At 53.3% G+C, this 67,633-nt stretch overlaps 5 protein-coding genes and 1 non-coding gene across 6 annotated transcripts; 2 read left to right on the forward strand and 4 right to left on the reverse strand.

The window, feature by feature from the left end:
- Positions 1-567: 567 nt before the first annotated feature.
- LOC34619583 (pre-mRNA-splicing regulator female-lethal(2)D) lies at positions 568-4,568 on the reverse strand. Its single transcript, XM_026336371.1, has 6 exons — positions 4,399-4,568; positions 3,584-3,650; positions 2,935-3,036; positions 2,537-2,647; positions 2,349-2,381; positions 568-822 (listed from the first exon to the last, which is right to left on the reverse strand). Exons 1-6 carry the CDS (start codon positions 4,566-4,568, stop codon positions 568-570), a joined length of 738 nt encoding a protein of 245 aa, XP_026192156.1.
- Positions 4,569-29,941: 25,373 nt separating this feature from the next.
- On the reverse strand, positions 29,942-36,547 carry LOC34621738. Its single transcript, XM_026336372.1, has 12 exons — positions 36,334-36,547; positions 35,910-36,256; positions 35,656-35,777; positions 34,616-34,877; positions 34,411-34,488; positions 34,096-34,200; positions 33,698-33,937; positions 33,464-33,547; positions 32,176-32,328; positions 31,532-32,017; positions 30,553-30,687; positions 29,942-30,217 (listed from the first exon to the last, which is right to left on the reverse strand). The coding sequence occupies exons 1-12, from the start codon at positions 36,545-36,547 to the stop codon at positions 29,942-29,944; spliced, it is 2,502 nt and encodes an 833-aa protein (XP_026192157.1).
- Positions 36,546-43,233, forward strand: LOC34621737 (ESF1 homolog). Its single transcript, XM_026336373.1, has 16 exons — positions 36,546-36,608; positions 37,309-37,522; positions 37,758-37,956; positions 37,987-38,551; positions 38,822-39,058; positions 39,496-39,662; positions 39,952-40,030; positions 40,305-40,537; positions 40,775-40,967; positions 41,183-41,301; positions 41,469-41,610; positions 41,767-41,912; positions 42,232-42,376; positions 42,490-42,609; positions 42,761-42,841; positions 43,060-43,233. Exons 1-16 carry the CDS (start codon positions 36,546-36,548, stop codon positions 43,231-43,233), a joined length of 2,877 nt encoding a protein of 958 aa, XP_026192158.1.
- Positions 43,234-48,737: 5,504 nt separating this feature from the next.
- LOC34621736 lies at positions 48,738-49,678 on the reverse strand. The gene is made up of 2 exons (XM_026336374.1): positions 49,289-49,678; positions 48,738-49,160 (listed from the first exon to the last, which is right to left on the reverse strand). Exons 1-2 carry the CDS (start codon positions 49,676-49,678, stop codon positions 48,738-48,740), a joined length of 813 nt encoding a protein of 270 aa, XP_026192159.1.
- A 1,651-nt stretch (positions 49,679-51,329) lies between these two features.
- Positions 51,330-51,986, reverse strand: LOC34621735 (16.0 kDa heat shock protein, peroxisomal). The gene has a single exon (XM_022734929.1). It carries the CDS (start codon positions 51,984-51,986, stop codon positions 51,330-51,332), a length of 657 nt encoding a protein of 218 aa, XP_022590705.1.
- A 15,425-nt stretch (positions 51,987-67,411) lies between these two features.
- Positions 67,412-67,483, forward strand: Trnaw-cca. Its single transcript has one exon. It is a non-coding gene; the product is annotated as a tRNA-Trp (tRNA).
- The last annotated feature ends 150 nt before the right edge of the window (positions 67,484-67,633 follow it).

A 67,633-nucleotide genomic window follows, 5' to 3' on the forward strand; every position in this document is an offset into this window, starting at 1 on the left:
CGCCTCTCAAAGCGCTCATACACAGGTGTTCGCGTTGTGTGTGGTTGCACTTGTTCTATTATGTCCAACGAGCATATCTGTCGCGCTCCCATCCACCAGTGGCTGCACACAACACGCTCTTTTTTCTGCATTGTTTGTTTTTGCCTTTACGCTCGTTCGTACTGTATCATCTCTCGTTCTCTCCCTAGCCGCCACAGCCTGGCCAAAAAGCGCAGATATTGAAAAGGGGCTACCTGTACAGCCGGGGCCGGAGGTAGAGAAATACAGAGCGTGCAAGCTGACGTCACAGCGGACCTGGCCTGCGCTACTATAGCAGTTTTTTCTGCGATGTACGGGCACCCCCCAGTGCCTCATAATAAGTGGCTCCAGCTGGACCACTTCAACACTTTTTCGACCCCACTACACACTACACGACCCTGCAAAGAGTATTCGGCTAATATTCTCCCTCCCTGTACACCTTTAAGCAGCGTCAAAGGCGCATCGCTGCTGTCCGTAGAGCCCCGTAGCTGTCCGCGAGTATTTGCCAGAATCGCTGTGCAGTGGGTGGGGCCCCCTCCCCCGGCGTTATTAGAGTGTGTCTAGCCCATGTGCCACCCCTCGCTGCAGCTGGTCGCAGTGTGAGTGCAGCCGCGCGGGTGGAGTAGGAGCCGCTGCATATCCGCTAGGACTGCGTGCTGCATGCAAGTGCCGTGCACCTGCGGGGGTTGCAAGGCATTTTGGCATCAGGACTGGGGTGCCTCGCAGTGTACTTTCGGTTGCATATTCTCTAGTTGTAATGCCTCCCACCGCATGGCTGCGTGGTAGTGCTCTGTCTGCACTGACCTCCTGAGAGGGGCGGGTGTGAAGGCAACAGGGGGCCCCTTAAACTGGAGGAGCCGATATTTGGCCTCCTCTGATGAAGCAACGCAACACCCTCCAGGAGAAGCTCACGTGATCGCTGCTTGAGCCTCTTTAAAGGCCTTTTACAACGGCTTAGTACACTAGAAGCCGCCCTGGTGACCCCTTGACTGCTAGTGCAGGTCCTATTCGCTATCAAGTGGTTAAACGTGCCCGTAGCAAGCCAGGTTTAGAGATCCGCTCCCTCTTTGAACTCCGCCTTCGCGAAGAGGGCTAGGCAGTCTTGGAGAAGGCGTGCTTGGAGAAAGAGGGGGATCAGGAGCGGGGGAAAGGGAGGGGGGCAGAAGAAGGGGGTCGCTCAGACAGCGTAAGCGGCGCTGTATCTCGATGAGCCTCCACCGGTTAGGCCTGGAGCGACAGCGAGTCAATGGCTTCGATCTCTTCCGCAGCGGGCAGCTCCTCTAAACATGCCCACCCGTCTTCTGCTTTTCCTGATTCACAACAAGCAGAAAAGCAGAGGGCTCGTTGCGCAGCAGCCAACGTCGGTGCCTGCCGCTCTTACAGCAGCCAAAGCAGCGCCTGTCGGTGAGTGCTGTCTGAGCAACGAACACGGATAACGCCAAGAGCAGCGACAGCAGCCCACGCATCAGCTTCGAATTCACAAGGCGCAGCTCAACGCGCTTGATCCCGTATAGGTAAAAGTTTCCACGGATACGGCGCAAAAGGGGGCCGCCAAGCCGTCGGTTATAGCGCTGCACCACCTCTTCCAGTTCCTCCTCCTACAGCAGCACAAGAGCGATGCAATCCCCCAACAAACACACACACACACACATTCACACACACACACACACACAAACACACATTCACACACAAAGCTAGACACCCAGTAGAAAGCCCCTCTGGCGATGCGTGTGGAGAGCAGCAGCAGCGTCTCGGCAGCGGCACCACCATGGGTACAAGCATGGGATCATTGACAGCAGCAGCTTCCCTCTGGACCCCGCAAACATCCTACGAAAAGAAGCACTCACAGTGTCAGGAGATGCAAAGTTCGATGCAGGCTGCTGCTCCCTCTGGTGCTGCTGTGATGCCGACTGCTGCTGACCTTGCAGCACTGGCTGCTGCTTCGAAGGATCCTCCAAAAACGCCGTTGCTGTTTTTCTAGCCGACGACATGGTGTTGCTGCCTCCAAGGAACTGCGTGTGCGTTGAACTCTCCCCAAAACGCGCACGCTGCTGCTGCTGCTGCTGCTGCTGCTGCTGGCTGCCTTGCCACATCAGCTGTTCTAAGGTGCGATCAATCTGCAGACTCTGTTGGTGCACGTCGAAGCACCCATTCGGCAGGGGCAAGGGTTGTACTGCAGTTGCGCTGCTGCTGCTGCTGCTGCTGCTGCTGCTGCTGTTGGAGAGCTGCATCTGCCGGTGCTCTAGCTGCCTGTGCTGTCTGCCTTCTGCGCACTGCAGCATAGCGATTTGCTGCTGCTGCCTCCAAATGACTCGCTGCAGTTGCTGCACCAGCATATGTACATCCATGGCCTCCGCTCGAGCCTGTCGTTACAGCAGAAGCAGCAGCAGCAGCAGCAGCAGCAGCAGCGAATGCAGCCTTGCGGATCTGTGCTGTGCAGCCCTCCTGCTCCCCTCCTGGGCATAAGGCTGCAGCTGCATGCGACTGCTCCTTGCGTTTTCGTCTTAGCGGCACTCACCTTTTCGAGAAGCAGCGAGTCTTCCTGCAAGGCTTGAGCCTTTTCCGTCTGCTGCTGCAGCTGCACCCGCAGTTCATCGCAGCCGCGTCGCAGCAATTCTAGCTGCACAGACTGCAGCAAGCAGCGTCGCAAAATGTCGCAAAGGAGAGCGCGCGAAGAATGCTGGGAGGCAGCGCGAAGGCACGAGGGGCCTCCCCGCAGCAGCAGCAGCAGACACATCGCGCGAAAGAACAGTGGCGTGCGGAGCGTTGACGGCGCAAGGCAGAAAAAATCGCAAGACACAAAAACAACAGGAAGCCACACGTGGCAAAAGGGATAAAAGCCTCTGTCCCCCCCCCCTTCCCCCCCGCTCTTTCCCCTCTGCATCTTCTCCTTCACCATCGGCAGCCAGAAAGCACCTTATCGTTCGCATGCAAACGCGCTTCCAAATCAAGAATTTGCTGCCGGAGATCCTCAGCCTCGACTTCGCGAGCACCCAGAACTCGCTGTAGCTGCAGCAGCTGCATGCAGCCGTTTGAAGGCAGCCACAGCAGCAAACAAAACAGCACGGGATGAGGGAGAGCTGGGGGAAGAGGTGCAAGACAACCGTCGAGTCTCGCGTCCGACCACTTTCCCCTAAAACAGCCTTCTCGCAGCTTTAAATGCCTTCGAAAATCGCGCGTGCTTACCATCTCCTGCTTCCTCTCTATTTCCGCCTCCGCCTGGCGAATCTGCTGCTGCAGCTTTTCCTCGCTCTTGCTGTACGCTGCGCTGCGTTGCGCAGCCTCCGCACGCTGCAGACGGCAGCGATCGCAGCCAGAGAGGCTCACAAGGCACCCACACAAATGCGAGTGAAGAGCAACACTCACCTGCCGCTTCTGTGCAGCCTTTGTCGATAGATGAAGCGCTCTGTAGAAGCGCTGGCAGCCTCTTCTCCCCCCTCAAATGCGAGACTGACACTACGTACAGCAGCGAGCCGTCCCCTAGTTGTAGGACTGCTAGGAGTATCATTCGAATAAGCAGGGGTAGTAATACGAGTCAGAACGAGCAGCCAGCAAATAGACACACCGCAGCCGCTGCAGCCTCAGCGCTAAGTTCCTTAAGTCGTTGAATCTCCTGCTGCAGGCTCTCCACTCTACAGCACACAACCACACACACACACACATGCACACATGCATGCATGCTTGCATACACGCATGCATGCACCTACATGCATACATACATACTTGTATGCATGAACATGCATACATGCATGCATACATACATACGTGTATGCATGAACATGCATACATACACACACACATACATACTTGTATGCATGAACATGCACCTACATACACACATACATACATAGATACATGCACCTTCATACATACATTCTTTCTTGTATATGCATGAACATGCATACATACATACATACATACATAGATACACGCACCTACATACATACATACATGCATGCATGCATGAACATTTTCGAAATTTCATAAGTGGAGAACTGGAGGCTATGCAGCGAAAGTTTAAATGCGTGACAGGGGAGATAAGAGCTTCCCGAGGCACATGCACATACACCCCACAATACACTCCTCAATACACTTCACACTACACCCCACACTACACCCCACGATACACCCCACACTACACCCCACGATACACCCCACAATACACTCCACAATACACTTCACAATACACTTCACACTACACTTCACACTACACCCCACACTACACCCCACGATACACTCCACACTACACCCCACACTACACTCCACACTACACCCCACGATACACCCCACACTACACCCCACACTACACTCCACACTACACCCCACACTACACCCCACACTACACCCAAACTTTGACAGGACGTTATGACGGGAACCAACCGCGCAGCTGCAGCTCGATCTGCCTCCGCAGCCCTTTGTGTGGCTGTCTGCAATTCGAATGCAACTGCATGCTGCTGCAAGCGGTGCTGCTGCTGCTGATATTGCTGCTGCTGCTGCTGCGCGCGCGCCTCGCAGATCTCCCTATCCTTGGCAGCCATGGCCTCTTCCATCTGCACCTCGCCGCAGCACAGTCGAACTGAGCGCTTAAAGAGCATGCCTCTCCCCTCCGACAGCTAATAGTGCTGCTGCTTCTGCCGCTGCTGCCGCGCAGCAGCTAGACAGACAGACAGCTCGGCAGCAAGCACGAGATCGCCGAGTGTGTTGATTCCAGAAGAAACCCCACCCCCAGAGGCGTGTTCACTACCTCCCTGCCGCATTCCACGCAAAAAAAAGCAGTCCCTCCCCACTCGCCTCATTCTGACGCACTGTTGTTAGTCGCGCCTTGAGCACATCCGCTGCATGTCTCAGCTGCTGAACCTCGGCAACGGCTAACGCCGTGCGACTCTCAGCGTCTCTCCGCTTCTGCTCTGCAGACAGGAGAACCCCGCCTTCCAGCCGTTGTCGCCAGAGACGTTCTTCTTCCAGCTCCTTCCTGCAGCAGCAGCAGCAGCGCAGAGGTGGGGGGAGCAACAGAGGAGGCAAAGCGGCACTCACGAAGAAGTTGCGAGGCAGAAAGAAGGGTAAGAAAAGAGGGGGTTTAAGCCTCGCAAAAGACGCGGCACTGGCAGCTGAGACATGCAGGAAGCCAGAAACGCAGAAAAATTCTCGAAAAAAAAACAACGACCCCACACAGTGCTGCCCTTCCCACTCTCGCAGCAAAGCCGTACTGCAAGGCGAAGATTGTCTCCTCCTTCATGGAAAGCTCCCCCTTCAGCGTCTGCACGGCGTGGTCTTTCCTTTCCACGTCAAACTCTCGACCAGCCTGCAGCAGAAAAACAACCCACAGCCACATGCACGCTGTCTACAACCACTTGCGCCACAGATAAAGCGAACGGAGCTGCCGTCGATACCCCCCATCCGCCTAGGATGCATGCAACGCAGAATATTAGCGCTTTGAGAGAGAGAGAAAGGAAAGAGAGAGAGAGAGAAAGAACGAGACAGAGAAAGAGAGAGAAAGAACGAGACAGAGAAAGAGAGACAGAAAGAGAGAGAGAAAAAGGAAGAATGCTTTTTTCCGGGGGAAAGGCTAGAGAGGCAAAGGCAGAGGAGAGGAGAAGGCAGAAGAGAGAGAAAGGCTAAGAAGGGGGGAAAGAAGGAAAGGCTATGCCACGCGGCTTGATGCAGTCCGACTGACAAGTGCGCGCTGGTAATCCAGCAGCTGCGTGTCGAGTTGGCGTAGACGAGCTTCCATCTCATGCGACCTGCAGCAGCGAAACAAAAGCAGCAGAAGTTGCAAAAGCAGTAGAAGCACAAGCAGTAGCAGCAAAAGCAGTAGCGGCACAAGCAGTAAGAGCAGTAACAGTAGCAGCAGCAAAAGCAGTAGCAGCACAAGCAGTAAAAGCAGTAGCGGCACAAGCAGTAAGAGCAGTAACAGTAGCAGCAGCAAAAGCAGTAGCAGCACAAGCAATAAAAGCAGTAGCAGCAAAAGCACTAGCAGCACAAGCAGCAAAAGCAGTAGCAGCAAATGCAGCCGCACAAGCAGCAAAAGCAGTTGCAGCAAAAGCAGCAGCATCAAAAGCGATTTTTGAAGCAGGTGCATGAGTAGCGACAATTGCATGCAGCAAGAAGAGCATCCCACGGAAAAACGGAGAAAGGGCCTACCTCGCTGCTTCCGACGGTGATACAAGGGCAGACTGATTCGCGAGCTGAATCTGTTGCTGCTGCAAAGCGTCCAGCTGCTTCCTAAGTGTGTCTGCAGAAGCTTCAGCGGCAGCAGCCGCAGCGACTGCCGAAGAGAGACGTTTTTCTGCAGCGACAAGAGAATTGAGGGCAGTAGCAGCCTGAGCTTCCTTTCTCCTGCGGCACAAGCCAAGGCAGCAAAATGCATCAAAATGCATCAAAAGAAGGTTCCTGCGAAGCGCAAGAAAAGCCTGTGCAAGTCAGAAGTCACGCTACACCTGCACAAACACCATGCAGAAGGCAGCGAAGGAGGAGATGGTCGAGCTGAACTGCTTTCCTAAGGACTAACGGCCAGTGCTGCGTACAGCGCAAGCTCCCTCAGCGACTGCAGCTGCGACTGCTGCACCGTCAGCAAACGCTGAAGGCGCGCTATCTCCTGCAGCAATCAGCATACCCAACAAGCGAAAGAAAACCCTCCGCCTGTGAGGCTAGCTATCTAGCTAGCTAGATAGCTAGCTAGCTAGCTAGACAGATAGCTATCGGCGGCTGCATGACTAGCTGGATAGATGGACAGCTAGCTGGCTGCTTGGAAAGCGGCTGCTGAGCTGCAGCAATTCAGCTGGCTTAGGAGCCGCATCATCGAGGAAAATGCATGCAGGAAACATGAGGCTGCGAAAACAACAGCAACAGCAATCCTGCCGCAACAGCAATTCCGCTGCACGTACTTCGTCTTGTTGCGCTGCTTGCCGTTGCTGCTGCTGCGTGGAGGCAAACCGACTTTCCGCTGCCTGTGAAGATGCAAGGGCAGCCGCAATAGCGCCGTCGCACGCGTGTGCTGCTCCTGCTGTGTTCTCGGGTGTACAGACAGCTGCAGCAGCTAGCGGCTCGGAGCCGCTAGGCATTGCACCAGCAGCAGCAGCAGCAGCATATCCAGGAAAACAGTCTTGGGGAATTTGAGTCGCCGTTGTTGCCGGTGCAAGAGCAAAAGCGACACTTTCCAAGCGCGATGTGAGAGGGCTGTAACTGCCTGTCTTAGTCATCGACGCTGGTGTTGCCTCTGGAGATAATGATACTGCTGCTGCTGCTCTATCTGCTGCTGCTGCTTTATCTGCTGCTGCTGCTCTATCTGCTGCTGCTGCTGCTCTATCCACGACACTTTTCGAGGAGGAGGCAGTGGCGTTCGAGATGGGTGCTGCCGACGCTGGTGTGGGAAGAAGAAGAGGCTGCTCTCCATTATTGCCTGCGTTCAGTAAAGTGCTAACGGCATCTTCACGCGATCCCTTTCCTCCTTCTCCTGTTGCTGTTGTTTCTTCTGCTGCTTCTGCTGCTTCCGCTGCTGTTTCTGTTTCTCCTCCTGCGCCTCCTGCTTGTGTTTCTGTTTCTCCTCCTGCGCCTCCTGCTTGTGTTTCTGTTTCTCCTCCCGCTGCACGCTCAAGGGGAAGCAGCCTCACTGCCTCTGCCACCTCTGTAAGCGCGGCAGTTGCCGTATGAGGTGTTGCTGCGGGTGGGGTTGCTGCTGGAAGTTCGAATAAAGGAACGGGGAGTCGCTTTGGCGAAGCCTCTGGCCAAAGACTGCCGGTGTCATTGCCATCATCGGGAGATGCGCAGAATGTTGTTGTTGTTGCTGCTGCTGCTGCTGCTGCTGCTGCTTCTGCGGGAGGCAGCGGGAGGGTGTCTCGCGACAAGTTGAAGGGGGGAAGTTTCCAGCGGGAAGCTCCAGAACCGTCCACAGGGGATAAATCAAAATACATGGGAGGCTGTGAAAGGGCAGATGCTGCAGCCGCTGATGAGGGCACTGACTTTTCGACGCATGCAGAAGAAGCTGCTGCGTTTTCTCCATCGTGTGTCTCCTCGCTGTTGTAGCAAGAAGAGGGAAGCACTGGCATCCCACTCCCCTGCACGGAGGAGACATTGCAGCCTCCATTCAGCGGCATTGTGGAGTGCAGTCTGAGTACGACACCTCCCACTGCTGCTGCTGGTAATGCCAACGCTGCTGCTTCTATCGCACGATTCAGAAAGAGGGAGTCGCTACACCAGTCCTTGCGCCTTCTGTGGGTTTTTCTGCTTCTGCTGAGCTAACGACTCTCCGCTGTTTCTTGCTCTAAAAAGGGAGGCTGCTGTTACTTTGCGGAGAGGCTTCAGGGGGAGTTTCCTACTTTAAAGCCTTCGGGGGAGCCGCCAACTGCGGTTGTTGAAGCGCTGCGTCAATGCTGCTGCAGCAGCAGCAGTTGCTCCCTCTGCTCGCAGCAGCAGCAGGTGCAGTTGCAGGTGCAGTTGCTCCCTCTGCTCGCAGCAGCAGCAGCAGTTGCTGCTCACATGCCCGTTTCGCAGCTGCGCTGCCGCTTAGGCGGCTGCCTCAGCCGATGCTGCAGGGGAAGGAGGGAGGAGGGGAGGGCCTTCTTTTTAGAACGCCAACGAGAGCACTTGTATTCAGCAGCAAATGACGGCATGCAGTTACGGGCAGGGGTGGGAAAAGGATGCGGCGTCCTCTGCTGCAGATCTGATCTGTGGTGTTTCAGCTTGCAGTTCGGGGTGGAATATTCAGCGCTGCGAGAATTCAAAGACTGAAACGACATTCATGCCGAGGTGAGGCGTTCGTAGAGCTATCTTCCGCTGCCGTCTTGCCGCCTTGCAGCACCGTGCAGCATCGCGCTGCAGCACTGGCTGTCCCCTAGGGTGAAACGCATCAAAGAGAAGCGATATATATATATATGCCTTTGCGTGGAGCATTCATGCTTTGGAATGCTGCCTGGCGGTTCTAGACGAGAGGACAAGACTGCGCCTGTCAAGGGAGGCAGTGTTGCTCGCGTCGGCTGCCTGGCACGAGGGGGGCCCCCCTCGCGAACTTGGGGGCAGGGGGCCCCCCGCCCCCCGCTGCGGTGTCTGCTCATCGTGCGCAGCATTATATGGACTCCAATTTGGAATTTGGAGACTCTAATGGAGGATTGTTACGCGTGCGGAGCGAAGAAAAGGCACTGTGCGCCTTTTCACGACCTACGCTCGTCTGGAGCGACCCCGAAATCCGCCACCAAAAAACACGTTCAAAAACAGAATACCGCATCCTCTGGCGATGCCTGCCTCCTGCGCTATGCCGCGCGCCATTTGCTGGCTCTCCAGCTCTCAACCTCGAAGCCCTCTCTCGCTGACGCCTCTGGGGGTTGCCTGCCCCTGCCTGCCCCTGCTCGTGGTTGTTTAGTAATGCTGATGGGCTCTTCAGCCAAGTCTAAGACAACTGCACAAGCAGCCAAGCTGCGTAGCTGTGGCTTTCTCTGGCGAAATTGCATGAAGTGGCTCTAGAAAGACCCCCCTCCCCCGCCTGTCAATAGGACCGACGGGTAGATCCTTTTGATTTGTCATTATCTAGTGCTTCTGCATGCAGCCAGCCTAAGTCCGAACCAGTCTCTAGAGCGCCCGCCTCTCTTCGCTATTTCAGACTGTGTGTGGTGGACTTGGGGCTGGTTGATCCTGCTGCAAAAAGCGCTCTTCTTTTTCCACATCTGGAGGGGGCTAAGCACCACTTTGGCGGCTCCTACTATTCTCTTCATACTTGACTAAGAACTGCTTGGAATTCGAAGAATTGGTTCGTCCGCTCACAAATCTTGCGCACCGCGGAGTACTGATGGCGCGATACTAAAAGACGTCACGCTTCGTGAATTTGTGCACTTGATGCTACAGGCAACTTGCTGTGAACGCTCGGAATGCATTGAGGACGCAGCTACGTGCGTCGTATTTCTTCTTCTCCCCTTCTATCGGGAAATCTGAGTGGCGGGGGCGCCGGATGGACAGAACTGCTGAAAAGTACGCAAGAGCTCTACAAAGTTTGCATCGCGTGTGGAGTCACATATCATCCTACGGTGGCCTTAAATGTAGTATCAAAGTTGGTGGCACCGTTGGATGGAGCAGTCTCGCGCTTATCCAATGGCTGTAGATGGAGTGAAGCGCATCAGGCTTCCGTACAAGAGTTGGCTGCCGTCAATCACGTCAGTTCGTAGTCCAGTAACCTGATTTTCTTCCACAATAGACGGGGAGAAACACTCTCCGGCTGTGAAAGTAGTCGGTGCCACAATGCATGCTGAGGCGGTAGAGGCTCACTTGCAAGCTGAGGTAAACGTAGAGGGTCCACAGCTGGCAGGGCATACTTTGTCAGTCGATAAAATGCTTATGGATGCGCAGATGAGATTATGCCTATGCCGACCTGAAAAGTATGACGGCCGTGAAGATGGGCACGTAGTCGAAAATTTCTTCCACTAGCCATTTAGAGATGTGCCTTGCTTTGTAGCCCTTATAGCATCGGCTTCTTCCAAGCCCAGCTCCACTGCACGCTTTGGGATAGTTGAGAAAGCTGAAGCAGGAAAACCTATCCATAGACCGGAGTATCCAATAATATAAAGTTTTTGTCGCAATGCCACAACGCGTACGAACCACTCCATTATTAGTGGTTAGTCTCACTTGCGCACAAAGTTCTACTTCAAGCGGTCGTAGTCTGGGTGGCGGTGCAGCAATTAACAGCCAACCGGTGGGGCTTTCGCAACTGCTGCATTCCTTGAGGCTTCGAAGGCAGATGGGTGCAAGTTCTACGCATTCGGCAGATAAGGAAGAGCCAGGCCGGATATTATAAACCCAGCATGGAGGGTCTGTGTCGACCGGCCTCACCTTACAGTCAAGGAAAACGAACGAGGAAAATCAGAGAAGACTCAAGCTCCTTTGTAGCCTTTGAGAGTCCCACAACAAGGCATTTGCTTCTTCTGTGAGAAACTGGCTCATATAATTCGCAAGTGCAGCCACGTGCAAAAAGCCAAAGTACTGAAGCGATGGGACGAAGTCAGCGAATAAACACTGCTTGGCAAGCAAACAAGGCGCGTCAGGGGAGCAGAGAGCACCCTACGCAGGCTGCGGCACAATGAAGAAGCTACAGAAGTTAGAGCCACAATTCATATTAATGAAGAAGAGGGGGCCCTACCAGGGTCCATTTGCGCTCGGTCACGAGTTCACTCTGATCGTCAAGGCTCCCTAGCCTTACTTGACACTGCAATTTCAGATTTGTCGACTAGTGGAAGAATGTAAGGCTGGGCAGGGCACCAACACTACAAGGCGACTTTAGAGCGTATTCGAGCTGTAGGAGCATGATCTGTGACTTCTATATTCGACCCGTACACCACGACGCAATCCTGGTTTGTCCTGGGTAGCCCAATAAAAGGCCAGCATGCAGCCACTGCTGCCCGCTAGCTGTGGAGGTTACTGGGCCAGGAAGCGACATGAAGGATAAACTCCTGGTATCCGCAACGACGCTCATTTTATCTGAGCAGGGTGGTGTCATTGCCTCGAGAAGATGAGGCAGAGGCTTCACGCGGGTGACTCAACACACCAGTAAGAGAAGATGCTTCTGAACATTTACCTCTTTTCGCGGGCTGTACAGTTGGTTTGTTGTTATGCCACTCAATCAGATGTTTACCGAGGAGCAGCAGGAAGGAATACACATCAAGAAGGATTTTATTTGTGCGAATGTGCTAACTCAAGGCGAGCTGCCAACCGATTAGCCATTTGCTGGGCGTCCAGCACGCTGTTTTGAGCTTGTTCTCGGATTAGCCATATGCTATTACCTGCCGGACGGGAAGCCCTCATAGCGGAAAGAAGCAACTGCGTGGCATGCGGATGACTTTCTGAAAACGGCAAACTACAGAAATCGACTAGCCTTTTGGGAATATCATAACCCGGTGTTAGCGACAAAATAGAGCGGAGAATAGCGTCTGTGCGTTGACTGTAATCCCCTAAACACGATTATTATATACAGAGGTCCTTCGTGCCGCACGTCAATGAATATTTTGAAGAACTACAATGACCAGTTGTCTCCTCAACGTTTTTGACTCCACAGACGATTTCTCCTAAACCCCTGTGTACCCGGATGACAGGCACGGAACGGCGTTCCACACTCGCACGCTTAAAATCGAGTATTCCTGCATGCAGTCCAGAACTTGTCATGCCACAGCTGGACTGCCACGTCAAGCTAATTGAGAATTCAGCAAACTTACCAAGGAGGGCTAGGTGGCCCTCTGCAAGAATCATGTCTTAGTACTCTGCCGAAACTCTTGAAGGCACCTTAGACAAGTACAGCGTTTGCTTCAGGTGTTGCGGAGCAAGCAGCGATAGCAAAGGCACGCAGATGTCCCTTTTTGAGAGCAGCAATTGCTCTCAAGCCGAATTTGTTTTGCCTGCAGGAATTAAGCCCGATCTGGTAAAAATTGAAGCGGTCACAGCGTGGGCTTCACGATCACGAACTCGAAAGGCCACTGCGGATTTCGATGCCAGTGTGATCGCCAACGCATTCTCATGATACCCCAGCGACTTACTTATGTGCTGCGCAATCCCGCTGGTGTGTGGTCATGTCCACTGCTTGTCAAACGTAGGTGTTATGCTTTTGGCTTCCATTCATTCGCGACTACCGCCAACAAACAGAATAGCAAAAGGGTGAAGCACTGCCCCGGTCGGAGTGGCCTACTGCGTTCAAAGAAAATTTACACATTTGGCTTCACTTCGTAGTGATGCTTTGTGTAAGGCACACGATACTGTTCATTCTGGCCATGGCGGGACTCACTGCAGCAGGAAAGCTCGCACTGTCCATCTGGTGGCCTGAGAAGATGCGTCCCCCGTAAGAGCAGTATGCACTGTCATACCCAGATTGCCAGCAGCTAATGCGCTCGTTTCTCCTAAGCTTCGTATTTCGTGCTAAGCCTTTTGGTTCCTGAAAGGATTTGGACTGATCGAATTACTGGTTTTTACTGTTCGGGTTTTAGAGGTCTAGGCTCGAAATGATATCTAACGCGGTTGTCGACAGACTTCGCAAATTCACCCACTTTATCCCACACTTATGCCACTCGGCCGTGGCTTTTTGCATGTCGTTCCATTAGTCTTAGCTCATGCCCGGAAGCCTCAGCGATTTTCCTTAAGCATCATAACGAAGAAGGATCCAAAGTGCGTTGGTGCGTTCTGGCGTGCGTGCGTGACCCGCCTACGCACTGATCATAATATGACAACTGCGCACCAACCGGAGGCAGATAGACAGGCAGAGTGCACCTGCCACACTCTTCTGCAGCAGTTGCGACTCTATGCTCACAAAACTTCAACTTGGCCGCAGTTTACTTTTCGTGCTGAGCATATAGAATTACAGTAAACCAGACCATCCGTAGCTCTCCGATATTCTTCTTTTACACTGAGAAGCTCCTTGCCAACCCTGCCCTGCACCTGGTGGTCCGACATCAGCAGCCCCTCCTAGCAGCGAAGGGAGTCAGAGAACAGCTAGCTAGTGCACGCCAATGTATGCACAGAGCTTGAAAGAGACCAGCACGTAAAATCTGGTAAGCGGCGGTCATATGTCTTGTTTCGAGCTTAAAGATTCGGCCCTGATAGATTATCAGGCTTTACAAGGTGAAGTCTCAGGTGACCAAAAGGCGCTTGGGGCCAGATGGATGGGACCCTTTGTCATCCTCTCACAAATCAATCCCCTTTTCTACTCTATCGAATAGCCAAAAATCTGCAAGCTTCACGGAATGTCAGTCATGGCTTTTTTAAAAAGTGGTATGGCTCCCCGAATCACGCTCGGACCGTGCCGTGCTGACCCGTTCGGAGGCACAGGATTGACTAGGAGCCGTAGAAATGCTGGAGTCTGAACTCCTGTGCGCAGAGAACAGGTTAAACGAGACTTTCTGGCAAAATGGGGCGGTAAGGGCCAACCTCAGTGGCTGATGGAGGAAAAACTCCGAGTGTCATTGACAACGAGAGACTTTGGGACTCTACTTACAGCGCTAGTTTTTGTAGCTGGTTTCCCTCGCGCTTCTCGGTGATTGTCCTTCTCCTGTGTATGCTCTGCCGGAAATACCTAAAAATAATTTGTGCGTGTTGCTCAAAGAAGCGCCAGCTCTTTTTCGTTTAGGTGACCTCTACAAACAGATTGGTGCGCAAACACTCGGAGACACACTCTCCGTACGCCTTCCCTTTTTGCGTCGTTTGAGGTTTTAAAATCGAATGCGCTGCATGCACAGGCTGTATGGGCCTGCAGAATGCGTGTATTTGATGAGGACACAGCTGAACTAGTGTGTATTTTGATCTATCTTGGACACTTTCCTTGCATCCTCTTGTACCGTTGTGGGAGGCTCACCCCTTTGCCTCTCCGGCAACGGTGGGCTCTTGCGGTTCCATGGCCGTTTTGGTTGCCCCTAGTTCGTTGTTCACTAGTATGCGTGCTTCTTCTACACTAATGTATTTTTTCCTTCACGGGATGGTGCCTACTTTGCTTTTCCAACACTCACTGTTTTTCGTGTTCCTGCGTGCCTGGGGGATGGCAATAAAGCAGAAACTCTCCGGCTTTCCTGCATACATTTGATCTCGTTTTACGGGTGCAGCACAGAAGGGTGTCTTATTTGAAACAGTGAGGGAAAGGGAGAAGGTATACCGGGTTAAGCTACACTTCTCCACTTCTTCTTAGACGCTTCTTATTTAACTACGAATTTAGTAGGAAATGGACTACTTTGATTGTTCGTTCATACTTGCTATATAATGCAGAGTAACGTGGGCTCAAAAAAACAAGACGTAATACTGTGCATGTGCAAGTGTGTGTGGACCAGTTGCTATTGGTAACTAGTTGTGAGTGCCCGTGCTGGTCAGAGGGTGCAGCAACACACACCCTAGCTAGCCATATCCTCTCATATCGAATCCCTGGGGGCCGCAGGGCCAGGATGGAGGAAACGTTTCCGAAAAGTGTCAGTAGGTGTATATTAAGTTTGGATATTGTGTGGACTTCAATGCCCCCTGAGAACACCTTAGACGGCGTGTTACAATGTACATCATGCAAGTTGGGTTCACCTTTCCACTGCGCACAGCAGAGACTTATAGGCAAATTGGCGTACCTGAATAATATTCATACGGAGTGCTTACTGATAGTTGTACCCAATAGTCAGATGCAATTAAGCTCTTCGCTCCCCTGCTACTGAAATTTTAACAAGAGGCTGCAGTAACACTAATACGATTTGTACTAAGTCTCCCCGGGAAACCATAGCCAGAGGAGCTGTATCTGGCCAAACTGCAGAGAGGAGTCTCTACATCCTTCCAGAAACGCCCTTACCATTCTTCTCAGCTCTCAAGGTCTGGAAATCAGGTGAGAGGGAGGAGGCTGCGGTGTAGCCGGTCGCACTCCGGCGATTGGAAGCTGTGTAGCGTGGGCTGCCATTCGCTACAGAGCATGTATATATGCTCACGAGAATCGTGTGGCCAATTCGTATCAGCATCAAATTGATCGAAACCTGGTCTGGGCGTAAGAATATAACAGCGTCACAGGTTGGTCCGTTCATCAGTAGCAAGCGCTCATGCACCGAAGTAACCCCTACAATTGAATGCCGAACGTAAATATGTGTTAACAGCTTTGATGGAGCACCATAGAAGGCTGATCCAAGCTTTGATTTTCTGTGTTTTCTGCAGAACCACGGCCTGCATGCGCTGATCTGCCTTCGATACGCTAGAAAAGGATTCACAGGTTAGGTCCCATGACGAGTAGGAAGAGTTGAGCCTTGGGACGTGCACTTTATGAAGTGTGCACAAGATGGAAAGTGCTGGGGAAGCGCCTTGCTTGAGGGAAGAAGTGTGTCTAGTGCAACTCAGTCCGCGAACTCCGAACCCCTACAAGCCGCCGCGCTGCTAGTCCGTTTCCAGCAAAGGAGGTGAAAGCGTGCTAATGATGAGCATCCATGCGTGTTCGCTAACGCAAAGCATTAAAATGACATGAACGTGTTGTTGGCTTGTGTCTCCCGGAACAGAAGCCGTTTTCTGTCTCGCACTCACGTTTGTTTGCCTACCTGTTTTGCAGTCTAGGGCGCGGGATACATGACGGTTCACCTGCGCTTTCGGGAGTGTGCGCCGAATCCACCTCATAACAAATAGCATTTTTGGAATGGGTGCGAAATTCCCTTTCTTCCTGTTCATACACATTTTTCCACGAAGCGCCTCGCTACCGCGATTTTTCGTGCACGAGAGGAGGCCAGCCCCGGCAGCGAACGTTATGCGGCTCCGCATGCCGACTCTCCCACCCCAGAGACCCCGTTCATGTGCTTTTTCTACGGGTACGCACACTACTTTGCAGGCACCGCGCACCCTCGACGTCTAACGCCGCTTTTTCAGCACCCGCATCCCTCCCCTAGCGACACAGCCACAGGGAAATCTGCGACCCCCTGTGGCGTGTAGCCGTATGGAAGTTCCCTCTTGAGTCTAGCCATTCGTCTTCCTTTCTGGAGCTGCGCAAGCGGGCAGCGCTTGCCGCAGGAGGCCTCCCCTCGCCTGTCCTGCAGCCCCCTCGGCGCAGACTCGGGAGGCTGCAGTAGGCAGCACCGTCTTGCACTTGAATCTCCGGGCAGATCGGTCCTCGGTGTATCTCATTGATTCAGCTGAACTCCCTCCGGAGGCTGCGCCTTGCCTCTGTAGTTTCAGGAACGGCGTGCGCTAGAGCCCTTGCAGGCTGCCACTCGTGTGTGTTTTGTCGGCTTTTCGCCTCTCCGCACGGCGCATTCAGGGGATAGCGAGACTTACACCCTGACGATCTGCGCGTCGCAACGGGTGGGCGGGGGGCGTGCAGCACGCGGTCTTCCGCGCTAGGGGTTTGTTCAGTCTTGGCATGGAAAATAAAAGCTGTACGGTGTAGCATGGATAGACCTAGGAGCGTTTATCAGGTGCATAAGCGGCGCAGGCGCTTTCCGCATGAGTGCCGCGCCGCTTTGGACTCCCTTCAGTGGAGTTCTCTGGTGGCAACCCGCCTTATGAGTGACGAGGTGCTAGTCGGTAAGTCTGTATGTGTGTCATTTGTCTGTCATTCTGCCTTTCTGTCATTCTGTATGTGTGTCTGTAATTCTGTCTTTCTGTCATTCTGTCTGTCTGTCTGTCTATCTTTATTAAATTTTTACAGCATCCTGCCCTGCATTGGACGTTGTGCTGTGCGCGAAAGCGTTGAGGGCTGTATTCTTCCCGCTGCTCTTGCCTAGTAGTGCATGGCTTCTCGGATGTATGACTGTATGTCTATCGCCTTTTGGCAGTCAGCACCGTCCAGGGGTCTTTCTTGCATGCGCGGCATGCTGGTGCTGCTTGTGGTATTCTTCCATCAAGAGCCGTTTTCTTTCCAAGAAGTTTGCCGGCAGCCTCTGTGCGGGAGCTGCGTTGGTCATTTGGAATAGTGACCCCTCGTTGCCGCTAATCGTTCCATGCGTCTTTCTTTTTTCTTTCTTTCTCCGTCTGTCTGTCTGTCTGTCTCTCTGTACCAGCGCTGCCTGTTTGCTGCTGCTGCTGGTGCTGCTTTTGCACTTTCGCCTTCTGTGTAGGAGGCCCTTGACGAGCGCTGTACTCCCGCACGCCGTCTGGCAAGCGGTGTGGTGGCTTACTCACTGTATCACTCTATCACTCTAATCACTCCTTCACGCACTCTATCACTCACTCGCTCTATCTCTCTATCACTGACTTGCTCAATCTCTCTGTCACTCCCTCGCTCTATCACTCTGTCGCTCTATCACTCTATCTCTCTATCATTCTATCTCTCTATCACTTGCTCTATCTCTCTCTCACTTGCTCTCTCTCTCTCTCTATCTCTCTATCACTCCCTCGATCCCCTTCGCGCTGCTGTTGCTGCCACGCAGGCCACGCAGGCTGCGTTAATCGGCTGTCTTGGCATGAGTCAGGCAATTTTCTCGCGAGTACTAGCGACGATAGACGCGTGCTGATATGGGATTTACCCCAAGACACCCCGGGGGCCCTGGGGCCCCTCGCCCCCCCCTCCGGCGATCCCTTCACTACGCACACCACCGACCATCACCACCATCGAGGCGCAAGAATTTCCCATCCTGTCCGTCGTATTGAGACGGGTAGGGCTCTGCTCCCACTGCCCTCTCGCATGCATTGAGAAGTGCCTCGCAACGCCGATGGCGATGCGTCGTCACCAAGCTCCTTGCTTCCTCGCCAGGGGTTGTTGTTGTTGTTGCGCCTTGGCTATGCCCACCTAGCGTGTTAGTCGAAAGGGGGAAGAAAGGGAAGAAAGAGAAAGGCTGCTGGCGGGAAAACAAGGGGCAGACACGCTAGCGAAAGCAAGAGGACTTCTTCCTTGCTCTTGCTTCTCTCGGTGAAGGCTGCGCTGCAGTATCAGATGTGTAGAACCTTCTCATGAGACTCCTCCTCGGCGTTTCTTTTAGGGCATCAGCTAAATGTCTTTGGCGTGGCATTTTTGGGCATGGAAGCGGTGGCTACAGGCGCAATGGATTCGGAAGTTCGACTCTCTAGCATCTCTAGAGGCGTTTGCTTGTACGGATCATCAACTCGACTCCCCTATTTCTCCTGCTTACCCATATACCACGGGCTTCTTCCTTTCCTTCTAGCGCTGCGTTTGCTGTTTTTTGGGTGTATAATTCTGATAATATGTTGCACATGCGGTCGAGGTCGCATGCAAGGGATAAAAGGGGGGGAGGGGGTTGCGCATGCTTCTCCTGCTTCGTCTTCTGCTTGTTCTGTTTCTTCTGCTTTTCTTGCAGCTTCTCCTCTTCTGTTTCTTCTGCTTCTTCTGCAGTTTCTCCTCTTCTGCTTCTTCTGCAGTTTCTCCTCTTCTGCTTCTTCTGCAGTTTCTCCTCTTCTGCTTCTTCTGCAGCTTCTCCTCTTCTGCTTCTTCTGCAGTTTCTCCTCTTCTGCTTCCTCTTTTGCTTCTGTTTCTTCTGCTTCTTCTGCAGCTTCTCCTCTTCTGTTGCTTCTGCTTCTTCTGCTTCTTCTGCAGTTTCTCCTCTTCTTCTGCTGCTTCTGTTTCTTCTGCTTCTGCAATCGCTGCCACGTGCAAGTGCTATTTGCGCTGCTGTAGGAAGCGGTTCACATGCCACGCCAACCAAGTGAAACACATTGCAGCGTTGCCACACGACTCGCGAAACATTTGGTGGTCTGCCAGCGATGACGGTGGGCATAACCCCAAGGGTCTATCTTTCTCTCTCTCTTTCTCTCTCTCTCTCTCTCTGTCTCTTTCTCTCTCTCTCTCTCTATCTCTCTCAGTCCGCTGCTTCTGTCCACGCTCCTGTAGGAGGGGTAGTCGTCTTTGTTATTCTGCGATAGCCGCCTTGATGTGCCGCGGCTGAGCCGCATGCGTGTTGTGTTGGCAGGCACCATTCGCCAGTTTGATCGCAGAGAGCCACACGTCTGCCGCAGGAGAGACTGCCGCAACGTGAGGCCATAAAGGAGCAGGAGTTGCTGCTTCGTCTCATGCAGACTCAGAGCCGATGAGCGTTCTCTCGCTTTGCAGTGTATCGCATCACCATGCCGTCCCTCCGGGTGCCTTAGACGCCAAGCCAGCCACACTAAAACTGAGAGAAACGGAAGGGGGGGAGCATGCCATGTGCTTTTGCGCGCGCAGGTGTTGATTTCTCTGTCCTCAGAGTCTTGCTCGCCTTCGGTTAGTCATAGGCCACATGTGCGCTTTCTGGCGCGAGCCGCTGCAGCAGTTGCTGCTGCTTCTGCTGCAGTGCAGGAGCAGCAGCAACTGCTGGAGGGAAGCAGCAGCAACTTGCAGGGGGCTTCCAGGCACTCGAGGCGGGCAGCAACAGAAGCAGCAGGAGCAGCAACAACAGAAGCAGCAGGAGCAGCTGCAGAAGCAGCAGGAGCAGCGGCAGAATACAACATTGAAGCACGCAGAGAGGATCTGCGAGACACGCAAGGCTTCCAAAGGCGCTCGCGTTCGCCGCTGGCAAGAACAAGAACACCTGCTGCTGCTGCTGCTGCTGCTGCTGCTGCTGCAGCGAAGGGAAACGTCGACATCGCAGCGAGACGCGTGCAGCTGTACGATCTTCATGCACCTGGAGGGGGGGTCCTCGCTGAGGATAGGCTGCTGCTGCAACAAGCCTTCTACGAGAGTGCGTGGCTACGGCGCAGATTCGATGCAGCTGAGGTGCGTTTTCGTCCAATTCAGAAACTCCCCAGAGGCTGCCATGTTGCATCGCATGACCTTTAGCTCGTTCTTTCTGTCGTTCTTTCCTTCTTTCTTTCGCTCGCTCTCTTTCGTTCTGTCGTTCTTTCTTTCTTCCTCTCTCTTTCTCTCTTTCTTTCTGTCGTTCTTTCTTCCTCTCTCTTTCTCTCTCACTTTCTGTCTGTATTTCAGAGGAACCATGCTAAAATCAGTAAGTGCCAGGCTCTCTCCTATTCGCCCTGTTGCTGTGCATCATGCGTATGCCCTCCGCGAGACACATCTCGCTTGCAGAGAGGTGTTTGGTGCTTGTTTTCGAACACGCATGCCTACTGCTGCCTGCTGCTCAGGTCCTTTATGCTTCGTGTTGTCTTCTCCCCGCAAGGGGCATGTGCAAAAAAGAGCTTTTAAAACCTTTTTTCCTAGCGGCACGCATGCAAGCACGCATGCAAGCACGCATGCAGGCGCGTCTTGTTGGGGCCCTTCTTGTGTGTGAGCGCGGATTCGAGGGGAAGAAGATACAGATGGCGGGTTGAGTGTTGCCATGGCTTCGCCTCATGTTGTGAACTTGTAGGTCAAAGCTCTCAGCATCAACCCATTGCGACCTGAGTATCTTGCCGTTGCGGCTAACGATCCAGTTGTTCGCGTGTATGACCGGAGAATGCTTTCTTTGAGCGGCTTGCGAACGAGCAGAAATCCTCCTTCTCACCGAGTCGCAGCAGCAGCAGCACGAGGCACGCCTGCCCACCCTCTGCCGCCGCTACCAGCCGCAGCGTGGAGCGTTCGTGGACAGGTTCCTTGCGACACCTTCGTGCCTACCTGTCTTTGGAAGCGGCCTTTCGAAGGGAGTGCGAGGGGCTCTCAGCAGCAGCTGCTGCACCCAACACACTTGGCGTGCGTAGGAGTCTCGTCGAAGAGGCTTTCTGAGCGGATTTTCCGTCGCACTGGTCCTTGAAGCAGGCGGAAACGCGTGTCTGCATGCAGATAGCTTTGGGGGACTGCCGCGCGAGTGTCGAAACCCCCTGCTCTGCACCGAGTGTCGTAGGAAAGACGCCGCTCACACCGCAGCAAGGATGTGTGAAGCTCCTCGCAGGCACTCTGTGAGGCTTGTGCGCTCGCAGATGGTCCAAGAGCGGACGGTATTTAGCCGCAACTTACGGCTGTGATGCCGTCTACACCTTCAGATTTCTCTCGCAAAGCGAGCGAGAGATGCTCCCGCTCACAGTCCCTTCCTACGATTTTGCTCGCTGCAGATCCTCAGGCGCACCTTCGGCAGTGAAGGAGGCTCACGCCTTGGCGTGGATGGGGTACAGCAGCAACAAAAGCACCCCTGGCTGCCCCTGCCGCTATTGCTGCCTTGCCAACGAACCCACCACTACCTTTGGCATTCCAGAGACGCAAATAAGGACCTGGCAGCTCGAAGGCAACGCGCTCAGTAAGTTCGCCTGCAGCAAAAAATGCGGCCGTGCTAAAAAATCAAAGGCACCCTCTTTGAGGCGTCTTACTCTCGCGCGGTGTAGGTCTAGATAAATGTAAAAATGTATGTATACATATACATATATATATATATATGTATGTATAAGTATGTGTACATGTATATGTATGTATCTATGTATGTATATTTATGTGCATGTGTATATGTACATATGTATGTGCATATGTATGTGTATGTATGTGTATGTATATATGTATGTGTATGTATGTGCATGTGTATGTGTACATATGTATGTTTATATGTATGTGTATGTGTATGAACATGTATATCTATATATATATATATGTATATGTATATATATATATGTATATGTATATGTATTTATGTATGTGTACATGCATACATGTATGTGGCCGCGCTGAAGCGGTCGCTAATGCTGTTTTTTCTCGCGTGTGCGCGCTGCTTGGTGTTTTTGCGAGGCTTTTTAATTCTGCCTCGTTTTGTTCGTGTGTCTGCTTGGTGCTGCAGTGGAACGAGGCCTTGAAGGCATGGCAGTCTGCGCATACACCCGAGCGCTTCGGTTTGCAGTGGCTGCACATCTGCGTGTGCCGCTTTTATGCAACAGAGCTCTTGCGCAGCTTCGGAGCAAACCTCGATTCGGTGTCTCTGCAGCAGCAGCAGCAGAAAGAGACGCCAGGGAAGCAGTGTACTTGGATCCGTACTGCCCCAAGGCTTACTACAGGTGATTGAAGCAGCTTTTACCTCGGTGTGTATCCTGAGATGTGCATGTTGCATGCTCTTGACTAGCAATGCCATGAGAGGACGGCTCGGGGAGAGAGAAAGAGAGAAAGAAAGAGACAGAGGAAGATAGAGAGAGAAAGAGAAAGATAGAGAGATAGATAGAGAAAGAAAGAGAGGTTACTTGTTTCTATTTCGCGTCCCCCTATCAGAATTTCCACCATGCTAGGTTGGAATTTGCCGCCTTCGTGCTCTTTGGTGTTGCTTGTTCCTTGCAGATTGATTGCTGCTTTGCGAGCTTGCAGCAGCATCAGCGCAGCGTCAAGGGTTGCTAGGGAAGCCCTTGCTAGGTTTCCCAATGTTGCCGAATTTAGGCGTGTCTCGCGTCAACTGCAGCTTGATGTGGTGTAAGTACACTCCATGCAGGGCAGGCAGCAGCAGCAGTGCTGTTGGGGCCAGTGCGAGTTGGACAGCTAGCTAGCTAGCTAGCTGTAGCTTTTAAGGAAGGCCTACAAGGAAGCGCTGCATACTACGCAGAGGCTCTGGTGCAGCTGCTGCTTCTGCTAGTGTTGTGTGGCGTGTGTGAGCAGCCGCGCGCAGTGTGTGGAGCGAATTTTCAATTCGGGATCTTGGATGCGGACTTACCCTACGTTCCGCTTAGAAGAGATGCACGAGGAGATGCAGCAGCAGCAGCAAAACGAGCAGCAGCAGGACGAGCAGCAGCGAACTGAGCAGCAGCGAACTGAGCAGCAGCAACAGCACCATTTACAACAGCAGCAGTCCATTCTACAGGACGCTTGCCAGCAGCGCTCTGCCGACTTGCCTCCTTCCCAGCATCAAGCAGAAGCCGAAGTGCCGCAATCTGGTGAAGCTGAGGGGCAGCAGGGGGAGCATCAGCAGCCGCCTCCGCTGATGCCTCGCATGCAGCAGCAAACTGAGCAGCAGCAGCAGCAAACTGAGCAGCAGCAGCAGCAAGATGCGCGGCAGCAGCAGCAGCAGCAGCAGCAGCAGCACGTATTTCACTGGTTCGTTGGGGGGGGGTGCCCGATCTCCCCGGGAGAGGCTCATCGAGGGAGTGTTGCTGCATCCTTGGCAAGGAATTCTTCAGGTGTATCTTCGGCAGCAAGGGCTCAGCAGAGCAGCGTTGCGCAGGTGTCTGTACACCTGCAAGACGTCAGTCCTGCGCGCTCCGCATCGGCGGCAGCAGCAGGTGCAGCAGCGCGAATCCTCATAACGGGGAGATTCCGACGTGCCACAGCATCTGCAGCGGCAGCAGTGGCAGCAGCAGCAGCAGCCGCTGCTGCTTCTGCTGCGTCAGCCGAACTCGACGACTCAGCAGCAACGAATGCAGCAGCAACGAATGCAGCAGCAGCGAATGCAGCAGCAGCGAATGCAGCAGCAGCGAATGCAGCAGCAACGAATGCAGCAGATGCCGCTCCACCAAGGCTACCATCGTCGGGAGCCTCCTCTCGACGCATGCGGACTGCAGGGGAGTTTGAGGCTGCTTCAGCGATGTTGTCGGAGACACGCGCAGCCGAGACGCTTGCGAAGGCAGCCACTCGCGCAGAACGGCAGCTGGGCAGCGGTCTTCAGTCCAGCGTGAAAGCAGCAGAGCCTTGGTGGCTGCATCCTGCAGTGTCTGCAGCCTTCAGAGCCAGCGTTCGAGGCTGGAAGGGGTGGCCTGAGCCAGAGCCTCTCAGGAAGCTCGTGCGAAGAGATATTCTTACCCAGCTGCAGCAACATGCGAGGCGCCTTCGGCGCAAGGAAGCCAGCCAAAGGCAGCAAGAGGACGAAGAGCGAGAGGCCAAAGAGCAAGAGGGCAAAGAGCAAGAGGACAAAGAGCGAGAGCAGCAGGTTCTTTACCCCCCTCGGCACCAAGAAAGGCAATCCGAGGCGTCCTCCTCTGCTGGGAGTCTCAGTGCATGCCGCAGCAGCAACACCAACAGCTTGGGCAGCATGCTCAGCAGTGACAGCCTCGAACTCAACGCAGCAAGGCTTGACAGAAGCAGCAGCAGCAGCACTAATCTCCCGACCCCAGCATCTGATGATGCATGTCTCGTTAGCCGCTCTAAGCGACAGCGCACGCGTGGTGCTTCGGTAGACGCCGAAGTCTGTGGGACCGCTGGCAGTGGCAATGCAGCCACAGCTCACGCAGTAGAAGCGCCAAGAGGAGAAGGAGGAGCAGAAACAACAACAGCAGCAGTTGGAGCAGAAACAGCAACAACAACAGCAGTTGGAGCAGAAACAGCAGCAAGTACAGCAGCAGTTGGAGCAGAAACAGCAACAACAACAGCAGCAGTTGGAGCAGAAACAGCAACAACAACAGCAGCAGCAACGGCAGTGGGAGGTGTTTCTCCGCTGTGGCGCAGAAGGTCTGCGTCGGATTCTGCGTTGTACGGCGCTTCTTATTCCGCAGGCTGCACCGCTATGTCGCCTTCAGCACTGCAAGCGGATGCAGCAGGGGCAGCACAGGCACAAGCACAAGCAGCATCAGGGTTAAGTAGACGTGCAGAGTCGTCTTTGAGTGCTCCGTCTTCCTCGCATGCAGAACAAGACGGCGCTGCCGGCGGGGGATTTAGAGAGGGAAGCTGCTCTGCGGATGACAGCATCTTGCGGCGAGTGCTGCGGAGGAGGGAGCAGCTGTCGCGGCAGTTTGAAAGTGCAGAGGGAGACGATGCAAGAAATACGCGTTTGCTGGAAGAAGTGACAAGTGCGTGGCTCAACGAGATGTTTCCAGCCCCCGCAGAAGCCCCCCTAAGTCTGAGGCTTACGCATGCGAGCAGCCGCCGAAGCAGCAGCAGCACAAGCAGCAGCGACAGCAGCAGCAGGGGGAGGCGCAGCAGTCAAAGCGACGACGAGGAGGAGAGCAGCAACGAGGATGCCTCCCTTTCAGGTTCCTTCTCCTGGCTCGATGAACTCGATGTGCGCAGTTAGAGGCACTGCCTCGAGCTACGTGCTCACACACTCAGAGTGCAGAGAGATAGATTGAGATAGACAAAGAGAGAGATACAGATAGATAGAGAGATATCAATGGAGAGATAGATGCAAAGAGATGCGGAGAGCGCCCTCATAGTGAGGCTTCTTTTGCGGCAGCTGAGGGATGCGTCTCTGAGAGGGAGGATACGCTGCAGCGTGACGGCGTCTGTTTCCTTTGACAGAGCCACAATGCATTGTGTGGAGGACCGAGTAGTAGCTCTCTCTCCAACAGGCGGAGCTGTCCGATCCTGTGGCTGTGTGGTTTTGCTCGTCATTGCAGCTGCATGTGTGAATGTGTATACATATGCAATATGCATGTGTACATACATCTACGTCTATGTATATGTATAGAGGCACATGTATGTTGTAGCTGTATTTCCATATGTGTCTTTTCCAGGATTTGGCGCTGTGCGACGGCAGTTGGCGCTGTGGGGGGGCACAAGCGCAGTGGGAGTCACTTTTAGATGCAAACTGGCGACCACAGTGTGAATTCGGAAGGTATGGCAGTCGTAAAAAGCTCCTTTTGAACGCATACCCTCGCTTCTCAAGCACACCTACCAGCCAGCGCAAGAGAGACTCTTTCTCTCTCTTTCTCTTTCTCTCTCTCTTTCTCTCTCTTTCTCTTTCTCTCTCTGCTTTCTGGCCGTGTGCGCCTCACGGTGCAGGCGTAGCCGCTGTAGGATGAAGGGGTGGGTGTGTATAGTGATCCATTTATCCCTTGGAGAGGAACAAGGGATCAATGTACATCCGCGTACTGAGTTTTTTTTGTTTTTTTGTTTTGTTTTGTTGTGTGAATCGTTTGGGGGCACATGCACAGATATTTGGGGGCCTCCAACGTCGAGACAGGTATTAAAGAATGCGGCTTCATAGGGGACGATTTTGTTGTGGCGGCAAGCGATGATGCCTCTGCGTGTATCTTTAGACTCCTCGATGGTGCGAAGAATTACTTCCATACATCAAGGCTATAGGGCCTGCTGCGCTTTCACCTGTCTCTTTTCGCCCTTCATTCCCCCAATCAAAAACATCACGCCCGAGCATGCGTTTGTGCCTTCTTTTCTTCGTTTTCAGGCGTTCGTTACCCTCTCTATCTCTTTTTCTCTCTATGTCTACCTCTCACTCTGTTCTCGTCCTAGCGCTTTCTCTCTCTCCACCTCTCCCTTCTGTCTCTCTCTCTCGCTATCCTGTCCTGTGTCTGTCTTGTTGCTTGTGTCTCTCAACTGTCTCCTTTTCTTTGTGTTGCGCAGCGCGTGCCTTTTGTTGTGCGCTTCTGATCCGTTGTGTGCTCCTACGGGGTCCTCTGTTTCGTGTGCTTGTGGGGGTTCTGCCGTTCTCTCGAGTGCATTGCCGTTTGTCTTCTGCTTCTTTTTCCCTTCCTCTCCCTCCACAGTGGGCTGTGCTGCCACCAACGGAGCTGCAGCGCCTCCCCTCTGCATGCGTGAGTTTTCTGCTTCTGCCCGTTAAAAGAAGCCCCTCACTTTTGCTGCTCGTGGAGGCTGGCTTGCGCTCTGCTTAGGTGAATGCGTCAGCGTCTTGCGAGGGCATGACACCCCCCTAAATTGCGTTCAAACAAACCCACAACGCCCCTGTCTCGCCACTAGCGGCATCGACAACTACATCAGACTGTGGAAGCCAGGAGGCCAAGAGGAGATGACGCCTGTACGCTTGTTTTCCGTGCTATTCTTGACAGAGGGTTGCTATATGTAGAGATTTCTATGTATATATATATATATATATATATATATATATATATATATATATATGTTGTACACTGTGGAGTCTCCAGGCTGCACGGGTGTAGGGTGCAGCACTCTTTAAGCTCGAGACTTCATGCCTCGCTTTCTCTGGCCAGTCACGTAGAAGTGTCTACGCGTTTCGATGAAGGCATAGAGAGAGAGACAGCGCGGTGTGAACACGCAGATGGATGTTTGAATCCCCTCTGTGCGCATGGCCCTCGCTCGCATGGGGGGTGTTACAGAAAAATCTGGAAAAATTCTTCATGCGTTAGACAGTTCGCATCATATGCCCTCCGTGCATGTTCGATGGGAAGCGATTCATCTCTACCTGAGCTGCAGCATGCACTTGGATACAGTCACTTCTCTCTCTCTTTAGCCTTCCACGACCTCACGCAGTGTACAGCCGACCCGGCGCCTCCTTTGGGAAACACATTTTCTCCCTCCAAACGGTTGCCGTATGTGGGGGCACGTTGGCGTGCTTAGGTATATGTATATATATTTTGTGCGAATGCACCTACCATACATATATGTTATTGTGTGTGCATGAATATATATATATATATATATATGCGTGTATCTGTATGCACATATCCTTATATAAGTATCCGTATGTATTTGTGTGTATCTGTATATATTTGTGTGTACCTGTATGTAATAGTGTGCGTGTGTAATAGTGTGTGTGTGTAATAGTGTGTGTGTGTGTGTATCACTGCAAGAGACTGTGTAGATGTACGTATGTATGTATGTATGTGCTTGCGAGTCTTCAACCATGGCGGTGCATTCAAATTCGTTCTCGCAATTTGTTTTGTGGCGGTGGTGGAGAAAGGGCCGCGAAAGACTCTTTAAAACATCTTTCTGAGACGTGTGTTTTGTGTGGCTTGCATTTGCAGGACCTGATGATGGACAGGTGTGTGTGAACGCGCACGGCGCTATGGCCAGCTTAAATCTCTTGAAGAACAATGACACACTGACCACTAGTTCCTCTGCTGTTTTAGGGGCATGCGTAAATATGTATATGCATGCGCAAATATATGTACAACTTCGTGCACTCCCTTGCAGCAAGGACATATGTACACAATGTATAAAGCAGTGGCGTTGTAGCCGGCGCCTAGAGAAGCAAGTGGTGTTCGTGCATCTCGATGTGTGCAGTCACATTGACCAAGACGACTCAGACGGGCCGGTTAACCCTTGCGCACTTCAGTAGCTTCTCCAGGGAGGCGGGGCTGGGGCCAAACGCGCCGCAGGTGCATGCATGCACCTGCATGCACCTGCATGCATGCATGCAACTGCGGCGCGTTTGGGGGGCCTCCTAGGTGCCTCCTCTTGGGGGATATTCCACTCGCATTGGCTGTTTCTACGGGAAACTTTGACCGCTCTCGCGCATCGCGTCGGTCCTCTCTCTGCTGCTTGCGCGCGTCATCGCGCTCAGCGGTGCCCCTTCTGCCGTTGTGCTGTGCGGGGAAGAGCCAAGGAGCTCGAGGCTCCCTGCCCGTGTTTCTGTCTGCCCTGCACAGAAACACTGCGGCGGAGGCGCAAGCAGGGGCCCTTGGGGGTGGGTGGGATGCTGCATGTCGCCAGCATCAGAATGGAGCGCCTCTCTCTCGCAACTGGGAGTAGCTGCTGTAGTTCTCAGGCCTCATCGGCCTATAGAAGTAGAGGGGCGTAACTTTGAGGGGGCTGCTAGAAAGGGAGGTGGGGTGAAATCTTAGGACGGCGTTTAGGGTTCTGGAGTGAAGAGGGGGCGATTCGACTGAAAAGGACCGCCGTGCAGTCGGCGCTAAGGCCAAGGCGCTGCGTGGCAGTACGCTGAAGACGCATGGCATAACAGCCCGAATCTGCATGCACAGAGAAGTGCGCTTGGCTCCAAGATGGAGGCAGAGAGAGACAGAGAGCCTCCACAGCTTGCCCCTGGGAGGCGTTGCCTTCGTCTGTCGCCGATATCTGTGGCAGACGAAAGCAACGCCCTCTTCTAACGGCAACTACGCCCCCTTTTCCTCTCATTGGCTGCAAGTAGAAGCAGCAACCCCAGTAACGACAAACTAGCGCCTGCGGCACAGCGTTTTCTCTGCGGCAGGCGCTGCCACATCCTGTCTCCACGCAAGGGTGTCCACTACTACTACTGCTACTACTACTGCTGCTACTGCTACTACTACTGCGTTTCCAGGGGCACTCAGCCCTTCCCACTTCCTCGTCTTGCACTATTTTCTCTGTCGTCTTGCTCTATTTTCTCTGTCGTCTTGCACTATTTTCTCTGTCGTCTTGCACTATTTTCTCTGTCGTCTTGCACTATTTTCTCTGCGTCCACATGGGGTCCAGCAGCTCACCCTCCGCTCAGCGCGAGCATGCACATAAAAGGCATTCAGACACCTCTCGCACAACACCTTCAGTGCAAGAAATCTTCCATTCGCTGCTACGAGGCAGCATGCAAATGCATGTATTCCCCAGCGCTTCTTGCTTGCGTTCGGTTGCGGAGACATGTCCTGCGCTGTCTACCGTCTGCTGCTAACCCTTTCGAGTCGTTCTCCATTTACAACCCTCTCCCCCCGCAGACTCGCTGCTGAGCCGGGAGGCCCCTGCAATAGCAACCTCTAGGGCGCCTTCCGCAGGTGCCACGGAGAGACTCGGAAACAGTCTAGGCAAGAGAGCTCTTTTTCATTTTGGCCTCAATGATAGCGTCGATGGGGTTGCGCTTCTTCTGCGTCTGGGCTTTCCTTAACAGCTCTCTAGGCTTCTCTCTCCGATGGCCTTTTTCCCTGAGTGTGCGGCGCGAAAAACACCCCAAGGAGCCGTCGATACAAGCCACCCCCTCGAGATGAATGCAGCGGCAGAGCAAGTAGCTCTCTGCGAAGTCCGTGCGACGGCTTAGCAAAGATGCCAGGAAAGCAGGCGAGCAGGCCGAGAGAAAACACGAGGGCAGGGTAGTGTTTCTTACTTCTTCTTCGCCTCCACGGGGTATTCGGGTTTCGCAATAGCCCTCAGAGCCTCAGCGCTTAGGAGACACTGCTGCTGATCCTGCGGCTCCTGCGGAGGGAGATACTCGCGCCACTCTGCCTCTTGCTGCTCTTGTCTCTGGAGTAGAGGCGTCAGATCTGGGTAGAGGATGCGCGTGCTGGAGGGCCTTTCCCCAGAAGAACAGAAAGCAGTGCTTCCCGCTTCTGACCTGCTTAGCTTTGAGCTGTCTGCTCCCATTGAGCTCCGCGCGCGCTGCCACGTATGCAAACACATACATACACACAAAAACACACATACACACACATACATACAAACACATACATACAAACACATACATACAAACACATACATACACACAAATACATACATACAAACACATACACACATGGATACGGGCATACCCATTACACACATACTTACAAGCACACCCAAGTGATGGGGTCCCCTCTACACGGCACATGAACGACGACAACTAGCGCAGCAACGGAGTTTCATGCAGAAAAAATGCAGTAGACCTTCATGCAAAAGAAAAATGCCCTCTCGCAGCGATCTGAAGCCTCCTTTTTTCTCTCTGAGAAGGCGCTAACCCTGTTAAGGCCCCTCGGGCTTCCTTCGGGGCAGAGGAGCGGCTTCAATGAAGGGGGACGAGGCCCCTCTGATTCAAGGTCCACTTCCCACGCGTCCTCCTCTTCTCGCGCGCGCTGCTGCTGCTGCCAACGAGCCTGCTGCAGCTCGTCTGGTTCTGCTGCATCCGCCGCAGGAGGGGAGGGGCCTGGAAGGTCGCTTGCGCCAGCCGAGAGATCTGCGTGGAGAGTGCGTGGCAGGGAGAGCAAGGCGCAGGCAGCCAAACAAAGCATCACGCGAGCCTCTGAAGAGAGACACTAAGTCACACATCTAATCGGAAGTAGCCTGAGATAAAAGCGAGAGGGGGAGCAACTGCACCGCCAGAGAGAACGTTGCACACGCCTTTTGTTAGGCCCCCTGCGCAGTCCTGTGCCGTGTAAGGCCTTTTTCCTTCCGGGCAGTGACGGGATCCTACCGTCTTCTGACGCTGCTGCCACATCGGAAGACGCCTTCTCTGCTGGAGCGTCTCTTTGTCTTTCCTGAGGCGCAGAGCGACACATCGCGTGCCCCACAACGGCTGGCAGTGAACTGCGCGGAACGCCTTTCCCAGCCTGCTGTGGTCCCCCCCATGACAGCCGCAAGGCGTAGCGGAGCGCTGCTGCCACGGAACGAGGAGAATTTTTCGGCATGCCCCCCTTCGCCCCCCCTCCCTCCCGCAGTAGCGTGTGCTTGCATCAGCAGTTCAGTCGCTCTGCCACCAAGGGGGTTTGACGACCTGCGCGGCGTTAAGAAGAAGACCGCCGCTCTAGGGGGTATATTGGGCGCGATCCAGAGTGCCCCCACCCCTCCCCCCTCCCCACACAGGAGCATCTCGCAACAGACACCATGCGTCTGCGCGTCGTGCAGTGCACTGACCTTCCATGCTCTAAATCGACTCCCCTCATCTCCCAGGGGGGCCCCACAAAGGAGGCCCCTCCTCGGCGCTCGGGTCAGTCGGCTCGCTTTAGCGACGCGATCCGACGCCTCGAGCTGCGGCGCAACAAGGTCAGGCACAGGCTCAGACTCCCCAGTGCAGCGGCTCGCCACTGCTGAACGCGAAGGAGCAAACGGGCACGTACGCAGAGAGAATGCGCATAGAGTGGGGAGGAGGCCTACTTGTCGCTGAATGGCTTCCAACGCAGGAGGGGCAGCACCCGCCTGCGCGACTTCCCTGCGAGTCGTTCCGACGCTTGACGTTTGCAACGCCTTCAGACCGGTAGGCAAGAGCGCCTCTCGCTGCCGATCCTGTAGCTCAAGAGCTTCGATGAAGGCCAGATCCTCTCCCGACTCCTCTGGCTCTGCTGTCTCCCTTTCGGCCTCTTCGTTGCCAGAGCACCCACCGTCCCCTCGACTCCTGGAGCTTGAAGCCGCGCTGTCTGCGCGCTTCGCGCCAAAGATGCGCTTGACCTTGTCGTACCGCTTAAGTCTGCTGTGTATGGCAGCAGAGGACTGAATGGACAGACAGCGCAACTGCACAGACTGCGCCTCTCCGTCAACGGCCGCGACTCGCGCCGCCGCACTCACCAACATGCAAGCAAAGCCCCAAAGCGTTACCCTGCATACATGCATGCATGCATGCATTCGCATGTGCATAGGGAGAGGAGCACCTGGTCAGCAGTCTCCTCTTCAGGTCGCAATCGCCGCACAGCCTTCACCGCTTGCAGCAGATTCTCTCGCTGCAAGAGCTCCTCCACCCGCTGTCTTTGCAGCTGCAGAGACGCGGGATGCACCCGGCTTCCAAGAGCCATACCCCCAAGAGCCTGCGCGGGAAACAAGTTGCACGAAGATTATCGAGGTGCTCCTTGTTGCTCGGCTAGCTTGCGGCCTTTTTAGGATGATAAAAAATCTGCTTGCCTGCAGAAGGGCAGAGGCAGTCAGCTAAAGGCAGTCAGCTATAGCCTGCCGTCCTAAAACTGCGCGCTGCCGAGCGAAGCAGACGCTTGCTACGCCAGGGAGATGCAAACAAGCTCTGCCTGCTGCCTTTTCCCGCATCGTCGCTCTACTCCTCTTTGGAAGCCTGGCTCATCCGTGCTGCTGTGAGGCAAGCTACAAAATGCGTAAGCTCCGCTCTAGGGCAACTATCCGCATGCCCACTAGCGGTTCATACGAAGCTCGCGAATATTTTTCACTGCTCCAGATAACGGAGTCGCTCTAAAAGGAGAAACGCAGGTCGCGTTCCTCGTGCATGCGGCGCGAGTTCGGCTTTACGGGGGATGTGCGGCATGTGTCATAGACAGACCTGTATCCACTCTGGCTGACGGACTGTTGAAGCCTCAGCACCGCCTTCTTTGTCGTCCTTCAATTCTACAACGTCCAGTCTCGAGTATCCACCCCGAGGCTTAGGGATCACTGAAACGGGGTCGGAAGGCGTCGGGTGCCGAGATAAGTCAAACCGTGGCAAAGGGGGAGGGGGTCTCTGCTGCTCTGGAATGCTGCAGCAACACATCGCATCAAGCTGCAGCAAACAGCTCTGAAGATCCAAGCCATGTCACATACACACATACGCATACATACACATACACATACATACACATACACACACACATACATACACATGCACATACACATACACATTCATACACACATACACATGCACATACACATTCATACACATTCATACACACATACACATACACATACACATATACATATACATACACATATACATACACATACACATACATACACATACACACATACACAACATACACAACATACACATACACATACACAACATACACAGACACACATACACACACACAGGCTACAAAAGGCCTCTACTTAGTGAGGCGTGAGGGAGCTGGTGAAGCCTCAAGAGACGCATGGCTCCCCAGTGCGCTTTTCTTGTCAGCACCACTCTAAGAGCCTCGCTGCCTATCCGTGTCAGAGGGAAGCGCACTCTTGGGGGTCAAGTGGCAGCCACTCAAAGCGCCGCTGAGCAGTAGGGCTCTCCAAGGGGATAGCTTCATCCAGCTCTATCTGCAGACAGACAGTGCCAAAACGGCGCGCATATGCAGGCGCAGGAACAGAAGTTGAATCCCAGAGACGGCAGTAGCTGGGGTAGGTAGCTGGGGTGGGAATTCAGACTTTGTTGCATGTAGGAGGCTTCCAATGCCTGGAAGTTGGCACCTCGGGATCGACTATATTAAGGAGCTTGTTGATGTCACTGGTGGAAAGCCTAGAGAAAGCGAGCCTTACACAGGAGTCAAGAGCCGGTTGCGGAGCGTGGGCAGCTGGACGATGCAGCATGCGACGGCCCTCCTTCTGCTGCTCCTGCGCATTTTCCGTTGCTTGTGGTGAAGGCTCAGACCCTTCGTCTTCCTCTGCCATCCATTTGAACTGTCCAGCAAGCTCCGGAGGCGTGTCTTCCTGAAGAACAACCGAGATCGGGAGAAACAGCCGCTCCCAAATGAAAGCGACGGCAGGTTGGATCCAAAGAGCAGGAGCATGCGCTCACAAAGCCCACATGTAAGTCAATGCAGAGGCACACAGGACCCTGAAGGACGATTGCTCGCGCCGCTGCTTACCAGAGAGAGCCTTTCCTGCTTTTGCTGCAGCCGCTGCTTTCTAGAGAGAGCGCCTTCCTTCACAAGTTTCACACTTTTCCGTATCCAGAGGGGCATATGCAGGGCCTGGAGTGGCGCACCAAGCAGAAGGCAGCACCGTACGAGCCAGCAACCCATAAAAACCTCGCTGCCATCTGCAGAGGTACATCTTCTCCTCGCAGAGGCAACAAAAGCAGCAGCGGCAAAAGCAGCAGCGGCAAAAGCAGCAGCAACAAAAGCAGCAGCAACAAAAGCAGCAGCAGCAAAAGCAGCAGCAAAAGAAGCAGCAAATAGCACCCGTGCCAGGCGAATCTCCCGTTGCATCTCCAGCTTCTTTTTCCGCTGAGCTGCCAGCAGGCGCTGGCCTGTGAGGACCTGTATGGACACATGCAGCAAAAAGCCTAACTCCAGTCAACTAGGCTCTCGATCTGGAATCCTCTAAATGGAAGTACACCCTCTGTGGAGGCAGCCGTCGCACTTCTCCTGAAGCCGAAGAACAGGCCGAAGAAGCGAGTTCCTCCGCTGCAGCAGCAGCCGATGGCGCAGGAAGATGAAGGCAGGGCGCTTCCGTCCGTTGGTTTTGCTGCTGCAGCTGCCCCCCTCCATGGGCAGCCAGCAGCAGCTGCTCCTGTTGTTGGCGAAGGCGAATGAAATAGCGCAGTAACGTAAGAGCAGCCTCCAGTTCCCTTTCTCGAGCCACAGCGGGGAGAAGCGAAGAGCTCCAAAAGGGCAGCGACGTGTGCTCTCCTGTCTGGACACCTCCCCTGAAATTTCTCCCCGAAGCCTTCTCGCGCTCTCCCCCACCAGGGCTGCTGCTCTCAGTGTTGCACACTTGAGCCAACGCCCGAAGGTGAATTCTCGCAAGCTGCACACAGACGCACAGCCACGAAGCCTACAGAGAAGTGCCTGAAGCCTACAGCCTGCATGCATGGAGAGACAGACTAACAAATGGGCATCCACGCACAAGCAGACAAGCAAAACGCAAGCAAAGTGCACACACACAGACTAACAAGCGAACTCACGAACAAACAAGCAAAATGCAAACACAGACTAACAAGACTAACAAACGGACTCACAAACAGACAAACAAACACACAGAGACACATCCAGTAGCCGCGCACGAAGAGAGGCAGCAAGCAGTAAAAATGCACGAAGCAAAAGGGATCCACAAGCGAAATTCCCGCCTCGTCAAGAACCTACTGAGTGGAGCCCCTGCAGCAAGAGCAGCACGTCTTCCGTCCGAGGCTCCTGAGTTTCTGGAGATGCCGCTGCTTTTCGCTGCTGTGGGGGGTGTTGCTGAGGCTTCTGCTGGTAGCGCGAGCATCTGCTGCTTTTGCTGCATGTGCGGCACACCTGCATGCATCATCACCCCACAATGAACATCGGTAGGAACGGCCTCCTGAGGGCAGCAGGTGCGTTTGCAGCGGAAGAAAACAGGGAAGCGACACTGCAGCCTCCGGCGATGTTTCAGCTGCCCGCACCAAAGATCCCCCCTCGCTAGCTCGTCAATCGACAACTCCTCCTCTACGTTCTCTCGAGCGCAGCTTACAAGCGCCTCCGGAACGCTCAAAGCCTCGCGCAGTCGCTTCGACGCCTCGCGCACTTTTGTGGGAGACAGCTGCGGCAGACGAGGGGTCTCCTTGGCTCTGCGCACATTCGAAACTCTAAGCCCTCATTGCTCCCTTTCCGACACATCTAGTTCCCAGTCTGCCCAGCCAGGGAGACACACAGAGCGCCAAAAATTTCTTCGCGCCGTGCGAATTGGCGTGCTAGAAGCTCTCGTTTCCCGTGCATGCTTCTGCCGCTTTTAAGGCTTTAAGCGAAGACCCTAAAGCTGACATTTGCTTAGAAAGAATTATAATGGGGCACTCCATCTTGGCCAGCGTCAGCAGGGCGCTACTTGGCGTCTCCGGAGGGCTGCCGTCCCCAGGTGTACGTACACCTGAGGAGGGCGCTGTCATAGCCCAGGAGAGCGAAGCAGCGACGGCACGCAGGCGGCGTTTTAGCTGCTCGAAAACATACAGAGAGAGACACGCAAACTGCGCTGAATTTTCTGCCTCCGAAGCAGAGCAGCTGCCGGCTGGACGCCTAGCTCTTCGCGTTCCCCCACTTTCTCCAAATCCGGAGGCATGCAGCCAGCGTTCTTTCCCGTTTGAGACGCAGCTACACGACTGCCCTCAAAAGGGCCCTTGCCTGGCTACTGCAACCCTTATTTTTCACGCTTCAGAGCACTACACAAGAGGCGCACTTCGGATCCTAAGACTGGTTTGACGTTGGTATGAGCGACTTCTGCGGAAAAGGGTGCAGCGGCCGTTGCAGCGAGTTGCTGTACAAGCTGCACCAGCTGCTCTGACAAAGAGGCAAGAGCTCTGCTGCTTGCTGCACGAAGCCGTCTCTGGGATCGCTCGACACATCTGGAGCTGGCGATGGTCATGCGAGAGGCAGGGGATGCCGCTGCTGCTGCTGGTGATGCTGCTGCTGCCGATCCTGCTGCTGCTGGTGATGCTGCTGCTGGTGATGCTGCTGCTGGTGATGCTGCTGCTGCCGATGCTGCTGCTGCCGATGCTGCTGCTGGTGATGCTGCAGGCAGCGATTTCCCTTGGGTGTGCTGCAAGGGTGTAGAGACACCGGGTGCAGCGGCTCGGCGTGTGGCGCTAAAAGACGGCCTCTGGCTCTGGGGGGGCCCCCTGCTGCTACTGCTGCTGATGATTTTGCCGCTGAGGCTGACAGGGGGGGTGGGCCTAACGCGGGAACCCTTGTTTCTTTTGCGGGAGTCGTTCGCGCTGCTGCGCATTGCGGCAGCATCCCGCTGCACGAAGCGGCAGACGGCGAACTGTCTTGACTCGCCTCGACCACAGCAGCCACACGCGAAGGCAAAAAGCAGGGGACTAACTCTCGCCGCTGCTTCTGCTGCAGCACGGCGAGCCCTCGCTGCCGCTGCGCCATGGCCTGAAGGCACGGCTAGCCATCGGGTGAGGGGGGCCCCCTGGGAAGCGACTCGCAGCATCAGTTGATAGCGGAAGAATCGGCTGCTCCATGCCGCACCCTCGCACGCCGCCGACCAGGGGGCCCCTCTTTTCCTTCTTCTGGGGAAAGACTTGAAGAGGGGCCCCGGGGGTGTTTATTCCAAGGGAAACCTCTCGCACGCCGCGTGGCGGCGCTGCCAAGGGACGGTGCAAGGCATACTCCTCCCAGCTGGGAGCAGCCGCAAGACTCGACGCGCTGCTCGCCAAAAAAAGTCTCAGCGGAAATGCCGAAGGGTATAGTCCTGCCAACACGTCGGAAGAGCGCCAAAAAGCAAAACTAGCGGAAAAATCCCCGAAGAGGCCCCACAACGCTCATTTTGCACCCATTGTTGAGGGGCCCCCCGCTACAGAGGGGGCCCCTCAACAATGGGCACAACGCGGGGGTAGCCCCGGGGCTTCGATTCCTCACTCTTGGGGTGTGGGGCCCCGTGCCTCGAATTGAGGCTTTGTTTTCGCGTTTCTTCTTCTTGCTGCAGCTTTTAGAGGGAGTCTTCTGCGTATAGAGCGAGAGTTCACTCGCTCTGTGCGCCCTTGCCGCGGTTGGAGCAGCAAGACTACACCCCTCGGGGAGAGGCTGGCGTGTTTTTCGTATTTTTGAAAGGGAGATCTGGGCAGAAGAAACAATGCCGAAGAAACAGGGAGCACCGAAAGGAGCGGCTTCAGCAGCCTGCGCTGCTTCTGCCTCGGATGCTCGAGCTCCTGCCGACCCCGAGGCAGCTGCCAAGCGGCTGGACAGGCGTTTCGTTGCTGCAGCAGATCCTCGCTTCGCAATCAGCAAGGAGGCGCGGAAGCAGCAGCGCGAGCACAAGGAGATTCAGCTGCGGAGGAAGGGGCTCGGGGGGGGCAGCTCAGCAGGCAGAAGGCGGATGGACGGCACCCTTGAGGAGGAACGAGGAGGCATTTCGGCGACTGCCTCCAAGCGGCAGGCGAAGCTTGAGGCTGCAAAGGACGCAGAGCAGAGGGCTGCACGGGCAGAAGGGGGGGGGGCCCCTGCTGAGACACCTCCCGACTCCTTGGTGCTGGATAGCCGCTTCTCTCGCATCCTCACGGAGCGCCGCTTCCTTACGGGGAGGAGCCTCAGCAGCGCCAAAGTCGATAAGTTCGGCAGAACTGAGAAAAACCGCAGAAAGGAAACGAAAGGCGACACTGCTGCCGATGGCTCTGGGGAGACTTCCACAGCCCCCGAGCGCCCCTGCGAAGAATTGGCTGCCAAAGTTGCGCGGCGGGAGCTGCTGCAGTTGTACGCTTCCGCGGAAGAGGCAGCGACTGCAGGCACGCCTTCGGCTGCTGTTGCCAGCGGCAACGACGACGGCGCAAAAAGTAGCAGTGACAGCGAGAGCAGCAGCAGCAGCAGTGACGAGGAGGATGCCGACGCTGCTGCGTTGTGGGATACTACTGCAGATGCTCTGATGGTATGTCAGCACAGGCGTTTAAAGGCTTAAAAGGGAGCCTCTGCTTCGGGTGTCTAGACAGGCTAGAGTCTCCGCGGCGGCAGAGCAGGGCACAGTCTCTGTCTCTGAGTCTCGCATTTTTCCTGTGCCAGATTTTGTGGGGGGCTGCTCGGAATTTGACGAGGTGCCCCCCTTATTGCGTGCTTTTGCGCGGCAATGCCGTTGCCCCTTCCTGCCTTGTGTATTTCTGCATGTCTGTCTGTCTGCTGCTGCCTGCTGCCTGTGGCGTAGAGCGAAGAGGTGTCTTCGCGCTTGGCAATCATGGGGCTGGACTGGGAAGCAGTGCAACCGACGGACTTGTTGCTGCTGTTTCAGCAGTTCCTGCAGAGCGAGGCGTCATCGTCGACGGGGGAGGCTGCAGAGGCAGGAATGACAGAGAGTGGCTCCCGCGTTCTGCGCGTGCAAATTTACGTGTCGGAGTTTGGCAAAGAGAGGATCGAGCTCGAAAAAATCAAAGGGCCCACGGTGGTAGGCCTCCTGTGTCGAAGAATTTCTGTTTCCTGCCTGCCTGCTGGCAGCAGCAGCAGGAGTAACAGCACGAGTCGTAATAGTAGTAGTAATAACAGCACGAGTCGTAATAGTAGTAGGAGTAACAGCACGAGTCGTAATAGTAGTAGGAGTAACAGCACGAGTCGTAATAGTAGTAGGAGTAACAGGAGTGCTAGTAATGATAGTAGTGGTAGTAAGAGCACTAGTAGCACTAGTAGTAGTAGTAACAGCACGAGTAATAGTAGCAGAACAAGTAGTAGTAAAAGCACTAGCAGCACTAGCAGTAGTAGTAACAGGAGTACTAGTAATAATAGCCGCGGGAGGAGTCATAGTAGTAGTAGCAAGAAAGCGAGCGTCTGGAGTTTGGGGGCAGAGGGCGTAAGGCGTAGGGCTGCAGTTGCTGCGGATGAACTCAGGATTGGTCAAAGGCTGAGAGACTCCGGCGCAAGAGCAAAGGAGCATCCAAGGCTGCTACAGCAACGTCAGAAGATGCCGAGAGCAGCGATGAAGAGCAGCAAGTCTCTGCAGAGCAGGACAGAGCCATGCAGGAGGCACTGAGGAAGTATCAAGTCGAGCGGTCCAGGTACGCCATCTGTGTTTTCTCCTGACGCTTGCGTGTCTGCCCCTCCGTTTCTCATTGCAGGGAGCAGTTGGGCGCTGAGTCAGGTCTGTAGACACGCGCGAGCTGCTGGTGGTGTGATCAGCTGTCTGTCCGAGGACGTGACGGAGGCGAAATGTTGGAGACAAACTTTCCCTGGCAGGCGGGAAAGGGGGGAGAAAGGGGGATTTTGGATCTCGTTTCTTACGCCGTGTGCGGCAGAGGCGTCCAGCAGCAGCTGTCTATGGTGCGCCCTTGCTGCTTGCCTGCGCAGATACCACTACGCGATCGCGGAAGTGGACTCAGTCACTACAGCGAAGCGCTTGTATGACGAACTGGATGGCTGTGATCTGGCAAGTTTACGCGTCGAACCGTTGATCGATCCGCGCGCAGGGGCCCTTTGGGGGGAGGCGGAGCGGGGGCAATGGCGAGTTTTTTGCGAGATGCTGCTCCTTTTCCTCGTGGCAGCAGCTTAATTTCGTGTGCGAGAGGCTGCACAGGCGGGCAGGCAGGCAGGCGGGCGGGCAAGCTGAGCGTGAAACAGACGTGCACGTAGTACTGCTACACAGGCACGCGCATTTCTGAGGGCAAACGAGACTGCCTACTGAGTGTTGCTTGCGGATATAGGGCTTTGCCTTGAACGGGCTGGACTTGCGCTTCGTCCCTCACACCCTTGAACTACCAGCTGAGAATCTGATCTCGGAGGCAACCAGTGCTCACCTGTCTCCTGCAGCTGCCGCAGAGGCAGCGGAGCGGCTTGAGGCAGCCTCAGCCCGCAGCAGTAGCGCCCTCAAGCATTGCAAGGTGCAGCTTACATGGGATGAACCCCCTAGAGAGCGAACCAAGTTTCTTAGGCGCAAGTGAGTGTTCCTGCAGCTGCCGTTTTCCGCCGCTCTTGGCGGAGCCTTTCTGTGCTTCAGCATGTCAGCGCCACAAGTCTTGCGCTGCTGGTGGGGGAGGAAGCAAGGCTGCCGTCGCAGCTGCAGCCTTTCCTCTGCTGCCGCCTCTCCGGAGGAGGATTGGACCGAGAAGAGGCTTTTCACCTCCCGATCTCCGAAAATCGGTGCCTTCGAAATCCTTCCGTATGCTCTTTGCAGATTCAGCGCCAAGGAGCTGGAGGAACAAGACATGGAAGCGTTTCTGGCATCCTCAGATTCCGATGCAGAGAACGAGGCGCATGTCGATGAAATGCTTGGCTCAGGCGTGCCGCCCTCAAGGCTCAGCGACCAGCCTCCCTGGAAGAAAATCACGGAGGAGAATCTTGCCTCCTTCAGACAAGAGCTGCTTGGCGTATGTGTCTTGCCTGGATCTTTCTCAGACGTCGGGGTGTTTCGTGCGATCTCTCCTACCGAGGACGCTTCGCCTGCGACACCCGCACTCAGCGCACAGCGGCAACGTGCAGGTGTCTCGGGTGTTTCTTCTCGCGCCTCGGGGCAGGGGCTGGTTCTGCTGCTGCGTGCTCGAGACGCTGCTTGCGCTGCGCGCTCTCTCTTCCCTCTGCGCAGGATCTCGCCGATGCCTCAGACCCTTCTGAGCCCTCTGACGCGGAGGCGGCGTCCAAAGGCAGCACGAGCGGTAGGGCCTTTTTCAAGAAAACGTCGCATCCAGAAGAGCAGGAACCGCGGTGACTGCTGACTCGCGGCACTTGGGTGGCATCGACGTGTGCCCGATGAGTCTTGGGAGTCGCCATCGAGAGACGCGCAACTCTCTGTTTTTGTCTTGTCGTGTGCATGCATCAGGAGGCGTCAAGGTCTCTTTCAAACAGTCTCTTGAAGCCCTCGCCCCCGACAGCGAAGACGAGGCGCAGACCACAGACGAGGATGCAGCGGCTGCGCAGGGAGACCCCTGGAAGGCTCGGAAGGCGCGCGTGCGAGAACAACCGAAACTGAAGGCTGCGCTGGATATCCAGTCTCGCGAGGAGGGGGATGGGGAGGTATGTTCGCAGCTCCGGAGGCGAAAGCGCTAGTGCCTTTGCAGCCGAATCCACGCACGCTGCCGTATCTGCACACCCCAGGTCTCTCTCTTTGGGACGCCCAGTTGTTCTTTCAGCCTTATGGAGGGACAAAAATGCTGCTCTTACGCATTCTAGATGCCGTCTGCGGCGCAGTCGGAAAGCGTCTGCTGCGCTCTTCAAAGAGGCGGCCCCAACTCGCACTCCTCTGCAGCAAGCCGCGTTTTCCGAATAGCAATTAGTCCTTTAGCGCAGTCTGGGAGACCTCGTCAAGCGGCTGTGATGCATGTGTTCAGGTGCATCAAGAAGGGGCTGCCAAAGGCAACAAAAAGAGAAACCGACGCAGTGCAGCAGCAGCGGTGAGAAACGCAAGACAGCCCCAGTCGAGTCTGTACACCTGAGCTCGCTTACTCTCTTGCAGGGGTCCTGTCGTTCTGCGCGCCCTTTTTCTACCAAGGGGGCCCCTGGGCCTGTAGACACTTTTTTCTTTCGCGCGTCGATCCTGAGAGGTCCTAAGGTGGTCGTTTGGGTATGGACTTCAGGGTGCGTCCGTTCCGCCTTGTGCTCTTTGTGAGTTTTACAGTTCCCTATTTTCACGGACAGGGTATCTCCGCCGAAGGCAGAGCCTCTGCCGGGCGCAGCGGAGGAGGTCTTGCATAGCGATGAGGTAGGGAGAAGGAGTACCTGTGTTGAAATGCTTGCTAGAACACCCGGCGGGGCAGACAAGCCCTTTTGGGAGTGGTTCTTGGTCAAGCGTCGAGAGCGCTGCAGTAAAGCTGCTCGCTCAGTTCGCTTAGTTGACAAGTGCCCGCAGGGTCCACGGGTGTGCAAACCAAGGATGCGGTGTGAGGCTTGCAGGAGAACCTCCACTTTGACTTAAGAGAGGAACGGCAAAAGAAGAAGCGGTCCAAAAAGGCGACGAAATCGCAGGAACGCGTGCAGGCTGCAGAACGGCAGCAACAACAACAGCCTGGCTTCAAAGTATGCTTGCAAGCAGTGCTGCTAGAACCGCCCGCCACTCAGGGCTCCCCCTATTTTAGAGAAGTCTTCAGACTCAGCGTCTCTGTAGTGTGTCCATTCTTTTGCACAAGGCAGCACTCTTTGGTGGACGGGCTCTGTGAATGCTTTGTAGTTCGACTTCGCGGATCCACGCTTCAAACGCGTTCTTCAGTCGCATGACTTCGCTCTGGACCCGACAAATCCAGCTTTCAAGGTAAGAGAGCAAACCAGGAGTAGAGACTAGACTTGTTTTTTCCAATTACCTGGCGCGGCGTCCAGCTGTTGTGCCGCTTGCATACACCTGAAACAGGGTCCCCGCCGGAGGGATCTTTGAACAGAATCTCCATCTTTCTGTGTGCACCCTGCTAGCGCCGCTTTGGGAATGCAGCACATGAGTGTTGCTCGTCTGGATACGATCTCGATGTTTTTCAGAGCTCAGACACCACTCAGGAACTGCTACGGCTGCGCCGCGAGCAGAGCCACAAACACAAGTTCAAGGCTGCGACGCAGCCAGAACAGCTCAGTGAGCAACAACACCGCCAACAGAACAAGTCTTCATCTGCCAGCCGCAAGCAGCAGCCCCTCCGAGGCCTTCGTCTTATTTAACAGGGTGCTGCTGTGCTGCATCCGAGGGAGATGCATATTCGTGAGAGCCTTGAGGAGCTCTCAAAGAGGGGTGTTTAGTTGTGCGCGAGTCAGAAGAGGAACCTTTTTTAGAGCACTATTCCACACTGGTCCTTCTGAGCTATGTTATTGCTGCTCCTTATACTAACTTTGAGAGGAGCCTTTGATCGTGGAGTCTAACTGGTCTTTAGCCCTTGTGGCGATGAGATAGGCATTGGCGTTGCCCTCACCTCCTGACCCCTACCCACAGATTTGAAGGCCAAGCCTGACTGAACAGGCCGGGAGCTTGAATTCCTTTTGGCTGCGTTGTGCACTTAGAAAGCTAGGGCGCAAGGCATGCGACGCCTTCCTATATAATCGCCTCCCTAATGGCGCGGCTCCTAGCAGAGGCCTCGAAATACAGCGAGGCAGCGAAGTTAGGCCTCCTATGAAGCGTAGTGAACCTTCCTCGTTGCAGAGGTGTGGCTAAGTCTCTGACATGCGAGTCACTTCAGCTAATTCGTGGCTCTTTGGGTGGTCACGATTGCACCACATGACGTGCTACTTCGGACCCCAATAGGCCTCAGTTGCCTCAGGGTTTAATGACGCAGATTCAAGATGTTCACAGTTTTCGTCTAATCCACGTATATAGAAAGACCTCACGCAAATCGGAAAATGCTGCCTGTCCTCGTGAAACGCAACAACCAGCGGGACAAACTCGTCAGATCGCTAGGCATTGCCATGGGCCTCGTCCAAAACAACAAAGCTGCCACCGTGTTCTAGAGCCTGTAGGATTCTATTCAACCCTGTGCTTTAGAGCTGCGCAGTGATCATGCTTTTCGTATAAATTCCTGCAGAAGAAGGGAAAGTGGGTTTTTGTTCAGGGTAAGCGTGCACTTGCAAATGCATACGCAATAGGTCCAAGTATATCTATCTCATGCCGGAGGTGAAGTGGTTCGCTTGTGCTTCGCACTCGTGCCACTGGCGTCGTGATTCCAAACGCTGAAACCTATCAGCGGCTCTCCCGCGTCCAGAAGCAGAAGCTCAGGCGTTGTACGTCGGCGCAGTCTTTTGCTGCATCCCCAGAGCAAAGAAGCCGGGGGTGGGACGCGCTTCTTGTGCCGTCCACATCTTTGCACCTCTTTAGATTATCGCTCAGCAAAAACGCTGTGCCTGGTTCCCCATGCAGAGAGAGACTCTTCCTGCTTAAAAATGTAGGTAGCTAGGAATTTCTGGGAGTGCACAAACGATCTCAGCTTCGATCTACGCCTGAGGTATCCGCTTCGCTTTGCCATGCTCTCGCTTTCTCAGTCTCGCACATGGCCGCTCCTGTGTGACTCTAGCGTCCTACGACATCCTGAATGGTTTCGGAGGAGATTTGTCTAGGTGCTTCTACATCGCCACCGTCGCACTTCCAGGCTTTTCTGTCGATCTCGTTGATCATTATGGTGGCCTGGAGGGCTTCTCGCTCACTAGACATGGCCTCGCTACTAGATAGCCGATCATCGATGCAGACAATTATGTATACCTTCTTCGTGTGTGCGCCCAGTGAAAGCGGTTAAAAGAAGACCTGTCGCACCCCGGCCTACTGGAAGCTCTCCACGCCATTGTCATGGTTCTTGAGTCGTAGTTCTCCCACTCACGGCAACTATCGGCGGTTCAAAGAGCTCCCTATAAAAGTTCAGCTCCTTGAGGAATACAACACGGCAAACACCATGCTGCTGCATTCATGCTATTAGCAGGAGACAGGCGAGGTGCACGCCCAGCAGGCGTAGCTGTCTATGTCTCCTTCGTTGTGCTGAGAAGCTGACACGACGCCTAAAACTCATTTGTATCTCTAATTCTTAGTTGTGGACCTTGCAATGTGTATGACGCTCCGTACAAAAGCTCCACGGGCGAAGCGTTCATTCTTTTCACGTAACCTTTTACACTGTCCAGAGCATCCCTCGTTGGAGAGGCTACTGCGTAGAGGTTCAGTAATCCACGCTGCATGCCAACACTTTTCTCTGTAGAAAATAAGTGTGGATGTGCAGCAGTCGTACATCGCTGCCATCATTCTTTTGATATCCTCTAGATAGAGTTTGAGTCTAGGGTATATTTCTCCCCCACACCACCTGCCAGTCTCATTTTTGGCAAGGGTCTTTACCTGCTTCAAAGAGCTCGTTGCTCGTGACGCTGAGCCAGCCGTGAATCTTAACGGTGCGTCTCTTGTCTGCGCCAAGAGTAAGTCGCAAAAGGTCATCAGCAGCTGCCCCCCAAGGTCAGGGCTTCCGTCTTGCGATGCCACAGACTTTGCAGCACTAAGAGCATGGGTATTCATGTGAATAAGATGTAATGTAACCTCATGGTGAAACACACCTTTTTATGAAGTGTGGAAGCTCAGTAGCTTCGCATGACACCACCGGAGGCCTCAGTCTGCTCAAAGACCGAGAGACTCAGCGACACAACGCAAGCAACGCCTATAAGACACTTCAGGCAGGCAGAATCTGGGGGGCCAGCTGGCGTAGACCTCTGTTTTAGTACATGGATGACATGCATCCGTTCCCGACGAATGCAGCCTTCCTATGCGCACGCAGCAATCAATGGGCACAGGCGTAGCAGCTTGCAGGCTAACAGTGCTGGCCGACACTAAACAGAGCCTAGATGAAGCCGCTTGCTCTCCAGCGCTCAGTCCAGCAGGAACTGCCAAGACATTGAGCTAAAACGATAAGAGCCGCACTGTGCTCATGTCCAGTTCGGTGTTCAGGCTGCTGCAGCCCTCCAATTACGCATCCGTCACCAGTCCGGGTCTAAGGGCATGCCAGCCACATAGTTCTTAGGATAGGTAATTGGAATAGGGTAGCATTGCTTGGGTAGAAAGAGGTCGTCACAGGTCTGTTCGCACGTGCCTGCTCGCTACAATGATGAAGCGCTCTTTTTCAACCTGATTGGCATCGAATAAAATTGCTTTCCTAAATCGCCCGTATTTTTTCCCGGGTGACAATCCAGCAGCCCAGGCAGCAAGCAGGCACCGACCAAGGGGGGTTGAGGAGCCGCATATTGTGCACACGCTGCCGAGCCTTGATAATAAGTGGGTCCATCCTCTGTCGATGCCATTCGTCACCTAGCGAACAGTGCGACACCCCGTATATGGAAGCTGTAGCCACAGCAGCGGGAATTGCCACCTAGCCGCATTCCCTTCCATACCACTTCGGCGACCCTGCAAGTGGCTCAGGCCCTTTATAGCAGGCGTAGACACTGGAGCCAGGCAGTCGCTGTACTTTGCGTCTGCATTACAGAGAACGCGATACGTTCCGGCAGTAGAGGGTATACTAGTGCCCGCATTATATGCTTACAGGGGGGACAAGCAAAGCCTTGGGGGCGCCAGCAGCCGCCTACTCAGCAACTGAAATTCAGAAAATTGCTCATACATTATGCAGCTCATGCTGGCCTAGTGGCAGCAAAGGGGAGCCCAGGGGCACGACAGCATAACAAGAGGCAACCTTTTGGAGCTTTAAATTCTTGGGAAATCTAGTGCGTTTGCGTTGCCACACGCAGCGCTGGTTCCCCGCCCAAACAGACGCTGGATAGCATATTCAACAAGTGGAAAGTCGCATACGCACATGCATAACAACGAGCAACTACACACTAGGATACATGACGACAGAAAGCAAACAGCGTTGCACAAAGAACAAAGAGACAAAAGCGCAGGCAACCAAATACAAACGGCTTTGCAGTTCCAGTGTGACCGACTTGAATGGTGTGCAAAAGATTGCTCAGCGGGAGCAACGCCAGCCACACACGGCTCAGCATATTTACACGTGAACTTCCTTACAATCGAATTCACCGAAACGCACCAGAGCACACCAAAACACAACTACTCGTCCAAGCCCTAAAATCTAAAGAAGCCTACTACAAAAGTGCTTACGGCTTCAAGGCCTGTACGCATCTTGCCTGTTGATTCTGTCTTGGCTTCACAGTCCAAAAATCTATAAATTAGCTTGAGCAGGGTGCGTCTTCGTGCCTTTGATAGTGCGCTGGTCGGTTGGCCACTCTCTTTGACTATCCTTGCAACCTTGCTCTTCACCCTGATGCTCTTGTTCCAAATGCCGTGCCCATCGGTTCAGCCCCCCGACAATCCCTCTCAGCGTCTTCTTTGGCCCTCTAAAAGAGTCGCCTTGCACTTCCTCGCTTTTGTTCTACCCCTCTGGATGTCTGTTGTGCCGTTTGCCCCTATGCTCGTCTGATTATAACTCTATAATTCGCTCTTCCGACCCCCTGCATGCCCATCGTTTAACTGCTCTGCGTGCGGTCCCGTTCTGTGTCATTATGCCTGCCTATATGCATCCCTGCGCTGCCGTGCTTTAGCTGCGTATCGTTTCTGATTAATACGATATTCGGTCTTGTAAGTGCTCGATACAGCGCTCGCTCATCCTGAAAAGCGAACACCTGCCCTCCAAAGAAAGGTGGACATAAAAGATGCCCTTGAGTAACGCATTCCGCCTTAAATAGCGCGTCGCACACCGATGGCATACCGCAGTAAAGCGAACAAAGGAGGAGATTTGCAAGGCCACGCAGAGAAAAGTGCAGAGGAGCCAAAGCAAGAGCTGCAACCCCTAGGCAGGCAGAGCCACGGCGGGAGTGACGGGCAGACAAAAACAGGCGGACGGCACAAACCATCAGCCAACCTTACTGGAATGCAGACACATGAAGGGTTCTAGGAGTTGATAGGAAACGACTGCGGACGGAAGCACATTGGCAGGCAGACGCGTGAATTGACTGAGGACGGCAAACACATGTAGCCTGCACGAACAGATGGCCACGTGGGGAACACGTGAAACGCGACCAGACATCCATCTCTACGTGGAAGGACAGAGACGCCAGCAGCGAGGAGGATACCAATGTGACTGCCTTCCTGCCTTGCAGGCCTGAAAGCAGCGCAGGCGCACCAAAAGATCACATGCCCACCATGTTGACTGGTCGTATCCACTGCCACAGATGATCAAACAACAAAGGACCTTCTCTCGCTGATAAGTGCGAAAAAGGCATCAGGAGTTAAATGCTGGCAGGAGGCAAAGCCTCTTCCAGACCGCGGCGCATGAAAACACGGGCGGCTCTCAGAAACAAGCACAAGGGGAGACAGGGATTCAGCCCGTGCGCCGTATGCACCTCACACGCTCATTCAATCGCCTTTTTTTCACACGAGGAAAGGAGAACGGTGAGGATACTGCCCACCGAGGCTTCTAGACGCCACTAGATCACGGAAGGCTTTAGATGGTAGCCGCCATTTGTTCGTTTACGCCCCCCAAATCAGGCAAGCGATCTGCACCGGCAAAAGTTTCTAGCTAAGGTGTATCGTTTCAGACAGGACGGCCAGAAGCGGCGAGCAGTTTGTTAGGAATAGTTGCACCAGAACTGGGACGAAGCGCACAAAGACACGCAGCATCTTGCTTGAATGAAAAGACCCAAGTTCCAATATTTTGGAGCAACAGCACAGCGAAGCGAAAAGCAGTCGCAGTGATTCTGAGTCACTGAAACCGCCTCCAAAGGGCAGTGCCCGCTGAGCGACTCGCGCTGGACAAACAGAGACATCCGGCCTCTGAGTTCGACTGAGGACAGAGGCATTTTGATGGGGATTCCAGCTCTAACCCCTCCGTGTCGGAGACAGAGTCAGAGAACGCCACTTTCTCCCCCAGTCCCAGAGCTGGCAGCTGCAGCAAGGCGGACAGCACATCGTGGTGTGTTTGTTGCAGCTCATTTGGAGTCTCTCGGGAGGGGCCTCCCCATGAATGCAGATCTGCCCAGGGGCCCTTAAGAGCCCAAGGCAACAACATGACAGGCTCGAGAGGCTCCTCCGCCTCGTTTTGCTGGTCCTGCGCGTTCCTTTTCTCTGCTTCTGCTCTTGTTCCAGCCTGATCTAATAGCTGTCTGTGCAGCTGCATGAGGCGGCCCTCCAACTGGGGCGGCAAAGGCAGCACGGGGAACTCCGCGAAGGAACGGCTCGTGGAGGTGTACGTATAGTCCCCCACCACGGGATGACCAAGGGCCACCGCGTGAAGGCGCACAGAGTGCAGGGAACCTGAGGTACATCAAGAAACAAACGAATTCCCATTGGACCAACATGGGATCGACAGCTGGACCATACACCGGTAAGGGAAACCGCAATCGCTACAGGTCTATATTGTGCGTCAATTAGTCTACATATGTCCCCTTTTTCCCAATTTCTCTCCCCAAAACTGGCAAGCTCGCCTTCTATGAGCTGGACCCTGCAGAGGGTCACTTCTTTGCCGCCCACAGCGGAATGTGCGAGGGCCTCAAACACAGTGGAGGCCCTCAAGCCCTCCGCTTGGGTTCCTCCAAGACGCCAGACGCCTGAAATGCCCTTTGAAGGACGGCAGATTGAAGCGTTGACAGCCCACGACCCCAAGGAAAGACGGCCGCTGAGGGCCGCTAGCAACACTGCACGCATCTCCAGCGCCACGGCAACAACCCGCTATGGCGCCACAATGCAAGTAGAGGTTAAATAACCCCACATATGGAGCAACTGACCCATTTGGGAGGGAGCTATGAACCTGCAAGGAACCTTGGGCCTATATCCTTAGGCCGCACATGTCGATAGAGAGGCAGACTATTCGGAATACACCGGAAATGGAGGCCAGAGGCTGAACTATAGGAGGATTTGGATCAAACAGGAAAAAGCAGCTAGGTTGTAAAGGCAAGTAACAATAAATGGCGAAATTTTAACAGTCGTCCAACGATCAGGGGTTAGTATAGCGGAGGGCCCTTTGTGGGGGGAGCGAATGTACAACTTCGCAGGCGCTGAGAACACGGCCCCAAGTGCTCTTGCTCTCGCTACTCCCATCCATCGCTACTTGTTCATAAGTGACAGACATGCCTGTGCGCAGCTTCGCATTCACGTGCGGGAATGCCTCCCCATGAGTGCCTTTACGTGACCCTCCACTTCGCACTGTGCTGGCGATCAAGACCAGGTGTTGGTCTCGCCAATTACACATCTGCACTGCGTTGCTGCGCCTCCCTTGCATCTTCTGCTACGTAAGGGGCCCTGGGCGGCCGCAATGCCAACAAACCCCAACAGCGACCTCACCGGCTGCACGGCAAACGTTGCGCCGTGAACCTCCATGCCCGGATTCATTCGCATTCTACCCGCTTAGCCCCTGCTTCCCTGCCCCCTCCTCCCATCTAAAAGAGGGGAGTCCGGCGCCACACGCGCGAACGCCGCATATTGCTACGCCTTCTTGATGCTGTGTTTCCCCTGGTGGTTCAGCGTTCGAGAAAAAAATGTAGGCGCCCCGCAGAGTCCGTAGAAACTGATACAGCTTTCCAGAGAAAACGAGTGCCCGCATCGCAACCGTTTTACCACTTCAAGGCGGAACTTGAATCAGTTCCATCTCTATGCAGAAAAAAAGGGGGCCACATCCATAAGTTGCTGCAACTGCAGCTGCTTCAGAACAAACATGTGTCGTTCGAACGCCTACACCAAATTCTTTTCTAGAGACGCTACTGTGCCGAACCATCTATCCCACAACACAAACGCCGCATAATCCTGAAAAGCGGCACAGAGAGGCTGCACTCCACACCACCAGCAGCAATATGCATATTTCTGGTCACACCCCGTGACGCCTACATCGTCCCTTTCTAGAGACGCTACCATACTGAACCATGTATTACACAACGTAAACGCCGCTGCATCTATCCTAACAAGCAACACAAAGCCGCAGCCGTAATGGAGCTGCACTCTGTGCCAGCTTTCGTAACAAGAATATTTCTGGTCGGAACCCCCATCATGTGGTTGGGGAAGCCTCGCTGCAGCGAGCACCTGGTGATACTGCGTCCTTCCTCACAAATGGGTGTCCAGGCAGAGGAGTGCATGCCCGGCGACCCCATGCACATGCATACACACAAACACCACTAATCTTTGCTCCTTTGCAACGCACACTTCACTCCTTTGTTACACTCTTTTCCTTCGTGTCTAACTCCTAGAGCACCGAGTTCTCGTTATTCTTTTCGGGCCGCTCCTCCCCAGTCATGCCTGTTGCTATGCCCTCCCACCTTTCCTCTTAGACTGCCTTCGACGAATGTACCGCAATCTGTGCACTGCTTTATTCCACGTTGATTTTTTTTGGTGAAGCGGATTGCGTTGCCGGCACCTTAGGAATGTTGACCTCTAGCACTCCGTTGTTGTACGCAGCCTTGATGCCGTCCTGTTGCGTGCCTGGGGGCAAAGGGAAGGAGCGGTAAAAGCTGCTACTGCACCTTTCCTTCATGAACCAGTTGCCCTCTGTCTGGTCATGCTTGCTGCTCTTGTGGGCTTGAATCGTTAGCCGCCCGTCCTGTGCATCAACCGTAACATCTTCTTTTTGCATTCCAGGGATGTCCGCATGCAGCACCAGCTTGTCACCAGCGTCTCTCAAGTCCATCCGTGGAATGCAGCTGTTATGAGAGAACCAGCCAGGGGTGTGGTGTGGCCATGGCAACATGCTGTTGGTATTGCTGTTACCGCCCCAAGGTGCAATGTCTTGGCTCCGGTTCGCGCCTTGATGCAAGCAAGGCATGGACTGGCTCGTTCGCTGCTGCTGCTGAGGAGGGTTCACAAAGTCTGTGAGCCCAGGACGATCTGGCAACCACGCAGAGGGCCGCCACCAAAGCCCAGAAGAGAAGGGGCTTTGCTGCATCATCGCATCGAATCGGTTGATTGAGTCGCAAAGCTCACCGTAAAGTGCCTCGAAAGGCGAGCTGGGGCTTCTGGGAGCGTCCATCTTCTGAAAAAGAACATCACAACTCAAATACCCTTGAACTGAGTTGGTGTGCATGGCTTCAGTACGGGCGTTGTACATGTTACCAAACCAAGCATTTCGCGCGAAGCACACGCCATTTGTGCTAAAAAGAACAGCGCAAATCCAGAAAATATGCGAGTGAGTGCTAAGAGAAAAAGCATACTGTATTCAGATTTTTGCGAACATCGAGAAGGGGAAGCTGGACAACGAAAATCTATCTAGAGCGAGCAGGTCCATAGATGCCATGTTGGCTCAATGAAGAATACACAATGAGGAAAACGAAAATCGTTATTCTCAACACGAAAGCAGCAGAGCGAGATGATAGATAAGGGGCGTTAATTTCCTCCTCAAAAACGTGACTTCAATGCGTTCGCTGACAAGGCAGTGGCAGTGATAAAGCGTGTGCATGTGCGCGTCAGAACAATAATACGCCATCAATAAGCCATTTAATTGCGCTCAATCGCTCTATTTCATGTGATGAAGAGCCAAAAATGGTCAACTATGAAATGCTCAAAGTAGGCGTTTGCTTTCAGGTCAGGAAGGCGTAACAGTGGAATCTCCCACACCTGAGCAGTCTGAACGATGGAAGGAAAAGAGAGGGCGTAGAAATAGGATCGGCAAAATATCTAAATCGCATACGCATCTAGATAATGTCTCTGATCAAAGCAACGAGCGTTTAACCATCTGCGCACCCCAGCAGCTGTCGAGTCAGGCACGTTGATGTTCGTTCACCCCTAAGCCCCGTAGCTCTCTGAGACTTTCAGGCCAGAAATCGCCTGTATTTTACCGTTTAATTCCAAATATATTATAAATACCCGAATTTATTCTTAGAAAGGGTAGCACGTCCCCCAAATCTGCATCAAGCGAGCGCAGAAAAGACATACCACAATACGTCTCGGCAGAGGCATGGCGGTTAGTCCCTTTCCTGCCACTTCTAATTGCTGGCTTTGATTAATTTTCTTGGCTTAGAAGGCTCACACATCGAATAAGCTGCTCCTTTTAGCTACTAGCCGGTTGTGGTGTGTTCATCAAGACCAGTTTCCTTTCGGCTTGTTATGAGTAGTTATGGAGTCTCGAGAACCTGGTTATTCTGCCTGCAGCTGCACCTAACGTTCTTTTTAAAGCTATCCTCGATATTTTAGTGCGCCTTTGGCACAATCACTTGCGACGCTCTGGGTAGGCTGTGGATGTGACACTTCTCGAAGTATCATGAGGGGGCTAGTACAGACCAAACTATCAAGAATGATGGATAAGCTGCATCTGGCTCCTCGGAGTCGTCTGTGTCCCCCCTTCGCCCAGGAGCCATAAGGCCCTAGGTTCGGGGAATAACAAAGATTCAGATAGCTGCATCCGGAGAATGTTCAAGTGTAACGGGTTGTGCTGCATGCACACTCTATTGCACTAGTCGCTCTTACGGAAAATAAACCAAGTAAAATCCAGTCGGTTCACCTGTTCGAACATGCTATTTATTGTAGAATACTGGTAGCTCGCTATGGTAGGCACAATTTTGTGTACTTGTGGACCATTGGCTATGTGTAAGTAGCGCGTGCAGCTATGCGTACCCCGGCTGTCCCCCTTCTCTCAGTTCCGGAAGTCTGCAGGCCGTGCACAAGAGAATGGCAGAGGCCTTTTGATAAACATGCAGCAAATCTTCAAAAGGTTTGCATTGAGCCCCGGAGTTATGCGTCTCCCTAGAGAACTTTGCTGGAGAGTTGAAATATGTAGCACCCCATGGTTCGATGCAGTTGTTCCCCGCACATCCGCTGGTTGAAGAGGTAATGGAATGTCAGTCTTCTGTACAACGCTTGTATGACTTGGATCAAGTCATTTGGTAACCCAGTAGGCTGATTTCCTCAAGCAACAAGTGCAGCGGGATGGGAGAGCGGAGAAAACTCCTGTAGATGAAAGTAGGTGGCACACATCTCTATAGCTCGTAAAGCGTCATGACTTGTGGTCCGAATTAACGCTTATGAAGACATCTGTGGGCTATGCAGACAAGAAAAGTATGGCGGTCGTGATGATGGGCAGGTACTCGAAAATTTTATTTGCCATTGGGGCATGTACACTGCATCGAAGCGTTTTGATGAAGGAAAACGAATGCTTCTTCTTGCAGTTCTAACTGGGGCTCTAGTCACATACGAGAGCTCGTCTGCATGCAGGGATAATTACAGTCCAAGCCTCAATACAAGCCTTGATTCCTCCCTTAATTTCAAAGTCAGCTCGACAGTACGCTATGGGAGAATCGAAAACTGAAGAAAGAGAATCTTCCAAAAATAAAGCTTTTCGTCGTAAAGGCCACAATGCGGACGAACAAATCATTTATTAGTGGTTGATATCACTTGCACACGCAGACTCACTTCAGGTGGTCGTAGTTTGGGCAGCCACCGGGCAATTAGGGGACCAGCTGGCGGGTCCTCCGCAAGTGCTATATTACTCGAGGCTTCAAATGAAAAGGAAAGTGGACGCAGCCCCTTCGCCTTTGGCTGAAAGAGAAGAGCCAGGCCGGGGTTTAGAATCTTTAGATTTCGAGGCTGTGTCAACCGTCCCCACCTACCAGTTTTTGGTAAACGGGCAAAGGAATTCAGAAGAGACCCAAGTTCCTTAGTAGCCCTAGAGAGGCTCACAGCAACGTATCTGCTTTTATTGTAAGAAATTGCCTCACATCGTCCGAATGTGCTTCCACACGTAGAAATCCCAAGCATCTTGGTGATAAGATTTAGTGCAGCAAACGCGACTCCGTGGCAAGCAAACCAGGCGCATTGGTTAACTAGCGAGCCCCCTAAGCAGGCTGCGGCACAGAGAAGGGGCTTAAGAAGATGGAGCCGCACCTGGAGACCCACCAGGGTCTATTCTGCGCTGATACAAGTTCACGCTGGTGGTTGAAAAAGTTTTAGCCTTACTTGACACTAGCCACCAAGTGAGTCTGCCACTTGAGGAGACGGCGAAGATGTCCAAAGCGCCTGTTCCCTCGTGAGCGCGTAGTCCCTAGGACGCAGCCATGTTGACGGTCGCAGAACGCAAGGGTGAAAGGCAACGGCAGTCAAATGCAACATCAAATTGGAATTGGGTTTACCAGCTTGGTCCATGAATCCATTATGAGAAAAGGCTATGGGCTGTAGATGGGGTGTGAAACATGTTGGCATTATTTGTATGGGGGTCATTGTACTGTCCACATCGACCATCAGTCGTTAGTGTACCTTACTAATAGCTTTCAAACTTTTAATAATTCTGAATATGTTTGATGGTTTGGCAGTCCCTGCAGTACGCCGCTAGAATGAAGTTTATTGCGAGTACCACGTGCTCGCCATTACTATTGTGCTGCACAACCCGCCTTGTCTATGACCTTCTACGATTTCTCTCAAAATCGCGTGAGTCTTCTGCTTTCGACGCTCATGAATGCGCGACTATCCCCAATACCAGAATAGCAAATAGGTGAAGCATTGGCTTTTTGTGGATGACCTGTTCTTTGAAAAACAAAGCGGGTGCTCCGTCACGTGTACATACTGACTTCGTTCGGCGATATTTTCGTGTGAAAGGCACATTTTCCTGTCCTTTCAGGCTATGAGGGATTCACCCCATAGTGGGGAAACCCTAACAGTACTTCTGGTGGAATAGAAGGCGTCCCGCGGTAAACGAATATGCACTGTGATCCCCGGACCATCAGAAGCTGAAGCCCCAAATTTCTCCTAAGCCCGGTCTTTTGCAAAGAAGTTCATTTCTCAGGTGAATTTGAAACGATCTGACTATGACAGTTATTCCTGTACTGCCCAGGAGCATGGGTTGGAATGGCGTATGCGCGGTCGTCGACAGGGTCAGAAAATATTACCACTTCATCCCTTGCTCTAGCTTTGTACCCGCTCAACAGGTCGCCCAATCATAAACTCAAATCTAGCTGCTTCGAGGACTCCTGCAATACCATTGCAGACAGGAATTCGAAGCTCGTGAGTGCTTAGTGGCATGCTTAGTGACTCACCTCCACATTGGCCGAATATGACCACTGCGAACCACCCTGAGGCAGCTGAAAAGACAGAGCGAACCAACCGCACTCTTCTGCAGCATTTGCGGCTCTGTGCTCACAAAATCTGTATGGTTGGCTTAGGTTTCTCTCTTTCGGTAAGTGGGGTCATGATATACCAGTAGAGTTTTTTACCCATTGTTCTTTCGCACCCCTAGTCTGCACTGAGGAGCTCCTTTCCGACCATGGCTTTGACCTGTTGGCCTACGGTCAGGAGCTGCCCTTATCAGCGGAGGGATTCAGATAAGAGCTGGCTAATGCACGCAAATGTACGGCTAAATTATGGTCATTGACGCCCGAGCGTGTGTTTGGACAGTAGAGATTTGGCCCTAAATGATTGATGGGTTCTAAGAGGTGCTGTAGAAAGTGACTAGACGGAATTTGCCGCCCGATGGCTAGGGCTGATTGTCATCCTCCTACGACTCAATGCTTGTTCATTTTCTATCTACTTTGAGGTCCTTATTTTTGTCAGCGTGCGTGCTCTCAACACTCTGTTTGGTGCACAAACACTCTCACTTTGTTGTCTCTACATGTTTCTTCATGCCTCTTTCGGGGCTTTCGAAATCGACTCTGCTGCATGCATCTGCTATCTCATGCAGAGATTGTTCTCTAGGGGAAGGAGGTACTGCTAAAATAGTGTGTATTTTGATATCTATCTCACACTGTGCCCGTCCTCGGTTTTCGTAGTGTGAAGAGGCCCACACAAATGAGCTTCCAGCGTCATCCAGCTAACGCGTCGCCGTGCTTGTGCAAATTTGATCTTTTGGTTGTTGGTAAGCGTGCTTCTCTCTAAGCGTCTCAAGTATATATCACTTACGCGATAAATGCCCACTTTACTTTTCTTGTTCGCACTGTTTTCGCGTTCCTGCCTGCCCAGAAGTGGTGATAAGGAGGGGCTCTGCACTGTCGTGCACGCAGTTGTTTTCGATGTACAGACACGGGCCAAGAAGGTGTGTGCGAAGAGACGATGTCGCGAGCAACGCTAGACTTCTACACTTTTCACTACACCAGTTGTAGGTACTCCGATATACTAAAGAATCGACTAGTCAATTTGCTGTACGTATATTTTGTTTATTGCAGAGCAGATTACACTTTTGTCTGTTAGTGGGCTAGTTGCTTTGGGCAACTAGATGTGAATCCTTAGAGTGTGTAACGTGTGCAACTGTGCTCACCTTAGCTGCGCTTTTCCTCGTTAGTTGGGGACTCTGCGGGAGCGCAGGCAGGGAAAGGGGGGGAATCTTTTTCGAAAACATTCAATTACTGTGTATCAAACTGGTATTTTGGGCATGCCCCTGCCGGCCTGCGTCCCTTAGAGTTCTCAACATAAGGTGGGAATGACAGATGTAATGCGCGTAGCTGTATCCCTTACGCACACCGAGGATTCACAGCTAGGTGCACTACGCATCTAGCGCAAACGCATACAAATGTTGCGACTTGATGTATCAAGCAACGCTACTCCGCAATGAACAAGGTATACGAACAGCCAAACCAATGGTCAACCCTTTACTTATTTCTAGTAACATCAAACCAGTATGATAAGTGTTGTCGTTTGTAGCTTCGCCCGCTACGCGGCGTGTGCAGACTGCCTTACTCTCATCTCAGTTCCACTGGCCCAGCCTCGAAAGTGGCTTAAAATTACGGCGCAGCGAAAGAACGCGAGTACCTATGGCGTGAAGCCTAAAACTCTCTATTCATAGTGTAAGGCTCACACAAGCAGCCAGACAAGCAGCCTGTCTAGAGAGACGCGAATTCAGATTATCTGTAAGGGTTCAACAGTAGATGTTCAGGGTTCGAGTGACGTTCCTGCGCGGTGAATCTGGGACATGCAAACACGAAAATCGCAGCATTCGGCAGTTGACTGAAGATCGGTCAAATGAAATTCAATCGGATAGCGCCGTCGTTGCTGATGTTGCAAAATGGCTGTTCGTCTGGTTTTTTTCTTGGGCGCTCCGGCGACAGTTCCCGCTTGTCAGCGTGTTTTGGCTCCTGTTCTTGCTTTGTCTGATGGCACTGCTGCTGTCTTTTTTCCGCTTGCGCTGCTGCTTTGCCTGCTACTGAATTCGGGCTCCCTGCTGTCTGCGCTTCTGCAGTTTTTCTCCTGCCTTTCACTTGAACACAGTGTCTTAGAGCACCGACTCCCAGTTGTTAGACTCTAAAGGAACCCCTTGTAACCGGCGGAAGGCCTCTTCATCACATCTGAATCATCAAAGGGAGCGAGTCGAGCAATAGCGTCGGCATGCAACAGACAGCCCCTAGAGTCCCGGTAGATCTCTCCTGGTTTTTGCCCGCTCCGCCGCTATTCACGGTTTTATTTTTAAAATAGAAACTAGAGCTCTTCTTGTAAGTCAAGAGGATTCGAAGGCGTGAGACGGGGTGAGAGCCTGCAAAAGTGTGCAGAGCCGCGTAGGACGTTTTACCAAACACCCCGAAGCGGCCCTCCACAAAAAAAATGGCATCAGACCACAGCCAGCAAGACCTCTCAGGGGAAGAAGAAGAGAAGCAAGAGGAGTTGCAGCTACCTAGCAGTGAGTACCTTTTCTAGACAGTTATTCAGATCGTATATCCGTGTCGAGCAGCGAAGCAACAGTAACGGCAATAGACGCAACAGTACCAGCCGCAGCAGCAGCGTTTCCAGGAGGCTGTTTCTGAGCCGCTCGCTGCTGAGGCGGAGCCTCACGTGGGCTTATTTCCTAGAGCCTCTCAGGGGACCCTCTGTCTGTTGTGACAGCGCCTCCCATTTTGTCGTCTTTTTCCCCATTCTGTGGGAACCTGTGTGTGTGCCGCTTCTCTCCCCCTCGGCATCTGCCGTAGGGTATGCAGTTAGCCTGTCTGTATTCGGCGTCCAGCGCGTCTGTCTGCGGCACCCCTATCTTTTGTCGCATTCGCGTCCCTGTTTGCCCCTTTGTTTCTTCAGGAAAATGTTCGAATTTATACAGCGAGGCTGAACTTTCCAAAAACCTCTCGGAATTCATCACCGATGTAAGGCTCCAGACAGACGCACAAAACTCACAAGACACCGTGCAAAGAAACAAGAAGCGTGGGGGCATCCCTCAGGCCCCCAAGAAAAAACCCTCAGCAACGAGGCTTCCAGAACCGTTTCTCTCTTTCTCAGACAGCCACTGCTCCTTCTTTGCCTCTTAAGACTCTCGTGCTTTGCCGCTAAGGGTTCCCCTGTGTGCTGCAGCTCTCTTTAAAACAGCCTTCCTCTTCTGGCAACCCGGAGCATCCTCCCTTACCCCTTCGCTCTCTCTCTCTCTCTGTCTCTGTGCCTGTTTATCTGTCTGTCTGCCTGCCTGCTTGCCTCCCTCCCTCGTTCTATATACACATATATATGTGTGTGTCTGTATGTCTCTCTGTCCCTCCGTCTCTCAGTCCCTCGCCTCAGCATCTGCCTGGCGAATACATTGCTTCGTTGGGATTTCCTGCTGGTTCAGCTTTTAGTGTCGACATTTCTGCCTTCGTGCTGCTGTGCCTCAGACTGCCTGCCAGAGCAGCTACTTCCGTTCAGACCAGTTCTTTTCAAACTTGCGAATTGGGCTTTCTCTCGGTGCATGCGCTGTCGGAGGTTTTGCTTCAATCTTCCTTCCGTATCCGGAGTCGAAGAGCTCTCTCTTCTTAGCCATAGTAAACAGACATCCCCTAGTGGCTGCAACGGAGAGCACGAGCAGTTTCTTAAGAGGCTGACCAAAAAAAACGTCTCGAGCCAGGCGCTGCTGAAGCCGACGCCTTCTAGTGTCTACTTCTTCCCTGCCCTCCGCCGTTCTGCCCACCTTGCAAAGGCGGCAGAGCCAGGGAGGGAACAATAGCTGAGAGGGAGTGGGAGTAGAGGCACTCGAATGCCAGGGAGAGCGAGGGGGGCCTTATGCGATGTGCTGTGGGCATGCTTTTGCGCGCAGTGCGTCTTCTTTGCCCTTATGCTGGTGCTCTTTCTCTTGGATCTTCTCGTCATGCAAGGCGCCGCCTCCTGTGTTAGAGACGAAGATGTACGAGGCACCTCCCGCTGCACGCAGCCTCTAGCATTCTCCGCTGTCTTTGCCGCCGCTTGGCCATCAGTATAGCTCCTCTGCCAATTGCGTTTTCGTGCGCTGCCTCGATTGCGTCTAGCCAGTTTTCATGCTGAGGGCTTCACGTGATCGTGCCTCTGCTACTGCTGCTGCTCCTGCTGCAACTGTGGTGGAGGCTGTTGCCGCTATGTATCCATATCTATGTATCTATATAGCAGTGTTTCTACAGCGTCACTTCTTTCCTGCATGCCGCGCTTGTACCTGTGCATTTGCCTCTATAGACACACACAACACCCGAGGGATATCAATACAACCACACGCTTTTTGAGACTTGCTGGCTTTCGCGTTTTGGTGCAGGGCCGCCCTGTTTTTATAGACATTGGGATTGACACAAAAGAAGCAGCCGCAGTTGTAGCTCTGAGGCGTGAAAAACAGATCCTTTCCCGTTCTATCCCTTTGGGCGACTGCTTTGACTCCGAAGGGTGAGTGGCGTTGTCTGTTTCCTCGTGCTTTTTAGCCCCTTCTGCTCCTCTTTTTTCTTCGCTCCTTTTCCATCTTTCATTTCCTTCCCTGTGCAGCGTCGTCGTGTGCATCCATTTCCAGCAAGAGCCGCCCGCCTTCTTCCCAGTGTATGCGGCCTTAACGCGGATTCTTCCGCTTGCCTCAGAGTCTACGTGCCTCGTGCGGTTCACACAATGTGCGCCGCGCATGTGTTTTTTCGCCTCTGCCTCTCTGAAGCTGGTGTCTAACGAGCTGATGTGATGCGTTTCTTTTTCACGTGCCTGTGGGTGTACTTGGGGTCACGCACGCGCGACTCTTTTTCTGCGTAGGTACTTGCTGACGGATAACGTATCTGCTGCACTTCAGCAGCTGATGGCGGAATTCGCATCTGGGGAAACGGACGAAAGGAAAGCCCTCATAAAGAAGAAGAAATGAGAGAGGCAACCTCGAGTTACCAGCGCCTGTGCAAAAAAGGCATGCCCCTTTTCGCAACAGCCCCCTCCTGTGCCGGCTGCACTACGCGGAAATTCCTCAGAAACAACACCAAAGCCCTCGATAGCGATAAAAAACGGGGGTAGGAGAGACCACCACGGAGCACACTACGGAGGACGAATGGCTTAATACGAAGAGCTGCGTGCAAAGGCCGCCTTTGGCGGACCCTTGCTGTTGCTCTCTCTCTCTCTCGCTGTGTAAACTACGGCGATTGGGAGGCTCATTTGGGGCGGATTTCTGCCTACTTTGTCTCCGTGCCATGAGTTTTCGGCTTTGTTTCACAGCTTGTTTTGCCTATGTGCTGGGTACTCAAGCACTAGGGGCACCCTGCGCATATGCCGCAAGCTTACGGACGAGGCAGAAAGGGTGATATGCCTCTAGTTGAGGGGCTGTGTTCTCCACGCAGAGCGCCTTCTTCTACACTGGGGCGCCTTACTCTCGGTATTTGCGTGGTCACGGGGGAGGGAAAGGGGTGGAAGAGGCATTCTGCAGTGCCCGGGTGTGGCGGGGAGGCTGGCGAACTGGGAGTAGAACTAGGGGAAGGAGCACAACAGCTGGCTACGAATAGGAGTTAATCTAAGGTTTAGATGTTTTAAAGGATGTCCCAGCTGAGTTAGGGGGAGGCTGTGGTTGCAGACAACGACGAACGCGCTTGCCACGAGTTTGTATGACTTCACGGGTATGGGGAACGTCCCCCGGGGTGCGCAAGGCTTTGAAACAAGAAGGCGGCAATGGCCATATTGGCTTCCAGGAGGCATGGTAGTGCGAAAGACCTTTTATTTCTGCTTGAATAATTTATTTTCGATCCAGAGTTCTTTGCAGTGGTCTCCCCGGGCACTGCCTTGTGTGACCGCGGCGCCTCCGATTGCCTGGTCCCACAACCACAAGCGCAGAGTGCGAGAACTCCCCATTTGCTGTTTCTAACATTTCCTTTAAATTCTTTGACCCAGCGTTTCATCTTTTTCAGCCGGAAACTGCAGCTCGAGACCACCGATGCCTTTGTTTCGGCTCCTTACAAGTCTGAAGTTCGCACAGCCAGTGCTTCATGCAACCCGAAAGGTACTGCGTTCCACGCAGATCGATGACTCCCATGCACACACAGGCGGTAATTTTCTCTCCAATTTCAATAACTTAAGGGGAGTAGGGCCGGCATTATTTCTTCGGTGCCGAGGAATCCGGCGAATGGCCTCAGACACCCTCGCCTGATGATTTTGCATGGCTTCGAGTTGAATGCAGAGTGTCTGCTTCAGACGCTGATAGAGACTTCAGGCTCGGCCTGAGAAGCAGATGATGGCCACTCCAAAAGGGGCGCTAAAAGGACTATTCACCGATGCTCGCCCCAATGCGGCAGGAGAGACTCCCCAAGGGTCCCTCGGTCGAGTGCTGGTACTTGGTGGCAGCGGATTCATTGGAATTGGTACGACAAGTAAGCGAGGCATCAAAAACGTCAGCAGGTATAGCAGCTCCTGCAATTCCCGTTTTTCTGATCGTCGAGCACTGTCGGCGCCAGCAGCACGACTGTTGAACGCGCTGTATGGACTAGGGCCGTCTTCCCTTCCTCTGTCCCCCACTCTTTCTACCCCGCACCGCCGGCAGCTATACCGAGACACTTGCAAAAGGAGGCAGAAACGTGCAGCTGAAGAGCTGCTTGGTCCTCTCTTTGTGCAGTGTGAGTGCGGCCCCCCTCCCCGCACAGCCTGCTGTAACTCATCGTTTTATTCTTCCGGATTGTGCGTCTTTTGATTCAGTGGCACTTCTGAATGCCGGTTACGCAGTGACCCTCGTCAACAGAGGCCGCGTCTACTGGCAGAAAGACATGAGTACGACTGCTTGCAGAGGGAGCAGAGCAGTGAGCCTAGCGGCTTTGCAGCTAATTCCCCTTCCACTGGGCCCCACCTGCCTCTGCGTCTTGCATTACTTCAGGTTCTCTTCCTGGTGTTTCTCATGTAAAGGCCGACCGAGAAAATTCGAAGGCCTTTGCCGAGGCCCTCAGAGAAGTAACAGGCTCGCGCGTAAGGGGAACGGCGAAGGTAGAGAATGGGCAAAGAAAGCGGGTGCCTCTCCATAGGCCCTCCTGTACTGGAGAGGCTATTGAGGCTTCTACGATAGCCATGGCTTGCAACTTGTTGCTCTCTGCAGCCATGGGTGGGAGTCGTGGACTTTTCGGCGTATAAGCCAAGACATGTGGAGGTGAGCCGTCCGTCTTTGATTAATGAGGCTTTTACTCCACCGCCTTCTAAAAGGTTTTTCGTGCCGTCAGCGGTAGGCGCTGCTTAAGACGTATACATGGACTCCTTAGGGCTGCACTCTGCTCCCCACAGGCGGCCCTCGAGGGCCTAGGCTCACATTTTGGCATTTACATCTATATTTCCACCGACAGTGTCTACGAAGTCTCAGACAAAGCTGCGTGAGTTGTTCGGGAGAAGGGCTGCACCGTCCCAGAAGGACAGCCATTAGCTGGCCCTCTCTTAGTGAAGGCGCCTCTAGAGGCTCGTGGATAAAGCGTAACGAAGATCTAGAAGAACGGGGGGGTAGGGGGGATGGTGAGGGGAAGGCATATGCTGTGTGTCTATCGGCCCCTCAAGTTTAGGTGTTAAAAGGGGGAGGGCAGGAAGGATGAGAGGCGCTCGCAGAGAGGCTGTTTTCTTTGCCATGTTACTGCAGCTGGGAGAAGGCGGAAGCGGTCCTCGAGGAATTTGCGCAACGGCCTGCAGACGCAGCACGGGCAGATATACTCGCGAGAATGGACAGATATGGACACGTACGAGCAGAGATTTCCACCCCTCATGGATTACACGCACTCAACGAATCCTTAAGAGACAGGGTCACCAGAGGGTCCTAAGAGAGCGTAACAGCCGACGCGTACAAAGGATATGAAGGGCCAAGGAAAGAGTAAATAGAGGCAAATCAATTTGCTATAGGCGCCCAGGCTGTGGTGTCATTCAGAAGAAGTTCCTTTGTGAAGATCACCTGAAGGCATTTGCAGTGGGGAGCGGGCGCCAATGTGTTGCCCTTCGTCTCGCAGATGTTATAGGTAGGCAGGCAGAGAAAGGGACGCCGTGATAGTGTATTGTGCTGTCGTGCTGCTATACTCTCCGGGCCTCTCTGTGCAGCTAAGCTGCTGCACTGTGCAGCTTGCAGATAGCGGATGACCTCATTTGGTATGGGCTAAATGTTTCTCTGCAGCAATGTGTCTATACATGAGAATGCTGCATCTCTAAAGTGGCGAATAATGAATCTGGCCCCTCTTTTCGTCTTGGGTGGGGTCATCGCTTCCCTCGTAAGCCTGCGTCTTGTATTTTCTTTCCTAAGGCCCGTACGACGACACTCACCGCCTGTGGGCGTACTGGTGGTAAGTGGTTCATTTGACACTGGAAGCCGGCTGCATCCTGTTCGCACACTCCCTCAAGTATCTTTTGTTGCAGTATAAGACGGGCTGAGGATTTAGCGTTTGGGGTCCGAGGCTTCTGCGCAGGTGGTGCAAGTACAGCGGCGTCTCCCCGATCCTTGTGGTGAGCCCTATGGATGATGCTGCCATTGCTGTTACTTTCGATTACTCTTACCGTTGCTGTTGCTGCTGCCATTGCTGGCACTACTGCTATTTTTGAAAGTCTGTGATGCGTTGCACCATTGCAGCCCGAGGGAGGAGATTCTCAACCCTTGAACTTCACCTTCAGTGCCGATGTGGCAGATGTAGTTACTCTCCTCATGCAGCAATCACACGAACACCCGCTCATAGGCGCTAAAGACGAATGTTTTACGGCATTCAATATAGTGAGAAGCCACCGGTTGTCTTATATGATTCGTTAGGCTCCCCCACCGATAATTCCTCTGCCATCCTCCCTCCTACTGGCTCACTCCAGCCAGCGGCACCTGATGTATTGTCTTCATCCTTCCGTTAGTCATCATCATCTTTCATTATGTTGTTCTTTACCAGCACCCGTTTCTATCTGTTGCTATGCCCTGGTCGGTGTGTCTACAGGCATGCGAAGAGACCCTCACTCTCATCGAGCTGCTGGTCAGACAGAAGCGGGACACAGGAAGAACAGCTTGCATAATAAAGAGGAAACAGGATGTAGCAGAGTGATGGGCAACTACTAGAGGCAGAGCCTTCCCCTTAGGCTGGCGTACCTAGATACTTTATGGGAAGGATCAAAAGCGCTGCTCTTCACATAGAACACACTGCCTTCCCCTTGCAGGTTTTACACTTTGTGCCTTAGTGCCTTGCTTCTTCTGGCAGACGTGCTGTGGGTGGGAGTGTGTTTTTCTGGGTCGCTGCAGCGCCTGGTGGACTCGATCTCAAACTTCAGTTCCGACGAAAATTTAAAAATTTTTGTGTCCAAAGATCATATGAAGTTCCCCTCGTTTCTGCCCAGTGTATGCAGGGAAACCCCTCTCTCTATGCGGCGCGCAAGAGAGAAACTTGGTTGGGTTCCCTCTCCCCTGGTAAGGAATAGGAACTGCAGAGGTCATGAACGTCCACCATTTGTGCTTCCCCCCGGCCTCTCCTTTTTGCGGCTACTGGTTGGCGCTACTTCAACCCCAATATTTTCACGAGTCTCCTGTTGCTCTTGGTCTTTTGTCGAGGGTTGCGCTGCTGCTGCAGCGCAATGCTCTTGAGGCGACTTGTGCCTGGCTACAAACAGCAGTCGCTGCTTACCCGGGTATGCCTCCTCTTGTCGTTTGACCCTTCCGAAAGACCATCCCTCTACGCTTCCATGAGCAGCGTGCCCAAAACAGGGCATAAGAGGCTCAAAACAGGACTGAAAGGCGCAAGAGCCGATGATTGTGGGGTGATGTGGCTGTGTTCAGACCAGGCGAGGGCTGCACTAAAGAAACTACCTAAATCGATTCGCATGGAGGCACGCCGGACCCTTCAATCTCACAGCGAAAGCAGTAGAAGTGAAAGCAGTAGCAGTAGCAGCAGCAGTAGTGAAGAGAGCTCTACTTAGCGGTTTGCTGGTCTTGTTGCCTCATCCTAATTCCATCCTCTGTCATGTACTTAAAGGAACTTGTTTTTCCCTTTTCTGTCATACTTTAATCTTCGGTCGCTTGCTGCTGTTAGACTGGAGAGAGCGGCTGCAACACTCCACCTAAGGTCTACGCAAGGAGATGCGTACCTTTAGCCTATATTGGAAGATAATAAAACTTTACTGCATGCTTCTCAAATTGGCTTTCTCTTTTTCCTACCACCGCCTCACAGACCTTCCAACACGAGTAGAGCGGGGCAGCCAGATAACACGTAGCTGCACCCTCTCGGCTACGAGCACTGACTGATAGTTGCACACATCTAGTGCATCACTACACGCATGACAGTGTATCTTTTTGTATCGAGCGAACGCTACTCTGCAGTAAACGAGATATACGGACAGACAAACCAAACACATGGTTCTTTATTAAATCTTAAGCTAAAGAAATAGAGGCTGTAGGAACTGCTTAGAACCGTAGCTCAATTCTCTACAGCCGCTGACCAGCAGTCCCTTCGGTTTTATATCAAGGCCTGAAAGCAAAGAGAGAATAATCGAGGAAGCAGAGAAAAAACGAAGGGTAAGGCACTGCCTGCATTCCTTGAATGTTTTCTTCACCCTTCTCAAGTTTCTCTTGTTCTTGCAATGTACAGTTTCACTGTATATGCTTGTGCTCCCCAGCTCCCAACTATATTCTTCGCCATCTTCCCTGAGTTATTCTCTTATACTGCTCCTTTGTCGATCCCTCCACACACTCCTCACTGTTTCCCGCAGCTAAAGCCCTCACGTAAACGCTTCACCTATGACTCCGAACAACGATCCAAGCTAGAGCAGACGCGTCACAGAGGAGAGGACTGACACGCTTCTAGTACCGAAGTCTTCCTCGGGGACGATTCGTGACCAAGATAATCCTTGATTAGGAAAACACGGGGAGACTAGATCCCCCGTGCTCTGTGTAAGAATGCCTGGTTCCCTATGCCTTAGTCCATGACCGAAGAAAAAAGAGCTATCATACAGCTAAGAAACATGTACAAACCGGTGCTGATGCGAAAACAGGCAAGAAGCAGAAATTTGGAGGAATCGGCAGTACGCAACATTTTCTACAGCTCTACCCCGTCATAGGCGACATTTTACTTGAAAGTCAATTTTAGGAGTTCTAGAGGCTTTTGTAGAAGGATCTCAAGAGGCAAGGAAAGCGTAGAAAAATGTTTTCCTGAGTATGTCACTACCCGAGAGTTGGCATTTTGGACTGACACTCGACTAAACGTGAGTGGTCACCCGAAATCCTGCATGCAAAAGAGCATTTTTTTCACCCTAGCGAGTCAATCAATTACACTGCATCACATTTCATGCCCAATAGTGGTGTTGTACTGGGCATGTTTGCTGAAGAATTTCGGCCATGAAGATAAGAACCCGCGCGTACTTCCAGGGCCTATGGCGCAATGGTAGCGCGTCTGACTCCAGATCAGAAGGCTGGGCGTTCGAGTCGCTCTGGGCTCACTCCTTCTTAATTGTAATTCCCATTTTGTATTTATTCCATGGTTCATTTTTGGCCAAACAATGTTAAGTAGTAGGCTTGGAGGATAGAAGACATGAAAAAATTCATCCAGTTCGAACCTTGGCTATAGAAGGGGGGTGGGAGCTCAACTG

Source organism: Cyclospora cayetanensis, unplaced genomic scaffold, assembly GCF_002999335.1.
Source record: "Cyclospora cayetanensis isolate NF1_C8 unplaced genomic scaffold, CcayRef3 CcayRef3_contig_123, whole genome shotgun sequence".
Lineage (NCBI taxonomy): Eukaryota > Apicomplexa > Conoidasida > Eucoccidiorida > Eimeriidae > Cyclospora > Cyclospora cayetanensis.

What these genes read in the sequence shown, in the direction of transcription:
- LOC34619583 (XM_026336371.1), bottom strand. Translation starts at nt 4,568, where the DNA reads ATGGAAGAGGCCATGGCTGCCAAGGATAGGGAGATCTGCGAGGCGCGC. An exon ending in GTTTGCATGCGAACGATAAG is followed by an intron (nt 2,648 to 2,934) that starts GTGCTTTCTGGC and finishes TGCTTGCTGCAG; the next exon opens with TCTGTGCAGCTAGAATTGCT. An exon ending in ACTCGCTGCTTCTCGAAAAG is followed by an intron (nt 2,382 to 2,536) that starts GTGAGTGCCGCT and finishes CTGTAACGACAG; the next exon opens with GCTCGAGCGGAGGCCATGGA.
- LOC34621737 (XM_026336373.1), top strand. Translation starts at nt 36,546, where the DNA reads ATGCGAGAGGCAGGGGATGCCGCTGCTGCTGCTGGTGATGCTGCTGCT. An exon ending in CGCGAGCACAAGGAGATTCA is followed by an intron (nt 37,957 to 37,986) that starts GCTGCGGAGGAA and finishes CGGGGGGGGCAG; the next exon opens with CTCAGCAGGCAGAAGGCGGA. An exon ending in TATCAAGTCGAGCGGTCCAG is followed by an intron (nt 39,663 to 39,951) that starts GTACGCCATCTG and finishes TTGCCTGCGCAG; the next exon opens with ATACCACTACGCGATCGCGG.
- LOC34621738 (XM_026336372.1), bottom strand. Translation starts at nt 36,547, where the DNA reads ATGACCATCGCCAGCTCCAGATGTGTCGAGCGATCCCAGAGACGGCTT. An exon ending in TCCGGAGGCGCTTGTAAGCT is followed by an intron (nt 34,878 to 35,655) that starts GCGCTCGAGAGA and finishes GAGAAATTTCAG; the next exon opens with GGGAGGTGTCCAGACAGGAG. An exon ending in CGGAGGAACTCGCTTCTTCG is followed by an intron (nt 34,489 to 34,615) that starts GCCTGTTCTTCG and finishes GTGTCCATACAG; the next exon opens with GTCCTCACAGGCCAGCGCCT.
- LOC34621736 (XM_026336374.1), bottom strand. Translation starts at nt 49,678, where the DNA reads ATGCGTGCAGTGTTGCTAGCGGCCCTCAGCGGCCGTCTTTCCTTGGGG. An exon ending in TGTTTCTTGATGTACCTCAG is followed by an intron (nt 49,161 to 49,288) that starts GTTCCCTGCACT and finishes CCCCAGTTGGAG; the next exon opens with GGCCGCCTCATGCAGCTGCA.
- LOC34621735 (XM_022734929.1), bottom strand. Translation starts at nt 51,986, where the DNA reads ATGGACGCTCCCAGAAGCCCCAGCTCGCCTTTCGAGGCACTTTACGGT.